At 41.3% G+C, this 72,089-nt stretch overlaps 1 protein-coding gene across 1 annotated transcript; it reads left to right on the forward strand.

Annotated features, from left to right (window-relative positions):
* Positions 1–1,443: 1,443 nt before the first annotated feature.
* On the forward strand, positions 1,444–59,750 carry LOC121865648. The gene is made up of 3 exons (XM_042365175.1): positions 1,444–1,532; positions 15,081–16,147; positions 59,506–59,750. The coding sequence occupies exons 2-3, from the start codon at positions 15,175–15,177 to the stop codon at positions 59,748–59,750; spliced, it is 1,218 nt and encodes a 405-aa protein (XP_042221109.1). The 5' UTR covers positions 1,444–1,532; positions 15,081–15,174.
* Positions 59,751–72,089: the final 12,339 nt, after the last annotated feature.

Below are 72,089 nucleotides of genomic sequence, written 5' to 3' on the forward strand. Positions count from 1 at the left end.
TACAATCAAGGAAAAAATAAAGATAAAATAAATAAAATGGAAACACAATAAATGAATTAATAATGAAACATACAAAGAGGGAGTAACACACAGACACAATCAAGACACAGACGCAAACACAAGCCAAGACACAGATACAATCAACACACAAACACAAGCAAGACACAGACACACGCAACACACAAACACAAGCAACACACAGACGCAAGCAAGACACAGACACAATCAACACACAAACACAAGCCAAGACACAGACACACGCAACACACAAACACAAGCCAAGACACAGACACACGCAACACACAAACACAAGCAAGACACAGACACACGCAACACACAAACACAAGCAACACACAGACACAGACACAAACAACACACAGACACAATCAAGACACAGACACGAGAGGGTGCCATCAGCACGAGTCTTATAAAAAGCCTTCCACTGTATATTAATATTTTATTTAAATGTGAGGAAAATCTGGCTGAGGGCCGCTTCACAATTCTCTTTGATCAGCTCAGTCAGAGTAAAAAAAATTAACATATTTCATTTGAATAATAATTTCCGCCGTGCAAAAAGGAAAAGTTAGTATTTTCAAAGTATTTATTGTATGTAACTTTTTTTTCCGAGAGGCTGACAAGAATGACAGCTAATGGACAGGTAATATTGAACTGTTTGACCTTCACTATTTTCCATCTTGTTTTTATCTTATTTGATTTTTTTATTTATATATTTTATATTTTATTTTATTATTGTTATTTATTAATTTATTGGTCAATTTTGTCTTTGTTGATTAGCAGTGGAAGTTTTTCTTGTTACTTCTAAGAGATGAGGTGATCATTTTAATACCCCCACCCCCCCCCGTAAGTGCAAGTTTTTGTGTATTTATTCCATGACCGTGTATGTGTATGCACTGTGCGTGTACGTATTTCTCTCAATATTTGAAGCTTCCGTGTGTGCTTCCCGGCATAATTTTCCTCCAAGAATCTTTTTGAATTTTCCTTGCCCACATGGGAAAAAAATTATTTTCCCTCCAATACCAGTAAGTTATCTCCCGGCAGACAATATGGAGGACGTTTACGACCCGCCACCGTCGGGGCGAGCGGCCGGTTTGAGACGTTCACCGCGCGACACCCCAACTACACCCCGGCGCCTGCGTCACCCCAGCTGCCTCACGCACGATACACCCTGGAAAAACAGCTACATGAACCCCCATCACCTGAATCAACCGATCGCCATTTATCAGTGAAACATTTGTGATTATAAGTATAAAATTATGGGAGTGGTATTTTGGCTAGCCGATGGATGTATGGGGTTTAAAATATTAAATCAATATGAGAGATTTGATGGGGAAACCGAACAGGTCCCCTCATCGTACGACATGTTTTCCCACCACGTGCTGGCTGAGGGGACTGTGGTCGGACTGGAAGCAGCTGGGCTTCAGTGTGCATATTGACAACACAGTGCGGGGAGGGAGTGTTTGTGGGACCAGTTTGAGCCTCTATAGGCCCATGGGTATTTATCTTAATCGCAAGTGAGTGAAGTTCCGTGTGAAAAGTTCCTATTTTTTTCTCCAGACTACGTCCATGAAGTACTTAGATAACATAGACCCATTTGATAGGCCTGGAGTTAACAACCACTAGTTTTATATTTTAAAAAAGTGTCGTGCTGTGATAGGATGTGTTTAAAAAAAAACCCGCCACCATAGAAAAGGAATATGTTTTTTGTGTTATTTTTTATAGTGAGCAGAAATAAGACTGGCGAGAAGCAACGCCAACACAACACTCCTGACACAACCTTCTGCAGTGTGACTTCAAGACTCATAACTGCCTCTGTCAATGACCGGCGCCCAACACCTCTCGGGAGAGTTGTAAAACAGACATCATCATTTACTTGCACGTGTAAAAAATGATGCGTTTATTGAACATTTGCAGACATTGTTGCCGCCTGTCATTAATAGTTTTTGGAGGGGACAGCTGAGAGATAAATATTGTTTTTTTGATGAGACATTTACATTAATTTACATTTATAGTAAACAAGTGTACGCCACAGCCAGGCCATCAAACAACGCCTTTGTAGTTGGTGGGTACAGTACAAAGTGCCCATTGTACACAACTGTACTACGTGATCACAACACAACACACAAATCACCAGAGGAATATGTTCATTAAACTCAAGGTTATGTCATGTTACCCAAACTTGTTCAGTACTTGTATCACACCTTACAGTTAGATCTTGTCCTAGTCATTACATCAATTACAGAAGTACATACAATATCCTGCCTAAGCTATTATTGTACTAGAACACAACACCCAACTTGTGTTTGTATATGACATCAGGTAAATTACATAACACCAGCAAACACACATTACATGACGTTACACCGACGGCACCACTCAAGTTACCAGATTGTTGGGGTACAGACCAATACTGTACTCACTTATGTAATTTAACCATCAGTTGGGTAAATTAACATCACCATGACTTTATTATACCAGTTGAAAGTAATTAATCAAAATATCATACGGGATTAGATAAATTATCACATACGTGTTTTGTGTTAGACTGATTAGATTATGTAAGTATAGGGATTAATTAATGGCATTATACTGTAGGAGTGTAGTACAGAGCCTGGCGATGACTGAGCGCTTTCTGTAATGGCTTCACCTCCTGTCATTAGTGTTCATCATAAATTAATGTTTAAGTCGTGAATAACTAACTACATACAATGATTAGGAATGACTAGTTCTAACTGCTTAATGAAGAACAATACGTTGCTCAAAACAGTTCAATAGAAGGTAAATTTAGACTTAAAAAGTGTTCAGTATAAAGCAATGAACATGACGCTTTGTGTTCATTGTTCTTCATAGAATTCTTTACGAGATCACGATGCCAACTGAAACAATAGTCAAGGTGTTTTATGTTTTAATTAACTCAATATAGCACCTTTAGATATGCAGGTATACTGTTTAAATCATTACTGACGAGGTTCAGAACCGGTTGAACAAGGCGCTCTGTAATTTATGGATGTTCAAAATCAGTGTGAATAGGATTTAACCATGAAACATTAAGGTGTTTTTGTTCTGCTGAGGTCACTGGCCCCCCCAACACCCTCACAAAGGCTAGTAGGGCTGTAGGCCTCACTACCAAGGGGTGTAGGTCCACGTTCTCAAAAATCCTTTATGTTAATTTTCTTCCTCAAACACATTAAGTTACGGTAGAGTCTCGGTGTATTTTCCGTGTCATTTTGAATGTTATTTTAGTGTTGTAGCTAAATTGGTTTAGATAGACTAGTACATCCTGGTGAAGTATTAGTGTAAGAAGGTGGTATTTTAGACATTCCTTTCGTCTTGTGGGTGAAGGAGAATCAGATGGATGAGTTATACATCCATTAAAGTGGGGGGGAGAGGGGGTGGTGTTAACGTACGAACCTTCGAGAATCCATCTTAGTGTCGTAGCTTAAAGCACAACAACGCATTCCCAGTTCAAGGAAAATTTAACGCGACACCTATGAGATAATCCATCTTTGTATCGTTGGTTAGGTGAGGCAGTTGGATAGGTTGCCATATGACGAATTACTGGGTGAATAAATACGTATGAACTTTTAATAACCCGGTTCTTGAAGCTGCGGGAGGGGGGACACGTCATGTTTAGGTTGCCATCAGGTGAAGCAGGGGGTGTACGTTCTATGAGGTCTCTCTCTCTCTCTCTCTCATTTTGGTACCTTCTCTCGCTGTCACTCGGTAGTTATTCGTGTCGAGACAGTTACTGAGCATAGACACTGCGCATAAGTTACTTCATCGAGCAGGTAGAAGCTCTCCTCATGGAGAGAGAGGTAGTCTCCCTCACATTAATCTCCCCACAGAGTAGCTCACCTCCACAGGTCACATTCACAAGCAGGTAGAGTCCCTCACACCCTCACAGGTAGAGTCTCCCTCACAGGTAGTCTCCCACAGGTAGTACAGGCAGAGCCCCCTCACAGGCAGTCTCCCTCTTAGGTCTCCAGAGTCTCCCACAGGTAGAGTCACTCACAGGTAGAGTATCCCCTCACAGGTAGTCTCTCCCCTCACATTAATCTCCCCCCACAGGTAGAGTCACCCTCACAAATAGAGTCTCCCCTCACAGGTAGAGTCTCCCCCTCACAGGTAGAGTCTCCCCCTCACAGGTAGAGTCTCCCCCTCATAGGTAGAGTGTATAGGAACCACATGATCTCGCCACAGCTGGATGTGTTTGTAAACAAGATACTTATCTGACACGCCTTTTAAAAACGTTCAGTAATGCATGTTTATTTTTTCCTCAAATGTGTTTATACCACCCACACACATACATACATACATACATACATACATACATACATTACCTACCATAAAATAACAACGACCATTAGAGAACACATAAAAAGCTTGTGTCTCCCTCCTAAAGCCGAGTTCCTTACCTCTATATAACGGAGATCCCTGCCCCTATATAACGGAGATCCCTGCCCCTATATAACGGAGATCCCTGCCCCTATATAACGGAGATCCCTGCCCCTATATAACGGAGATCCCTGCCCCGATATAACGGAGATCCCTGCCCCTATATAACGGAGATCCCTGCCCCTATATAACGGAGATCCCTGCCCCTATATAACGGAGATCCCTGCCCCTATATAACGGAGATCCCTGCCCTATATAACGGAGATCCCTGCCCCTATATAACGGAGATCCCTGCCCCTATATAACGGAGATCCTTGCCCCTATATAACGGAAGTCCCTGCCCCTATATAACGGAGATCCCTGCCCCGATATAACGGAGATCCCTGCCCCTATATACCGGCAATGTGAAAACACTGGCCTTAAAAGTTACTCTATGTTTTCCTTCACGCTTCCGGTAGACTTGAGTGAAAGGGAGGATGGGTGAATGGAGAGGGACGGGCGGAGTGGGTGAAGGGAGAGTGAGGTGAGACGGAATGAGTGGAAGAGTGTGTAAAGAGAATGAGTGAGCAGAATGAGAGAAGGGAGAGTGAAATGAGAGAGAGAGGAAAATGAGAGTGATAGGAGTAAGAGTGGCAGGAGGAAAGAGAGAGGGAGGTGGGGGGGAGAGTAAGGTGAGGGGCGGAGAGAAGGGAAGGAAATTTTATAGCTGCCGACGAGAGGGCAGGAGTAATATAGGAATCCATCTCCCTAATGCAGGAGAAGAGAGAGAGAGGGAAATAGAGAGAAATAGAGAGAGAGAGAGAGCGGGAGGGAGGGAGGAAGATAGAGTGAAAGAGAGAGAGATGCTGATTCACTACTCGCGCATTCGTGTGTACATTGCACGAATAAGTACACACGATAAAAGTTCGCGTTCGTGTCCTTACAGTATCTGAAGTGTATGTCTGGGAAGAGTACTTGTTGATGTAAGTATTTATATGTGGAGACAAAATAGACTGTACATAAGTGTTACTTTATTCGTAAAAAAAAAACTAACAAATAATTTTTCTCGTAAGAATATTCTGTGTTTTCGTGTCACTTGGTGTAAAAAGGCAGACATAAATGCTTTTTATGTATGTAAACAAAATAACTGCGAGTACGTGCTCCCATTTGTGTACAAGCAAACAAGTTTATGTGTTTATGTGAACACAAAAACATACTAAAGTAAGTAAACAAACAAACGTGTCCGTGTTAGCTCTGTGTTGAATGATGTGTCATGAGAGAGAGAGAGAGAGAGAGAGAGAGAGAGAGAGAGAGAGAGTCTTCCTTTTAACACATATAAAATATCTGCGTCCCTGGCATAAATACAGTTTATTTTGTGGTTTAATCAATGGGGTTAATAGAAAAATCCCTAATGTCAATAGGAGTGCATGAGTCAGGGTTCATTTTTGTCCAATTCTATGATTTTTATTTTCCCGAAAAACACATTGACATAGAATTCCGATTGACTGTGAAATATAGGGGACACGCTAATGGATTTTTTAAATGAATGCCAAAGCTTCCATATATATATATATATATATATATATATATATATATATATATATATATATATATATATATATATATATATATATATATATATATATATATATATATATATATATATATATATATATATATATATATATATATATATATATATATATATTCGCACACAAACAGACGAGAACCACACACAAACACACACACACACACACGCTACATTATCAAAGTTGATGAAGGTGTGGCAGGGGAATGTATGGCGTCGTAAGTCGTGCTGCCTCGCCTCTCAGCTCCTGAGGGAGGAGGGAGACTGGGGGAAGGTATGTAGGAGGAGGAGACTAAGGGGACATATGTGTGAGGGGAATGAATTAGAGGTAGTATGAGGGGATACATGTATAAAGCGAATGAGGAGAGGCCACTGTCTTGGGAATTAAGGAAGACATTTATGAGGGGAACAAGTTTGAGGAGAGATTAGTAGAAGGAAAAATAAATATCAGGGAAAATAGATATTATAGGATGCAAGTATGAGGGGGTATGAGGTGGGTATATGTACGTGGATGTAAGTATGAGGAGACAAGAGGGGAAAAGTAGAGAGTGAACAGTGAGGGGGAATGGTAAATGACTGGAAATAAACATGTCATAAGAATAATCTCCGAAATTATCTTTTTATTTATATCTCTTAATTTATTTTCCTCCCCACCCCCCCTTTCCTTCATTCTCTTTACTTCTTTATCTTACCCGCCCTTCCTCCCACCCCTTCATCCACCTTTCCACCCTCACCCACACACCCATCACCTCCCCCACTCTCACCCACACACCCATCACTCCCACCCTCACCCACACACCCATCTCACCCACACCCATCACCCCAACCCCATCCATACCCTCCCACTCACCCACACACCCATCACTCCTACCCTCACCCACACACCCACCACTCCCACCCTCACCCACACACCCATCACCCCCCAACCCTCACCCACACACCCATCACCTCCCCATAACTAAAACATCACCCCATTACACGCCTTGAAAATACCTATTAAAATCTTCAGCAGCTTAATACACCATCCCATGCCTTATCCTTTACTATATTAAGACCGCAATAATGTCTCATGCTCGGTATGCCCGCAGCATTTTGCATGTCCAGGAGAGTCTCGCTAATTTCTGGCATGAATTTAGTGGTAGTGGTTTAGTGAGGGGGGGAGGGGGGTAATAGTGATGGTGGTGGTAGTGGGGGCAGGTTATTAGGTAATTCTATGCAAATAGTCATTATGTGAAAATATGCATGGTAATTTTTTTTTTCTACGGGGTGTGTGTGTGTGTGTGTGTGTGTGTGTGTGTGTGTGTGTGTGTGTGTGTGTGTGTGTGTGTGTGTGTGTGTGTGTCCAAAACATTACTTGCGTTACAAAGAGAATACAAAACGACACTCTAGATTTTCACATATGTATTACACAGGAGACCAGACCACAAAATTCTCTCTCTCAACTATTCATTCTAATCTCCCCTTCTCGTTCGTTTTACTGAGAGAGAGAGAGAGAGAGAGAGAGAGAGAGGAGAGAGAGGAGAGAGAGAGAGAGAGAGAGAGAGAGAGAGAGAGAGAGAGAGAGAGAGAGTTCCAAGAATACACCAACCTCAGTGTAACCTGCATTAGTTTTATCATTGTTGCTATTGTTGGTTACACTATCACTGGATCTCCTTGGAAGGCGAATGAGATGTTTGAGTATCATCTACATAAGAGTGACGGTGAGGCTGAAAGATTGTGAAGCAGTGTTGAGAGTGTATGAGTATAAGCACCCATTAAGTGATTGTGTAAGTGTAATATGATCCATTATAAAAGGAACAACACGATGGCATTAAGAAACATACAACTGACTGAGGAGACAGAGAGATTATGAGAAAAGTGACAGAAGAAATGGTTGACGTAAATGAAGATGATTGAACATTTTAGAGAGGTGATAATTAGCGAAAATTTTAGAGAACATATCAAAAGATTCTGATAAAAAGATACAACGAATAAAGAAATAAGGTGTTTTGAGGATTATAACTGTTATATTACTCACTAATGGTAAAATGTTATCGATAAATCATAAAACTCTGACTATTGGCCCATAGGAGGATATGCTATGAGTCTTAATTTATATTTCTCAAGCTGATATTATGCTGAACGTTTGATAGAAAAATCCGAAGCTTCGCGGCTCACGACAAGTTTAAAGCTTGATAATTGTCTACACCAATGGAGACGCGAGGTTCTTTGAAGCTTCGAGGTCTCGTTCTAGGGATTCAAACCCAAGGGTACAGAAGAAAGCCAAAACGACGAGTTAACTGATACAGGCGGTAGTTTACTCAAGATTCGAAGCCTACTCTCAGGGATTCGAAGTCCAAATAATCCAGGAAAGCCGGAACGACCAAATAACTAGTTCAGGAAGTTGGGTCAAACCTTCAGTGGTAGAAACGGAGCTTCGAATTCCTGTCGACCCTTATCAAGTCAATGATGCTGAAGGGAGGGTTTCCAGCCAGGGAGAAAAGTGCTGACAGCTGAGGATATGGTGGCGGAGGGAGGGATGTGGTGGAGAGGAGAGAAGGTATGGTTGACGGAAGAATGGTTAATAGTAGATGAATGGTTGACAGGGAAGATATGGTCGACAGAAGTGATTGGAATAGGAAATGGCTAATGGAGGAGAAATTGTTAATGGAAAAGGAATGATTGGCAGTGAAAGTATGGTGATAGAGGAAAGGGATATGGCAGAGTTTAGGAACTATGGTTGACAAAGGAGATATGGAAAGGAAAAAGGCTGATGGAAATGGAAGAGGAATAGAGAGATAGTAGAGAAAAAATACACATATGGTAGAAAATAAAGTTAATGAATAGTAGGCTTAAGGTAGAATGATAGAAAGTATGGCGACGAGATAAATAATGTGAGGAGAAGAAAAATAATGATCTTAAAGTAAGACGTTACAAAATATTAAAGACGAAATGACAAATACTAGAAAAACGTAAGTAAAATAAAGTCAAGACAAAAAGTAAATAAATAGGGAGAGGAGTTCCAGGAATAAAGTAAGGGGGTCGGAGATCACACAAGAATATTAATGAAAAGAAGAAATTGCAAGGAACAGCAAGAGAATCCTGGGACTAAACTTCCAGAGAACAATATATTTTTAAAGACTGGTAAAAGGAATGGAGATGATGATAGCGTGTTTGAAGGAGAGAAAGAGAAGATAATATTTGATTTTTTTGTAGTTGTGAAATCTAGAATAATTATGGTGCAGCTCTATTATTATTATTATTATCATCATCATTATTATTAAAATGTAAGGACAAAACCCAAAAGGTAGAGTATTAACCAAATATATATATATTCGAAGCTTTAATAAAAAATAATATAATTCTCCTATTTTCCATCCAATATAAAAATACGAAATGGAAGACTAAATTGAACTTTAAAAAAAAAATCCTTCTTTCTTACCAGGTATTAAAAGGAACCTGCCTCCTCCTCTTTACATAGCCCCCCAAGTCTCAGAAACCCCTTTGCTGCCACCAATACTATTAACCTTCTGATGTGCCATTGATCCCCTTAAAAGCAAAAGAGAAGAGAGAGAAAGAGAGAGATTCAAAGAGAAAGATTCAGAGAGGAAGAGAGAGAGAAAGAGTGAGAGATAAAAACTTGGTCGTAACGGGAGTCACTAGATCGTCTGAAGGAGGCTTTTAATGAGTTCAAAGTTAGTCTGAACCCTTTTGCTTGAGGTCTGATCCTCTCTCGAAATTTTAATGATATTCTTGACTCTATCTACGATCGACGTAGGAGGTAGGATTGGAAAGCCCTTCTGGAAAGACCAAGAGTCAGTGTGTGTGTGTGTGAGAGAGAGAGCATATCATCGAAATAAAATAGAGACAGAGGGCGAATCATAATATAACCTATCTAAATGAAAAAAAAATAGAGAGAGAGAGAGAGAAAATAGAGGATAGAAGGGAGAAAAACTACATAACTCATCCAAATAAAAGAGAGTGTGATAGTTTTACGAGCTGAGGGAATTGTCTCACAAAGCACCATAAAAACTGAGGCTAAATCCATCGTGGCCAAATCTGACAGGGAGTCATGTATCTGAAGTCAAATGAGAGTTTTTCGAGAATGAAATGTCGTCAAATGAATGTCCAACACGGTGCAGGGAGCGAGAATGGGGTTTTGGGAATGTCTAATCTCCAAAAGGATTCTATATTCGTAGTAATTAATTGGTTTGATATTGCAACATTCAATTGGTTTAAGATTTGCAATACTGAGCTTGTTTAACATTTGCAGTATCAAACTAGTTTCACAATTTTGACGGGAAATTGGTTTATAATTGGTTTAAGAACTACAATGGTAAAAAAGATTAAGAATTACGGTATAAAATATATTAAAAATTGTGCAGTTAAACTCAATCGACTTTTGGATATTATCAGTGCCTCAATTCCTATATTTTATTAGATTAGTTATATAACACACTAAAATTACTATCTTATATAACATCAAACTGGTTTTACATACAGAAGTTTAATTTGCATTTTACTTATATAATATCAAAATAGTTATACCTTCATAACATCAAACTAGTTTTACGTACACAACATCAAGCTAATTTTACGTACACAACATCAAGCTAGTTTTACGTACACAACATCAAACTAATTTTACGTACACAACATCAAGCTAATTTTACGTACACAACATCAATCTAGTTTTATCTCGCTTTATCCAATTAATATTAAATTCATCATAACTACACAATACCCACGGTAATTCTCCAGAGCAATGCAGTATAGTCAAATGAGAATCTTACGCGTCTTAAATATGGCTTCTGATAGCTTCCTTGATGCATAAGGTCTTTTCAAATGTCCTTACTCAGCAATTTATATTCTAATGGGAGCATTTTTGACGCACGACTCTCGTTAAATAAGATCCTGTTTGCGTGCGACTGACTCCAATAGGGTTTTTTGTCGTAAATATGCAAGGATGAGAGAAATTTTTAACGTATAGCGAAAGTTAACTGAAAGTGAAAGTTAACGAAAAAACTTAGAGAAATTGGTTAAGTTAAATAATATACTAAAGATAATTTAACAGACTTATACGAGAATTTATGTAGTCAAATGAGTAAATTTCAAATGACGTAATCAAAAGAGGTACTTAACCTGTATAGTCATATGAGAGCTTTAAATAATCCGATTGAGTCAAATGAGAAACTTGATATGATTAGATGGGGTCAAATAAGGAATTAAAATGATCGGATACAGTCAAATGAAGAACTTGAAATAGATGTAAAGATAAATTAATGCTAACAATAGTAAAATTAGTCAAAGGAGAGGTTAAACAAAATGGACAACCTATAATCCACCAGTTCGAGTCAAATGAGAATCTGAAAGTTGAAAATAAAACGAAATCAAAATACATATTAATAATGAATAAAGACAGTGACATAGATAGATAGAGAGAGAGAGAGAGAAAGAGAGAGACACTTATTGAGAAGTAGAAGTGTGTAATAGTAATTAAGATACAGGTGAGGGAAGAGGAGATGGTGAGATTGGCAGGTAAAGCCTCTTGAACAAGCAGCAATGCGAATGTAAGATGGAGGGAAGAAATGAGGGGGAGAATAAAGGAAAGATGGAAGAACGAGGGAGAGGAGGGGCCGTGTCAAAGAGGGTAATGGGAGACGAGAGAGTGAGAGAGAGAAAAAGAAAGACAAACAGACACACAGACAGATGAACAGAGAGAGACAAAAAGAGAGAGAGAGAGAGAAAGAGACAGACAGAAAACAGAGACAGACAAAAGGGGAGAGAGAGAGACAGGCAGAGTAAGATAAAACGTCATAAGAGTAATAGGAGACGAAGGGTTGTAAGGAGAGGAGAAGAGAGAGAGAGTGGTGGTTATAATAAAAGTGGGGTTTGAGTGAGAGTGAAGCCCAATGCGAACTAGAGAGTAAGAGTGTGACTAGTGAACGGAGAAAGAGAGAGAGGGATGGGGGGAAAGAGAAGGGCAGGAGAGAGATAGATGGGGAGAGGGGAGGGAACGGGGAAGGATAGATCACCTTGTAAAGAATGGTTGAGAGACGGCCAGGGTTCACGTCAGCACGGGGCCACGAATATAAAGTTCACTGACCATAGCCAGGTGGAGGGGGGGAGGTGGGGGGGGGTTGTGGGTGGGAGGGGGGGGAAGTTGTGGGTGTGTGGGGTTAGGGAGGAGGAGGAGGGGGATACTGGGATGGAAATATGGGACGGTGGATGTGGATAAAATGTTAGAGGAGGAGGATAGTAGATATGGATAGTGGGGATGGGTAGAGGGTCAGAGAGGGGGAAGGATAGTAGGATAGAGTTGGATGGTGATAGAGAAGGATAGTGGTGTGGATTAGTGGGGAATGTACAGGTGGATAATGAACTAGAGAGAGCGGGTAGTAGCAGTCCAAGGTGAAAGAGAAAGGGAAGTAATTAGGATGGTTTAAGGTATAGGAAGAAGGAATAGTGAGGGTGGATAGTTGAGGGGAAGATGGTGGATAGAGAGAGAGAGAGAGAGAGAGAGAGAGAGAGAGATTCGGATAAAAACCGGAAGAGCGAGATTTCAAGAAGAAAACTTACGACTACTGGTGCCGCTCCGTTAAGATTCGGCGACGTTCGTTATAAGAGTATATTTGGTTACGGATTCTGGGGGTGATTCTGACTGGATTTGGTCCGATTCTTCTCCCCGTGTGGTGACTTAAATATAGTATCAACAATTACTGCTAACAATAATACTACCACTACTACTAATAATAATAATAACTCATAAAATAATAATAATAACAACTAATAAACTAATAATAAGGAAATCCACAAACTTGCTTAAAATTAATAGACCCTGAGCTCTATGCAGACAGTGTTAAGCCACTTTGTGTGTACGGCAGAATTAGTTTACAAGTGAAGTGGTTTTAGGAAGTCTGAAGGCTGTGTTTATGTTAATGATGTAGGGGTGTCTGGAGTGGGTTGTGTTAGAGAGAGAGAGAGAGAGAGAGAGAGAGAGAGAGAGAGAGAGAGAGATAAAAAGATGGGTATGCAGATAGAGAGAGTGAGAGAAAGACGGAAAAGAATGGGAGAGAGAGAGAGACATACAGCTAGACAAACAGACAGACATGAAAGAAACAGAGAGGGGAAAAAGAAAGATAAAAAAGAGACAAACAGTACGAAAGACAGACAGAAAGGAAGGGAGAGGAGTAAACAATGGTAAAAAGAGACAGACAGACAGCTAGACAGACAGACATAAAAAGAGAGAGAGAGGGAAAAGAAAGGAAAAGAGAGAAAATAAGAGAGCGGGACAATAAAGCTGGGAGACTTACGGCCAGGGTGTAAGCCCAGGGAGGCACTGAATCCACCTCACGAAGTAGATCTAAACCAACTCACGTAATAAAAATGTGTGAGGTATGAGCAGCGTCTGGTAGCAAGAGCCAGCAGAGAGCAGAGTAACCCAGCAGAGGTCAGCAGCAGAGAGTAAAGGAGCTCAACAGATGCGAGTTGCAGAAAGCAGATGAGCCCAGCAGAGACCAATAGCAGGACAGAAGAGCCCAGCAGAAGCCCAGCAGAATAGACCAAATAATCCAAGCAGAGGCTAATAATAGAAAAGAGGAACCCAGCAGAGGCCAGCAGCAGAGCAGACAATGCAAAGAGCAGAGCAACCCCGCAGCAGAGACCAATAGAGAAAAGATCAGAGAGAATCAATCGAAAAGCAGCAGTGAGCAGAGAGAAGAGTGAATGTGAATTAGCAGAGGGCAGCAGTGGAGAGCATTTGGAAACAACAAAGGAAAACAATATTACCAGTTCCTCGTGTTGCCCAGGTGCTGCTCTGGGCTCCGTGGGTTTATTTCTGACTGGTAAACCTGATTTAAAAACTAAGATGATTTTTTTCTTCTGATTTTGAAGATCCCAACAACTTTATTTCCTATTTTCCCTTAATCTGATAAAATCGGATTCAAATAAACAGGAAAATGTTCAGTAAAGTTTAATATAACCTGTACTGTTCGAATTATGGTTTATAGATATACTGGAAACTTCAAACACCTGGTTCATAAAGAGAAAAAAATAATCTTTAGGTGCAGAAGTCAGTATTTCCCAATTGTGTAACAGGATGATCTGGTAACAATGAATCAGCATCAAGAGGCCTGGTAGTAAAGGACATGCAGTTGACAGTAAACACATTCCCTAGACTAAAACGTGGGACCCAGAACTAAGTAACCCGTAATTGGTAGTAGATGGGTCCCAATGCTAAGAAGCTTCATTATTAAGAAACTTAATCATTAACATTGAGGAATAGTCGTAATGGGTCCTAACCTAACCTAACCATATCATAAGGATTGAATTTAAGACTGATAAACCTCATTCGTATATCAATATTTCAGTGAAAGTGTGACTATTAGGAGTGAAGCTTGACTTATGTAAAACCGTGTAGTCAAGAAGATGGGTTTTCTTTTTGACGCTACCAAACTGCAATGGTGAACTGAGGACACACCATACTCATCTGGGAAATGTTCACTGGTGTGTTTGTATTTACTCCATTACCTGATGGGATGGGATGGGATGGATGTTGGTAATTGAGGACTTCTTGTAAAAACTGTGGCACAGTTCTCGGGTATTTTTACTATTTGTGTTTAAAGAGAGAGAGATTCAGCGTAAAAGAACAAAAGGGAGTGAGAAATATATGCGAGCAGTAAACTGGCATGCAATGTATCATAGTTTATGGATGTACAATCTAAAAGTCGCCTCACTTCCTGCATGCACGAACAGTTTGGTCGCCAGCCAGTATAACACACAGAGCCACCACAACCACAACGTTTCCAAAGTGTTTCGTCTCTTTTGGGTCTACATAATTTGTTCGAATATACATCCCTATACACACACACACACACACACACACACACACACACACACACACACACACACACACACACAATAATAATAATAAAAGCAGAGGGTCTTCACCAACAACATAAGACGCAGAACATATTCCTCAAACACGGTAGAGATACACTAGAACACATTCTCTTTATGAGGTAAACGGTGAACCTTACAGGGTGTACCCAACTGTCTACAGAAAAAAAACAAAAACAATACCGTGCCTGGTGCTTACAGTAAGAACTTTTTAATTCAACAGGTGAACATGTTGTTAAACCTTGGCGTGTCATGAACGAGACAATGAAGGTACAAGCCTTGCAGTGGTGGTGGTAGTGGTGGAGACGGACCTTAGCATGGGTGTCCTCGTGCGCGTCCCAACACAGAAGACTGCCAAATTCAAGAACGCTGTGAGGCTAAAAAACTCAATCTGTATTCGGACTGAGCACACTAAAGGGGTCCTTACCTTTTCCCCGGCGTCGTTCGAACCACTATCCGAGGCTCCGACTCGTGATTCGAATCTTCTACCTCACCGTGCAAATGGTTCTCCAGGCAGAAAAACAATCTGCAGCGTCGAGGTTCCGCCAGTTCAGAAGACAATAATAAAAATCGCCGTCTTGTCTTCGGCCCAGGAGACCTTTTACCTCCAGACCAGAGAAAAAAATAATCCCAAAGTTCTCGGAGACGAAAAAACAAATTCGCCAACACGTTTTTCTCAGCAACCTAAACAGGCCATAAACTCGACAGCCTTTCCCAGGACACAGCTACATACGGTTTCCGGTTCTTCAGGACCTGAAAGACTTTCGAGAGTAAGTCCGGAAATCAATTCATTGGCTCTCCGGACACCTCGTGATAAAGAGGGAACTACTTCTTCAGTTTCTCGAACAACGCGTATTACAAAAAACTGTTCCTCCTCTCATCCACGAACTGCTGATACTGTTGAAATCAATTCTTTACTTCCACCGAGAACATCATCTTATTTTATCAAAAATAACCAAAATTCGGTTTCGCTAAGGACGTCAAATACTGCGAAAATCAATTCTTCAACTCTCCAAAGGATTCCCGATCCTACTGTTGCCAGATCCTCGACACTCCTCCAAAGGACTCCAGCAAGAGATTCTCAGATTCTCCAAGGGATTCCCGATCCTGTTGCTGGCAATACCTCGACTCTCCTCTCAAGGACCCCAGCTCCCCAGGACACTCATGCGGCCTGCCAGGTGATGGGGCCCTCAAGAGCTCGGTGGAGCCCCCAGAAACGTGGCCCCGTCAGGTCTCCCCGGCTGCGTCTGGTGCTGGTGGTCCTCCTCCTCGCCGCCTGCAAAGTGGAAGGTAAGTGGAGCGGAAGATCCCAACCTGCCGAGATGTCTTGTGGGTTTTTCTTTTCTATGTCTATATTTATACAGACATTTTCTTCTCTTTCTTCCCCTCTATCTTTCTCTTACAAACGCATTGGCATTTTACTTCTTCCTACATTGAACAGTTCTCGCTCTCCCTCTCTTTCTCTCCCTTGGGCAAATCTTTTACAAACTTAGTGCGTTTTCTCGCTCTTCTACTCTTTTATTGTTCTTGTCTTTCTCTCCAAATTTTCTAGTTATCTTTCTCTCTCTCTCCCTTCCAAATGTATTTTATAGTTCTCGCTCTCTTTTCTGTTAATTATATATCAGTTGCTTCATTTCTCTCTCTCTTTCTCTATGTTACTTCTCTCTCTCTCTTTCTCTCTCTCCCTCGAGCCATCTCTTTTTTCGAGTGCCCTCACAGCCGGATGTTGTTACAGCAAACACAGCTGGCCAAAAAATCTGGGTTTTTCACATTTTTTCCCCAGCAGGATTTATGCTCAATAGAGATCTATTCTGGATTTATACAACATGACAAAAGCTTCATTTAATGATTTTTATGTTATTTTGGGACAGGAAATTCTGCTCTCTCTTTTTTCATTTATCTGTCGTGTTTTTTTTTATTCTAGTCTTGTGTGTTCATTATTATGTATGGTCTTTTATCCATGAGTTTTGTACAAGAGGAAGGCCATTTCAAGTGATATTATACGATTTCTAGTGGGATACTGATCTATTTTATCTCTCTCTCTCCTTCTTTCTTTCTTTCTCTTTTTTGTTACTTTTATTTGTCCGTTTAAAGATACTCTCTCTCTCTCTCTCTTATTCATTCAACACTGACATACTCTCTCCTTGTTACATTGGTTTTATTTCTCTTTCCTCTCTCTTTCAGTCACTTTTTCCTTTTTCTCCTATACTTCGTCTCTTCCATTTACTTTATTTTTTACTCTCCCATCCCTTCATTGTTGTTTACCCTCTCTCTCCTTTCTTTCCTCCCCCTCTCTTCCCTTCCCCACCTCCACCCTCCACACCCTCACATTCACCCCACTCCCACCCCACCTCCCCCCTCCCACCCTCCCCCCCCTCCCACCCCCTCCACCCCCACTCAAACCCCCTCCACCCCATTCACACACTCCCACATCAAACATGGAATCCTCTCCTTAAAAAATACTGAAAGACGACAGCTGTTGATGGTACGATAGGAACCTTCGTATAGACATAATTTTTACACTACATGTTAATTAAGGTTTAGTAAAGGAAAGAGAGACTGTGTGTGTGTGTGTGTGTGTGTGTGTGTGTGTGTGTGTGTGTGTGTGTGTGTGTGTCGTGTTGTACACTAGATGATGGCGGGAGGCGGCTACCACCACCAAGTCTCGACCCTCTGGTGAATCAATATGTTTTTATCGATCGATGCAATGTGAAGGAGCCGCTGATGAGTGTGTTTGAGGTGTAACTGGGGTGTGTGAGGTGTAGCTGGGGTGTGTGAGGTGTAGCCGGGGTGTGTGAGGTGTTGCTAGGGTGTATGAGGTGTGGTTGGGATGTGACATCATGTTGTTATTATCTGGCTGGCTCAGTCCGGCCAGCACATACCCTTTCTGACTGACTGTTGATGAGTTTTTAATTTGTTAATATGACTCATTACGCGGGGTGGCGGACGTAGGAGCCGCCTCACTGCCACACCTACCATCAAGTACTGCTCACTCTTGTACTTCTTTGTTATGATGAAGTAATGGATTGGTGTTGTGAGGATACGAACTCTGTGTGTGTGTGTGTGTGTGTGTACCCCCGCCATCCTGAGTGTGTTTACAACTTTACGTATTCACAAACACTCGGGCTAGTTTTCTCCTCACTGTTTGTATGCATGAGCGTGTGTACCAGCGCATGAACATAAATTTCCCGTGGTCATACATACACTAGACGCGGTCACAGACACAGACACACACACAAACAGTAGGTGTAAGTGAGTGCCACCTTGCCTCCTGTACCCGAAATTTCCCCCAAATAGTGAGAGGAAGTCAGTCAGATACGGAGTCAGCTAACATATTCAACCAGGCCGGGGACCATGTGGCGATAGGAGCGAGTATTGTGTACGGCTTTACGATATTAAATGCGATAACCTATAGAAGACTATCGCAATGGTTCTTTACCTCTTCATATTTCAATAGATAGATAGCTAAACAAACATAAAAATATATGAATGGATAAGGAGATAAATTAACAGGTAAAGATTATAAATGAATACCTAAAGAGACACATAAGTGGATAGCTATTTAGATAAGTGGATAAATAGAACATTTTAGAACACATCAGATGGGGCAAACTTAGATCCCCCAAAACCAGGTGTAAGGATTCCACCTGCTGTGTACGTTTCGACCCTGTCTCATTACCTGTGATATGTGAGAACGTATCCACTGAGCTAGAGTCTTGGTGTAATAGTGATGCCATTTTGGGAATTATTATAATAATGTACCTTAAGTTAGGCAGTTAGGTGCGTTCTTACGAGGAAATTTTACCGTACGACCTTGAGGGAACACGGGAGGTAGGTTACAATTGATGGAGAATGTTCCTACTACATGGTACACGATGGGAGAGGGAGGGTACAGGGAGAGAGGGAGGGTATAGGGAGAGAGGGAGGGTACAGGGAGAGAGGGAGGGTACAGGGAGAGAGGGAGGGTACAGGGAGAGAGGGAGGGTATAGGGAGAGAGGGAGATAGAAGGAGAGGGGGAGATACAGAGAGAGTCAAAGGGACAAAGGGAAAGGAGGGAGAGAGAGGAAGGCACACGGAGAGAGATACAGAGAGAGAGAGAGAGAGAGGGAGTACAGGGAGAGAGGAAGGCAAAGAGAGAGAGGAAGACTAAAGGAGAGAGGGAGATACGGGGAAGGAGTGAGGCACAGGGGGGAGAGGGGGTGCAGGGGGAGAGGGAGGTATGGGTAGAGAGAAAGACTAAAGGAGAGAGAAAGATACGAGGAGAGGAAGACTAGGGGAGAAAAGGAGACAAAGAGAGAGAGAGTGGAATGGAAAATATGCAACAGAATGAGATAAGAAGACATAAATGTAAAAGGAACTTAAGGGATGAGGATGAAGCTGGGGAATAAAGAGAATGAGAGAGGAAACAGTGATGAGAAAGAAGGAAGAAGATAAGGAACAGAAGGGAAGGGAAATGACGTAGCCGGAATGTAGAAGAAATAAGTAGGTGGTGATGAAGGGAGGGAAGATGGAAGAACGTGGAGTTAGAACATGGTAAGAAAGACGTGGGAGGAGAAAGGGAAAGGGGGAGGGTAAGATTGAGGAAGAGGTTAAGACCAGGGAAGAGGGTAAGATTGGATAAGAGGGTGGGAATGGGGAAGAGGGTGGGAATGGGGAAGAAGATGGGTGTTCGTATGACACCATTAAGCTGAAATGACTGTGTGGGAGAGGGTAAAGAAATAAGGGGAGAGATGAGTGAGAGAAGAAGAGAGGAAAAGGAGGAAGAAGAAGAGGAAGAGGGAGGAAGAGGAAGAGAACGTATACCTTAACGTTCCGGGTAGGTACTGTGAGCTGGCTGGATAAAAAATACACACATACAGGGAAAGGCTGAAGGGATTAAAGCATAGTGCGTGTATTGTATGTGTATGTCCGGGTATGTGTAGGTGAGTGTATAGAAGGGAGTATGTATGTATGTGTGTGTGTGTGTGTGTGTGTGTGTGTGTGCTTCTGAATATGTATACCAAGTCATGCATATGCAGTCTACGTAGTGAGCTATGTGTTCATGCTTATGTATTCTCGTCACACACACACACACACACACACACACACACAGTATATGCCTGTGTGACTGTGTGTATGTGTTTACTATCCATCTCTCCGTGTATGTGTACATTTGCATATTCCCCCAGTGCGTTTATGAGGATGTATGTGTAATTGTGTATTCATTTATGTATGTATTTGTGTTTGTATATCGCTGGCGGTCCACACTATCACCCACTATTCTCCCCGGACCTACACCTTCCCTCATTCCCCTCACGTTCGCATGTTTTCCTACGTAACAGCTGTCATAAACATCACTGGGTACACTGGTGTTCCCCGTGTGTGTGTGTGTGTGTGTGTAACATGCACATCCTAACCCGTTATATACGTCTCCTTGTATGTATATAAACAGAGACCCTGTATGTACCGTATGTATGTCAGGACAACAGTCCCACATACACGGAAACACCCATGTACGTCTTTATATGAACAAAACAGTCACACGCACACGGAACTCGGCACGCTCACACCACCATGGAGTTTTAGTACGTGTTAGCCGGTGTTATGTAATCCTATTTCATCTGCCTCGAGCCCTGAGCCAGAAGCCAGTATCCTTCACCAGTGACCAATGTCTCAACCACTCGTACGGTAATTATTTTCCAGTAAGTGACAGACAGGATAATACATACAGTAAGTGCTTGAGGCTTAATGAACTATCGACGCCATATGTACTTCCATTTTTTTCTTTCAAGTAATAAAAAATACCCGGAGTTACTAGTCTTTGAGAATTCTCTGTTTTACTTCTAGAAATATTTCTTCATGAGTTTCCCTCAAATTCCGCGAAAAGACGATTTTTTTTTCAGGTTAAATTTGGTTAAATTTTCAGTATTTAAGATGTTTACATAATCGACTCAAAGGATATTAATATTTACGTGAATTTTTAACACAGTAATAAATATGAAGCTTAATCGGGCCTTAAAAAAAAAAAAAAAAGATCCACAAACATGAAAGAACTACCAAAACAAAAGTAATGTTTCCTGAAATTTTTAACAAAAAATATTCCTATAAAGAAGATGTTAAGATAAACCTAACCACAATACTACAGACCAACACAGGTAAGAAAAAAAACACGAATTAAAGGTAAATTAACAAACAGCTGGACCAGTAAACATGAACAGGTGAATAAATGACCTTTACCAAAATCTGAAACACAACATTTAAACCAACACACGAGGAGATAAACGCTTTCCATAAATGTGTAACAAATTAAGAGTGTTTTAATTACCCATGAGAAAAACTTAACTACTCTACCGGGACTCAATTAGTGTTGCTATTATGTTAAGTCGCAATGTAGAAAAATTATAATTAGGGCCGAGGGTGTGGCAGCAGTTAAAGGTCATTCTAACGTGTTAATGAGTGATACATCTGCAGTAATTAACACCCGTCGGGGGATATACCTGTGGTGGTGGGGCATTGACTCACATGGGCGGGTATGTAGTGTGTCAGTGTGCATGGTAGTCACACACACACACACACACACACACACACACACACACACAAGATACATTTAATATTTCCCCAAACAAAAAGGCAAAAACCAAACCATCACTAAGATCTTTAACAATATATAGGTCATAACAGTACACCTGCATCACAACCAGAGCCTAATAGAGGAAGGTCATAGCCGGAGCTCACTAACTACTCCTATAACATCTGTGTGTTGGTAAAGAAAACATTTTACAGCGTGATATTGAAGATCATAAACCCTGGACAATACCCCGATACAAAACATTAATATAGATACACCTGGATATAGAAAGTCATAACCTCATGTTACCTGTTTCATATACTTCTTGTTGATGTTATTTTCACTACGGTTTTATAAGATATAAAAACTATACTATATGGGGAGTAGACTATTATAGACTATATAGTATAATGAAAGAAATATAATATATACTCTATGCACCTCTCAATATAGTAGGTCATAACGTCAGGTCACTAATTGCTTCCCATTCCCCTTGTGACGTCACACATAACCTCGACTATAAACAAGGGGTGGCGAGGGGTGCCAGCCAGGGTGCAGGGGTCGTAGTGGCACTGTTTACGACCCGACACGACCTCTAACGACCTCAACTACACTCACACCGACGCTTACACCCGTACAACGATTATCCCAGCCCCTGGTGTTGAGAGAGAGAGAGAGAGAGAGAGATAATCCCTCATAAGCAGTACCGATACAGTAGGTACTTCTGCGAGGATATTGACGTCCATACAGGAACAGGCGAGGACAGACGAGGACAAACGAGAAGAGATAAGGACAGAAAAGGACAAAACGTTGACAGAGGAAGAAATAATACACAGACGACAAGGACAGATACATATAGAGGAAAAAAACGAGAAGAAAGAAAAATGAGGACAGAAGAAGACAGAGGAAGACAGAAGTGGACACAGGAGGACAAACAAGGAGACAGAGAAAGACAAGCAGTGACACTCGAGAATGTATGAGGACAAGACAGACATTACTACACCATCATTACCAGCGTGGGTGTGAGGGTAGGTAGTGTAGGGGGGGGCAGCTGTCATTATGCAGGGAGACAGAGAGAGAGATTACTACTGTTGTTACATTCACTCATATTTTGTCCAGTGCCTTATAGATTACTGTATTATCTCTCTCTCTCTCTCTCTCTCTCTCTCTCTCTCTCTCTCTCTCTCATCGACCCCCTCTCACCATCTCACTCGACCAATTTTCATCATGACCTCAATTTTATCTGCTCAATTAAAACACAAATGGCAGCAATAGTTTCCTACCTGTACTGTTACATTCTCCTCTGTACTCCACTCATCCCTTTCTTTCTCTCTTCTATCTCTTCTCCCTTCCTTTCTTCTCTCCCCTTGTATCTATCCATTCCTCTCTTATCTTCTCTCTTTCTCTATCAATTTTTTATTTGTCTTTTTCTCTTCCTTTCCCTTTCCTCTCTCTCTCTCTTCCTATTCCTATTCATTTCTCCTTCATTCTTCCTTCCTTATAACCTCTCTCTCTCTCTCTCTCTCTCTCTCTCTCTCTCTCTCTCTCTCTCTCTCTTTCTCTCTCTCTCTGTCCCTTGTCTTCCCCCAAACTTCCCTTCTTCAGTCCTCCCCTCTCTCTTTTTATCTCCCTCCACTTTCCTCTTCTCTCTCTCACTGATTCCTTCTCTCCATCTCTGTCTCATCTCTCTACCTTATGCACTTCATCCCTTCCCTCCTTCTCCCTTCTCTCTTTTCTCTCTCCCCTCTTCCTTCTTCCAAATGTCATCTCCCTCTTCCCTTTCTCTCCCCTACCTCCTCTCCCTTCTCCCCTCTCTCCCCTCTTCGCCACTTTCCCTCACAAAGCTATGGTGATGAACCACTTCCCCAACTGGAGTTTAGGGCCATCTGTCCCCCCCTGACTGTGAACCTCCTCGTCTCTCTCTCTCTCTCTCTCTCTCTCTCTCTCTCTCTCTCTCTCTCTCTCTCTCTCTCTCTCTCTCTCTCTTCCCTCAACATCCGCTATACACTGTAATACCAATAAAGTCTCTCGAGGTCTAACATAATCAATATATTTACCACCATGAGATTCTGACGGATAAGCCCTCTTACCCCAATACGGCCAATGACTCATCCAACTGCTGTTGTCGTGAGTCCAAATTCATCAAATCTCTTAGGTGAGATTTCCTATTAAACTAGCCATTAAACACACACACACACACACACACACACACACACACACACACACACACACACACACACACACAGCACCTCACCATGGGGACGCCACCACACCTTTAAACCCACCCCTCCTGCCTTCATTATCCCATCATCAACACCCCATCCTCAGCCATATTCCCATTAGCGACCGCACCGCCCCCTACCACCCATCCCACCCATCCAACCTACTCACTCACTACCTCTTCAAATCCCTACCACCACCACGACACCTCCTCCTCCTCCTCCTCCTCTATCTCCATCTTCATCTCCTCCTCCTCCTCCTCCTTATTCGCCATAGCCACCCTTGTACCTGTCACCTAATCTCCAACCACTCCTTATCAATAACCTCACCACCATCAAGACCATCCCACTCCCTACCACCACTTTCAACCTCCGCTCCCACCATCATCAGCACCCACGCACCTCCACCCACAGCATCACCTTCACACCATCCCACATCTCAACACTTCACCCACCAGACCCAAATCACACAAACACCTCGACCTAGTTCAATTCAAACACTTTTTTTTTAATAGCCTGAGTCCCACCATTCAGAACACCTCCACACGACTGTTCCATTCATTATTTTTTTTACTAAATTCATATTTTTGTCGCATACTTTTCTACATTTAAGAGAAGAATTGAATTAAAAAATATATTTTTGTACGTATTTACCCCCCAAAAAGAAAGATTGTGATTACCTTCGTTTTTGTATTTGTTATTGTAAGTCTGAGCAAATCGAAAATCAGTCAGTTTTCTTGCAACAACAAGGAAAGTACATTTAAAACTCAAAACGTTCTCAGAATCACTCTTCCTGGCAACAATCGCCCCACATCTATTACTCACACACAATATTTCCCTCAAACCATCATTATAGACACAAAAACCTTCCTGGCCACAATTCCAAAAGTGAATAATGTCAAAACTACGATTCCAGATACAGGCATTCCTCTAACCACCACTTGAGGACGAAAGTTTCCGCAAAGTGCCATTCCAGACACCTAAAACTCCGATCACCACCATTTCCGGCCTCGAACACCTCCCTAACCAGTATTCCAGACCAAAACATCCTCATAACTACCAATGCTGCCTTGAACGGCCAATAGCCACCATTCCAGCGGCGGTAACACCTGCACTCCCACTTCCAGCCGATATTGTGGGACGCGAAGCACTAGTGAAGATGGATCGCCCATCGGACTGGAACAGAACGTTTCCAGGAGACCTCACATCTCTCTTGCGCAGTGGTGGGCAAACCCCATCAAGCTGCCGACTCGCGGTATTACGATCTCAATTGTCAGTTTGTTTGAGTTTGGACGAATAAAAATCTAAAACAATTGTCATTGGCCAGACTCAAGGGGCAGTTTATTAAACTTCAGATGGCAAAAAAAAAAAATTAATTACTATTTATTTTACTGTAAAAAAAATATACATTTGAGAGTACGCAATTTGGAAAAGTTCGAACGAATGGTCTAAGGCGACATCAATGGCCACTGTATCTCAAGAGTAAACAAACAATGAAAACAAAATACACTTTCTAGTCACAGTCGTTGGGCCACAAGTTTATACGGACAGTGAAAATAATCCCCTCAGTGCCAATCAACGTCATTGGATGGCATAAAAAATTCACATTTGTCCAAGTTTATCCAAATATGAAATCCCTCCCCTACCCCCCTAGCAACCATTGTGTCGCTCGCCGCTGATGAAATATTGCCGGTTAGGCTGAATAAATAGTGCACTAAATTAATGTGTCTCTCTTCCGTCGGAGGGACAACCGCGGACCATCTACTCCCCCTCTCTCATTTTTCTCCTCTTCCTCTCTCCCTTTTCTTTCTTCTCTTCTAACTATCCCTCCTATTTCAACTTCGTCTTTCCTATTCTCTTCCCTTCCTAAACCTGTTACTACTGCTGCTGCTCCTCCTTCTTCTCCCCCGACATCACCTCCACTTCTCGCCTCCCACTCCTCCAACTCTACCCTCCCCTCCCCCACTCCTTTGCTCAACCCACCACCTCCCATTCCTCTTCAGGCCCCGTGGGAAATACCTCTCCTGCACATGTATATTGCTTCCTAAGGCTGTAAAGTTCCAGTCTATCCGAGATATGCATGCATATTGAAGGACTTTTTTGTCGAGCGTTCCATTGAGACCATTCAGAAGGCCCAAATTTTCTTTCCTGATTTCAATCAAGTTGACTGAAGGACTTTCGGGGCATAATCCCGACTTGTGAGAGGGGGAACCTGTATCGGCTGGGGATAGGATGGTGGGAAGGAGGAAGGACGGGGTGGGGGGGGAGGGATCCTACGCCTGGCTGAGCCTCTAAAGCACATTATTTTATCCCTGTTAATGAGGGAAGTTGACTGGGTCGCCTCGTAGACACATCGGTGAGGCGGTTGCGGGTCCGTCACTTAGTTTTTGCTGATTGGAATTTTAATATTCTCTCTCTCTCTCTCTCTCTCTCTCTCTCTCTCTCTCTCTCTCTCTCTCTCTCTCTCTCTCTCTCTCTATCTCTCTCTCTCTATCTCTCTCTCTCTCTATCTCTCTCTCTCTCTCTCTCTCTCTCTCTCTCTCTCTCTCTCTCAAGGGATTCGTGTCGTGTGGATTTATGGATTCATTAAGTTTTGCAATCTCAAGGGTCGTCTTGTTGATGTAGAGTCTGTCGCGGGGTGAGAGAGCTGTCGTCGTCAAGAGTTTATTAAAAGGGAAGGCGACATATCATTTGGGAAGCAATGAGATATCGGTTTATTGACAACAACAGACCGACGTTCTACTGAAAGTGTATTGGTTCCATCAGTATACAATACATAATACAACAGACATTCACATAGTAGCTTTACCCTCTATGTATTCTGAGTATTACCTTGACCCACTGTTTTGACAACGAATTCATACAGACAACTAAAGCTTTTATTCTCAAACATGACTATTATCTTCCTCTATTTTTTTTTATCTTGAGGTGGATAATGCGTCACCCACTTACGCTCACGAGATAAGTAACAATCACATGCTACTTATACTTATAATAGCTCCTTCATTTACTTAAATACCTTATCCGGCTCAAAGAGAGAAGATGTACGTATATTCGTTCGTTAAGTGAAATGCATAACGTAAGCGATAAGTTCGACGTATAATGAATTATTCAGTTAGGTGAAGTAATATGAGAGTGGACAGTTATATTACCAGCACCTAAACCAACCACATCCCCAGTACCTAAACCAACCACATCCCCAGTACCTAAACCAGCCACATCCCCAGGACTTAAACCAGCCATCATATCCCCTCACAGTACCTCACCCACACAGGCCAATGAATATGTGTACGGCGTAACTCAGGTTGGCCACAGCAGCTGGGGAGGTCAACAAAGGTGGAGAGGCACAATGGGTCTTTCAGGTAATCCCCCAGAGATCCAGCTCCTGCGGCCACAACCCAGACGACTTGTGAAAGGTCCCGGAAGCAATAAATGTAACTCTAACCTTCCACCGAACGTCTCTTTCTCCCTCAGTCCATTTCGAGGATTCGGGAAAAAGTATACTGTAAGCTTCTGGTACGTGATCGATTTTGTCTGACTTGAGATGCACTAGAGAGGAATGACATGTGTGAATGATTATCGAGATAAAAGTGAAATTATTGAGGAATTTGGGACATTAGTGACTCGTACAGAAAGAATGTTTTTGTTTTGTTTTTGATATAGGTTGTCTACGGAGAGTAATGTACAGGGTATGTATGTATGTATGTATGTATGTATGTATGTATGTATGTATGTATGTTGATAACTTTGTTTAGGTAGTATGTCTTACTGTACTCCCCGGCCTACCTATATCACCTGAGTATCAATCAAGGAGACGAATCAATGTTTACACCTGGGACAACGACGAAGCACCGGAGACAAAGTTGATTTCTAAGCTGCAGGTGATTCAACGAGCTAGCATACACCAATAATGACAACATACTCCGTAGCACACACCTGTAACACCTGAAACACACCTATAACACACACACACACACACGCACACGCCCACACACACATACACACCTGTAATAAGAGAGTCTACCTGTGATAGACCGTCCTCAACTAACTGACCAAATGTTGTGCTCCTGCCGAAATTGACACATCTTTGTTCCCAGACGACCTTTACCCAGGAGTTGACGAGGGCGGCGAAGGAGGGAGCCAGGTCGTTGAGGGGATTAAGTACAGGGTGAGATAGTGAGCCACCTGCTGTATCCTGTCTGCCTTTACCCCCCACTAGACTTAGTCTAGGTATCCTGTCTATGTCTCTGTATCCTGTCTATGTCTTACTGTCTATGTCTTCTGTATCCTGTCTATGTCTTCCGTATCCTGTCTATGTCTTCTTTATCCTATCAATGTTTTATTCCTTATTTATCCTATCTATATATATTTTTTAACCTCTCGCAGTCGAAGTCTTTATTATTGTTTACTGTTTACTTTCGTTTCTGTTATCGATACAGGTAATTATATTCCTTATCTCATTGACTTAATTTGTATGAACACCTCTCTCTCTCTCTCTCTCTCTCTCTCTCTCTCTCTCTCTCTCTCTCTCTCTCTCTCTCTCTCTCTCTCTCTCTCTTTCTCTCTCTCTCTCCCATTCACCCACAGGAGATAGATCTTTCAGACAGAGCGATAAAGGCAAGTCTCGACCTCACATACATCGTCCTCTCGACCTTCTGTCCATTGTATCTTTAGAGTGGCTGAATCTTTGAAGTCCTATCCGCTTTCATTGCCTCCACTTTCAGGTCGGAACTCGATATTACGACCAATGGGTTATTTTTGGGGTTAACTGAATGATACTTACAATACTGGTCTTTAGAGTGGCTGAATCTTTGAAGTCCTATCCGCTTTCATTGCCTCCACTTTCAGGTCGGAACTCGATATTACGACCAATGGGTTATTTTTGGGGTTAACTGAATGATACTTACAATACTGGTGGTGGTGGTGGTGGTGCTTGTGACTTGAATTGAATGGCTTAGCACGTGGCCTTCTCTCTCTCTCTTCTTCTTTCTCTCTTCTTTCATTTACCCCCATGATCTTATGCACACACACACACACACACACACACACACACACACACACACACACACACACACACACACACACACACACACACACATATACAGAGTCAAATATAACAAGGTCATTTTTCACGAGGCCATTGTAAACAGTTAATGAACAAAAACGAAAGATAGACACACACACACCAAAAAAAAAATTCGGTTACATATTCTTATGATTAGTGAGGCTTTTAAAATGCATGTACATATTTCACTCTCATTTAAAAAGTAGATCACACAATTCTTCGACATTAAAATAACATGATATTCAAATGGTAAATATTAGTTGCAGTCATTATTGAAATGGGTGAAATACATGACAGAAGGGGTAATGAGATAGACAAACAGACAGACAGACAGACAGACAGGCACACAGAGATAGATAGATAGATAGATGATAGATTTGGGAGAGAGAGAGAGAGAGAGAGAGAGAGAGAGAGAGAGAGAGAGAGAGAGAGAGAGAGAGAGAGAGAGAGAGAGAGAGGTAACTTGAAATTTATCATGTAAGTAAGACAGAATTACAAGTATTTATTCAACAAAGAACAAATATAGGTGTGTGTGTGTGTGTGTGTGTGTGTGTGTGTGTGTGTGTGTGTGTGTGTGTGTGAACTGATTATCATATATTAGTATTACATATAATAATAATAATTTTACTGATGTATTTTTAGTAATTTTTCCTCATTTATTTTTTATTATGTAAAAAAAATTCGCAAATGTGATGGATATATGAATAACTCTTCGTCTTGGGATGGAAAGAAAGGAGGAAGAGGAAGAGTAAGAATGCGTGTCAATGTGGGAAAAGGGAAAAGAAGGGGGTGACGAATAGGAAGAAGAAAGGAAAGGGAAAATTGTGGGAAGGAAAAGCGACGATTAGAGAGAAAGCGACGATTAGAAACAGAGAGAGAGAGAGAGAGAAGGGGGGAATGATTGATGGTATATATAGAGGGAGTGTTGGAGGGGCGTAGGGAGGGAGTGACGGGTTTACAGAGGGAGGGAGGGAGGGAGGGAACGGTTGGAGGGAAGAAGGGAAAGGGGTGAAGAGATGGATGGATTAAGAGAAGGAGGGAGGGGGGGAGTGTAGGAAGAATTTGCGGAGTGTAGTAAGTTGAGGGAAAGTACTGAGGGATTGAAGGTAGTAGGGAGGAGTGGAGGGATATAGGATGGGATGGAGGGTTATAGGGAGGGAGGGATAGAGGATAGAGATGATTGGATGGGTGTAGGGAGCGATACATACATACATACATACATACATACATACATACATACATACATACATACATACACACATACATACATAGAGGCGTGGGTTGATAAAGTGACTGGTCTTAATCTAGTATTTAAAGAGCTCTTATGAAGATGACACTGACTAATTACACGAGCTTGTCTTGGCCTCTATTAGAAGGAACAAGAAGAAGAAGAAGAAGGAAGAAGAAGAAGAAGGAAGAAGATGAAGAAGAAGAAGGAAGAAGATGAAGAAGAAGAAGGAAGAAGGAAGAAGACGAAGAAGAAGCAAAAGAAGAAGAAGAAGAAGAAGAAGAAGAAGAAGAAGAATGATAAACAAACACTGGAAATTGGAGCATTAGAAAACGTGGCAACAGCAGCAGTGAAATCTGGCATTAGTAGTGCGGGAAGTGAGGCATACAGGAGAATAATTGTATGGAGGAAGGGGAGGGACGGGGAGTCAGTGGGGTGGAAGAGGGGGAGAGGGAGAAAGAACGGAAAAAGAGAGAGCGAGAGAGAGAGAGAGAATAGAGGAGAGAAGGTGGGGATAAAAAGAGAGAGAAAAGATAGGATATGAGAGAGAGAGAGAGAGAGAGAGAGAGAGAGAGAGAGAGAGAGAGAAAGAGAGAGAGAGAGAGAGAGAGAGAGAGAGAGAGAGAGAGAGAGAGAGAGAGAGAGAGAGAGAGAGAGAGAGAGAGAGAGAGAGAGAGAGAGAGAGAGAGAGAGAGAGAGAGAGAGAGAGTAGCTACCCAGTCATGTGGAAAGAGAGGGGTTGGGAGAGAGGAGGTTAAGTAGAGAGTGGAATGAAAAAGATTTGGCAGACGGACAGAGGGGGAGGGAAATGGAAGTGACGATGAGTGGAAAGTGAGAATAAAAGTGAACGAATATGGGAGGTGAGTGAATATGAATGGCGGTAATTGAATATTTGTGGAAAAGGAGGGAGAGGGAGGGAGAGTGAGAATGAAAGTGAATAAATGAATAAAGGCAAAAAAGTGAAGGTAGCTGAATATAAACGAACGGATGAATGAAAATGAGTGACTGAGTGGAATAGAGACTAAAGGTGAGTGAATATGAGTGAATATATACAGTAGATATACAGGGGTTTGATTATGAGAGAAAGAGAGAGTGAATGTAAGTGGCCAAGCAAGAGAAGGTAATTGAACATGAGTAAGCAAGGAAGGTGATGTAAATATGAGTGAAAGTAAGTACATATGAGAATTGAAAGAGTGAAAACAGGGGGAATGTAAAGAGAATTAGAGTGAAAATAATATGGAATGAAGAATTAGAGTGTGTTGATAAGTAGGTAGAAGAATAGAGAAGTGAGGAAGAGTTAAAGAGAGAGGAAAAGAATGAAGGAGAAGAGAGGAAATTGAAAGAATGTGAAGAGGAGTAGAAGAGAGTAAACAAGTTAATACTGTAAATAAAAGAAAATCTAGAATAGGAATGTGAGGAAGAAGAAATAAAACAAAAAATAGGAATAAGTAAAATGAAATGTGAATAGAAATTCAAACAACTAATCTCTAATCCGGAAATAGTAGTGACAAAAATAATAATAGGAAGATTGAAAATAAATAGACAATAATAAAGAGAGGAAGAAGCATAATGTGAAATATTATTAACACAAGATAATTTAATGAACCAAATAATGAGCCTGGAAACCTTACGAACCACTTAACGAACCCGGGAACATTACGAATCACATAACGAAACGGGAAAGTAACATTTGAGTGAACCAGCGAACAGCATTACATTGAACCCGAGAAACACATTTCACATTTATGAATAATATTATATACAGAGCCGAGGTCACACACACACACACACACACACACACACACACACACACACACACACACACACACACACACACACCCACACCCACACACTATGACGAGAGTTGCAACTTTTGGTATTTCAGTCAAATTCCGGATCAACTTACGAAAGTATTGAATAGTAAAGCAACAACATACAATAATGAAACAAAGTGAATCATTTTAAATTTAATTATTAGTATGAACCTGACGAAATCAGCTTTTATTGAATACTGAAAAGGAAAAAAAAATATATCTAATTATTTTTATTTCACAGCAGCACAGAAGTGAATACAGTTGGACATAAACTGAATTACTAGAGTTTCATTGTTTCATTGTATCATTCACAACACGGTATATATATTTTTTTTTCACTCATAGAATTAACTGTAACTCGAGTGGTTCATTGTTTCGTGAACAGGAGAGTAGATTTGTTTTATTCATAAGGTAAACTGATTCACAAGTGTTTATTTGCATTAAAAAAAATCATACATCTGCACCTAACAATAATTACATCAACAGGGCCGCAATTTCTTTATTAAAATCATAATTATTTGATTCGTATGAGTTTCAATTTACAAAAGAAGCCGAAAAAATCACTGTTCACTAACAACAAGGCAGTGATCTCAACCTCTTTTTCGTCCACACACTCATTAGCGTCTTCTAAATTTGACTGGCCTTAAGAACTACCACCTTCTTGGATGTAAATTCTAAAATCCTCACTCTTACCCTCGTGAAGTACTGCTCTATCACCCTAGTAACTGCTGCTTCCGCCTTCCACGAGGGACAACACTGACAGACAGACACCAATAAGTGGCATTTAATAGAGTTAAAAACACCCATTTGGTGAAGGGTGTTAAAAGCTAAGAGGATCCAAGGGGAGGAGGGAGGTGCTGAGCTGTTTCCTCTTAACCCACACACACACGCGCACACACACACATACATGCACATACACACACACACACCCTTACTATAAACATACACACACCATCCCACCCCTAACATACACACACACACCCCTAACACACACAGACACACACTTGTTAGCAGGTGGACGTTAATGTCTTTCCCAAAATTGTGAGTTGTGTGTTCATGGGGAGCTGTGTACCTTACTGTTCTCTCTGGACCCGTTATCAGTAACGTTTATACATACACATCCAGGAAACGTTGTCGTGTTTACAATAGATTTATCCAAGAAACATTTTAATTATACGAGTAATGTTACCACGTTAATAAGCATAAAATGTTTACAATCAATTCCATGTTTATAAGATTTTTTTCACTCAATTAATTAATCTTCTTGTAAATATTAGCCAGAAATGTTTTAATGTTTGGTGAGTGTTTTCATGTCGAGGTTTTTGTTGTGGTGGTTCAGATGTTTTTGTTTTGATGTCAGAGTAACACAGTTAATGGGTAAAATATATTTATTATTTTACGTGTGATATATTTTTTTTCCGGATCGTATTCGTTTTTGCTATGAATTCCATTTCATTCCGCTTTCACATCTTTTTACTAATATTAAATTTTTCATTCTCTTATTTAATGTATTTGCTTTCTCTCGGATGTTTTATCAATTTTCAACTTATAAAACTTTTCCTCCCTCTCTCTTTTCCGTTTTATTTGTTTCTTTATCAATATTTTCTATCCTCTTTCATTCCCGCCGTAAGTGTTCATACCTTTTTCTTCCTATTTATGTAATTTTATTAATTTTTTTCCTCTCCCCTTCACTCTCTTCCTTCTCACTTCTCATCATTTTACGTTTTCTCTTTCTTCTTCGTTCTTTTATTTCCATTCGTATTCCCTCTTCTTCTACCCTTTCTTTCCTCACCTCTTCTTCTTCTCTCTCTTTACTTCCTTTGTGTCTCAGTTTCCTCCCTCCTTTCCCCTCCTACCTCACGTCTCTCACCTCTCCCTCTCTCACCTCACCCTATCCCTCCCCCTCACGTCTCTCACCTCCCCTACCCCTCCCTCCCCCTCACGTCTCTCACCCCCCCCTCCCTCCACCCCCTCACTCTCACCTCACCCTACCCTCCCTCACCCCTCACGTCTCTCACCTCACCCCCCCTCCCTCCACCCCTCACGTCTCTCACCTCACCCTACCCTCCCCCTCCTCCCTCTCACCTCACCCTACCCCTCCCCTCCTTCCCCTCACCTCCCCCACGAGCCCCATCAAATACACATGGTGTTTACGCCACTGTTGCATCAAAGACCCGACAGCGGCCACTACTGTAAACATTAGGTCATGGCTCCCGAGGCTTCTGTCCCACCCACACGTACTACATCTGTAAACAAGACGATGACTCACACGTACACCGACATACGTACACTTGTAAACAAATTTATTACTCACATAAACAGACTGAACACACACACACACACACACACAACACCGATAGATATAAGAACAGCACCATCCCATCTATTGTTAAAATAATAAATAACTCCTGATTTATGTACTGTACAGCCCTGTAAATGTATATTCAATGCATATTATATCATTATGTCTAAATCAAATGTAAGTCTGTATATTTCCACCCACCGGCTGCAACTCTATTAACAAACCGTTTATTATTATTATTATTACATACACACACACACACACACACACACACACACACACACACACACACACACACACACACACAGCAGTTATAAAGAAAAAAGTCATTCACTCATACATACAGAAAACTTTTTATGACACATATCAAAGGCGTATCCAGGGAGGGTTCAGGAGGTTACCCCCTTCCTTTCAGAACTCGACCCCCACATTTTTGTAATATCTGGTGTTAATTAATTTACCTAATGGCACAGGTAAGGTAGAGTATATCGGCATATTCTGTACCTCGGTTATATTGTATATTTTAGTCTAAGTGACCTTTATTATGACACCGTTCTTTCTACCTAATATACTATACACGGACCACTGTTCTGAAACTACAAGATCCGCCCCTGTATTTTCAAAGGAACACGAGAACATACACACATACACATATAGATTACACACGGATAGAGACGTAGACCAACACACCACACACACACACACACACACACACACACACACACACACACACACACACACACCTCAGGGTTTGTGTGTGTGGAAGACCAGAGGTAAACAGCAAGTGAGAGAGATCTGACAGGAATCTGGGGTGTCTGCTTTCAATCAATAGACTACCAGATGTGTGGTGGTGGTGGTGGTGGTGGTGGTGGTGGTGGTGGTGGTGGTGGTGGTGGTGGTGGGTGGTGGTGAGTGGTGGTGGTGGTGGTGGTGGTGAGTGGTGATGGTGAGTGGTGATGAGTGATGTGAGTGATGATGGTGGTGGTGATGAGTGGTGGTGGTGGTGGTGGTGGTGGTGAGTGGTGGTGAGTGGTGATGGTGAGTGGTGATGAGTGATGTGAGTGATGATGGTGGTGGTGATGAGTGGTGGTGGTGCCAGATACTGTGTCACCTTCAGGCCACCTTCCATCATAGTGATTTTTTTTGTGAATGTAGATCTTCACCTGCATACACACCTGTAGACCTTTTACACACACACACACACACAGACACACAGACACACACACACACACACACACACACAGTAATAATAATAATAATAATAATAATAATAATAATAATAATAACAATAATAAAAACAATAATAATAACTAAAACAATAACAATAATAACAACAACAACAATAACAACAACAATAACAACAACAATAATAACAACAACAACAATAACAACAATAATAATAACAACAATAATAATAACAATAACAACTATAACAACGACAACAACAACAGCAGCGTGGCAGCCTCAGTGCACACCCCCACCACGTCTCAGCCCCACGTAATCAATAACAGGATATAAACAATAACGCCCCCAGCTGACACGATGGAGTAATAGACAAGGTGGGGGAGGAGGTCGAGGAAGATGATGGAAGAGATGGAGGAAGAGAAACAGAGTGGGAGGAAGAGGATGGAGGAAGAAGATAAAAGTAGGGTTATGGAAATGGTGAGTGGAAGATGAAGGTGATGGGGAAGTAATGATAATAATAATAATAATAATAATAATAATAATAATAATAATAATAATAATAATAATAATAATAATAATAATAATAATAATAATAATAATAATAATAATAATAATATCATAACTGCATCAAGTAAACGAAATATGCTAACAAGTTTTATAGCACATTGTAGTAAAAAAAATATATGAATTATGATAAAATTAAAGTTAACCAGAGATAGTGAAAGCATTGAGAAAGAAGAAAATAACCCATTGTGAACGAAGGAACGTGAGAATGAACGAAAGGTAAGGGTGAGAGAGGGTCATGAAGGGTGGCCACCAACGGCCCTTCAGCTGTGCCTCAAAACCAAGTGCTCATTCTTTTCCCCTCCATCTCCCCCTCGCACAAGCCAGCCCAGCCAGCCAGCCCAGCCAGCCAGCCAGCCTCTCCTCACTGGCTGGCTTTTCAAGTTTCTTAACCCCAGGGAGAAGAATGTGGCCAGCGAGCATCCTAAGGCCACTGGCTGGCTGTCCTGCCCACCCGCTGCCGAGAAATGAAAAAAGGGGGAGTGAAAAAAGAAAAATCGTTGGGAGATGAGAACTGATATTGGACTTTCCATGACACAGTTGGTAAGATCTCCGCTAGATTCTGACAGATTCTTGCTTTAATTATTGTCCTCCTACTTAGGGAAAATAAGACTATTTCCTTATTTTTTTCCCTCAAAAACGGGAAAAGAAAACACATCTGGTTACGGAAATGTTTTATAAGGGATCAGAACCTAAAGTATGTCGGTCCTTCAATGACACTCTACGATTTCCTTTGGAGTCCGGATTCTCAAATAGTTTTTTTAGTTATTTGTCTCTTAAGGTAAATAGGAAGTATCAAGTAGGGGAAATAATTAGGAGATTAAAACACGTGTTGGCTTTATCGTAACATCTTAAGAACTCATACAGTAACATATTTCTTGAGAGTAAACACAAGGGAACACAACTAGGTAATATAGTGTTAAGTTTCTTTCTATGCAATTCCATCGCCATCTTGCCCGCCAATTTTTTTTTGTGTGTTACTTGGGGAGATGGTCTAACAACCCCTTGTGTGTTTGTAGGGGGTTAGGTTAGGTTAGGTGGTTAGGTTAGGGACTCTCAGGGACTCTTGATCGTGGCTGACCAATACACACACTGGAGACCTTTACTCCTAACCATTAAATCTCTTTCATCTATCTAGCAAAAAGATGAAGAGCTTCATTAAGTAAATAATATAAATCATCATTAGTCAGCCAGCTACTCCACAATTTACTTAAAACAGACTTAAAAATTACAGTCAGCGCTGAGATCCTTGTGTTTAGGGACTCAGCCATGTGTATCTATGTCTATGTACAGTAATGTCTGCCACGGTAAGTCTGCGTGTTTTACATCCTTATTTTATAACGCGATGTCGTGGTGAGCGATGAAAACGCCAGGACAGTGTAACCCAATTTTCGCACCCTGACAGCTGACGAGGTGGCTGCCTTATTAACACCCATCCTGGACACTGTTAGCGAGAGCACCACCTTATTTTACACCCGTTCATGACAATTGGCTTCAAACCCATGCACTAACCCATGTCCCCCTGAGCCCGACGAGCACCAGCCAGCTAATAAGATCATCACAAAGCTTCATTTACGCCAGATATCTCCTGCCATCAGCACCATGGAGACACACCACACTCTGGATGTTCTCCTAAAACAGATTCGTGTCTGGCACGCGCAACACATTAAGTGAGATCGCCGCTAGATAGCCAACACTTCACCGCCCCTGCCGCTGCCCCTGAGAATCGGCCGAGTTCAGAGCGGGGTGGGGGAATGACTTGTAAATACGAGCGAAACGAGCGAATTCATTTGCAAAACGACGCCCAGTGGGCTGAATGGGGGGAGCTGAGTCTGCCACTTTCGTCTTGTTGCAATGAAGTTCGTTCGTTGCACCCCGTGGATTGTTGGCAATATCTTGTCTAAGGCGCGTCAAAATAACCAATTCATCAAGATTTATGTCTCCCTACCTGTGAGGGGAGGTGTGTTGTGAGGCCATCTTGCTGTTATATAATATATCACACTACGTTCAGGGACTGTAATACCACTATTAGCTACGGTTCCGTCCTACCTGATTTTTTCCTATATTAACAGCGTCATTCATTGGCCTCTAACACGGCTCTATAGGCCTACCTGGGTCATTAAGAAGAAGGATGCTGATTGGTCACGAGCGGACTATGGGTTTGTAATTACCAAGCGTCTTCCTTATGAGTGGTGGTCCGGGGGGGGTGAGGTGAGGGGAATAGTGGGTGAGGGGTAGATGATGATGATGAGGAGAGAGAGAGAGAGAATTAATCATAACCCTACTGTCCTTTTTCACCTTTCTACTCACCTTTCTCTGTCTCTCCTTTCTTCCTCCCTCCCTCTGTGCAATATCCTTTCTTCCCTTTTCCATCTCCTCTCTATTATCCCTCCCTTTCTTCCATCCTCCCACACTTCCTTCCTTCGTTCCTCAATCTCTCTATCTGCCTCAGTTCCTTCCCCCATCTCCCTCCTTCTCTCTTCCCTATCCCTCAAATATTTATCCCCCCTCTCTACTTACTCCCTTCCACAGATCAACATAAATACACTGGGGACGTAAATAATTAGGTGATAAAGGGAGTAGATAAATAAACATATAATTCCTCCCTATTCCTCTTTATTCTCCCTTGCCTGTTATTTCACTTTTCTCTCTCCCCCTCTTCTCCTCCTCTTCCTCCCCCCCTTCATACCCTCCATTAACCCTCTTCATATCCTTCTTAGTTCTTCCTGTTCTTCGAATTTTATCACTTACCCTTTCGTCCTTTCTTCCTCATTCCTTGTTTGTGTTTGACCCTCTTTTATTTTCTTCATTTTTGGCCTCTTCTTTAACTCCCTTTTCTCTTTCTATCTACTACCTTGTCCCCTCTCTTCTTCTCCGCCCCCTCTCCTATCCTCTTTTCCTCCGGCTCTCTCTTCTTTTCGACTCCCCTTCTACCCAACCTCTCCCTCTCTTTACCCACTACTCTCTCTCTCTCTCTCTTCCATCTCCACCACCTCCTCTTTCTCTTTTCCCCACTACTCTCCCCGCATCCCTCCCCCTCCCCCCCTTCCTCTCCCATATTCACTCTCCCTCCCCTCATCACCACCCGTTGTCTCTCATTTCCTACACCATCACACAGTGTAATGAGAACAATAAGGAAATGAGAAACACATAAGCTTCCTACCTGCAAAATTGCTGCCACAGATAAAGGGTTTGAGGGCCTGAGAGTGTTTCTGTCTGTCTCTTTCTGTCTGTCTGTCTGTCTGTGTCTGTCTGTCTGTCTGTCTGTCTGTCTATTACTGTAAGTTATAGGGATTCGTGTATCTTATTGTGTGTCTCTTCACCTGATGGTATGCTTGTCTTTTGATGTGAATTATACGATGTGTGTGTGTGTGTGTGTGTGTGTGTGTGTGTGTGTGTGTGTGTGTGTGTGTGTGTGTGTACAGGTACAGTTCTGGTGCAAAAGAGGCACAGGTAAAATTACAGGTATCACACACAAATACATTGACAGATACAGTACAGGTAGAGAGATACAGGTGCTCGGTTTACCCTGCTGAATATTTGTATGTTAATAGTTACATATCCAGACATAATTAAGACTTACCTGTGTGTGCTCACCTGTATCATAAAGCAGCTTTATATTTCGAACCATTATATTTAACTAGTAATGCAGTAATGATCTAACAAGTAAGTACCTCATTATCTCGATAAAAAAATACTTGGGCTAAAATATATATAAACAGGGCTTTAATTACGAGAAAAAGAACAGAAAATCGGCCAAATTTCCAGTTTGAAACATGAACTCTATAACAGGTAGACATAATGGCTAAATGGTTGGATTTGCCCCGATGTGGGATTAGGTCTCTTTTACCCCAAAATGTTATAGTGTATTATATCTGAGAATCACGGTTCATTAACTCTCATTATAACACATATAAGAGTAACAGATGGGGGCTTTTGTTTTGCTTTTGAATCTTATGTATAAATTGTCAGGATGTTTGAGTAGGAAATGAGTGATGATGATAGGAAAGAGAGAGAGAGAGAGAACACACACACACACACACACACACACACACACACACACACACACACACACACACACACACACACACACACACACACACACACACACATACACACCTTCCGCTAATCAGTCCCTAAGTTATTCCTACCGAAATGACCCAGATAATTACCCAACACCATTTGATCACTTTGCCGTAACTTTAATGAGGGAATAATTGGCTTAACATGATCATATAGCACTGTTTATGATGTAATTAATCAACAGGTAATCTGAAGCTGTTGGTTGACTAATGTTCAAGGTCGTTTCAGGTTAATGGGCTACAAGGAAAGATTATCATAGGTATAATCGCATACTTTCCATTTCCTACCCCCCCTCCCCCCCCCCCTCCCCTCCTCTCGAGATCTATATCCCCCTCACCCCCCTCTCGTGACCCCCCCCCCTTATGAATGGATAGTGGATAGAGGTGGATAAGTGTAAAACTTTATATGTGATTGGGTAGCGATGGACTAGATATATAAATGATTAGTATGGTTGAATAGGGAATGGGTGATGATGGAAGGGAAGAGAGAGGGAACACACACACACACACACACACACACACACACACACACACACACACACACACACACACACACACACACACACCATAAAAAAACGATGACTTAATATAGATAAGAGAGATATAAATAAACCTGTATATAAGATAAGATAAGCAGGTCACTTTAAAACACTTGTAAAACACTAGCGACGTGGCTGAACAAGGTCTGCGCCGGTGTGTTTAGGTCTCTGGTAAATATTAGTGTCAGAGGACCAGACCGTGTATATCACCCGTTGTTGGTCTGTTTACAAGTCTCCCCCATCTATGTACACGTCTTCCACCAACTATGTACACATCTCCACCAACTGTGTACACAACTTCACCAACTGTGTACATAAATCCGCCAACTGTGTACACCTAACTGTTAAGTGCGTACATATCCAAGTGAAAAATGTACAACTTTTCGTTAAATGTGTGTATTTCTCTGCTGTGCACATATATGCGTTAAAGGTGTACATATCTACGTCAACTATGTACAGTACATCAAAACTCACCGGTAAATGTGTGCAAAGTTCAGTCAGCTGTGTACAGATGGATGTATGTATGTATGTATGTATGTATGTGTACAAAAATAAGTACACTTCTGTAATTCTTGTAGACGCACATCTGTCAACTCGGTACGTATCATTTCCAAACAAGAATACGTGAACTGTGGTGGATGGGAGGCAGAAAACACAAGCATCTCTGTACAGCTGTGTGAGATGAGAGGCCCAGAGGAACACATCTCGGGTAACTGAGCCAGATGGTGATGGTGTATGTATGTATGTATGTATGTATGTATGTATGTATGTATGTGTGTATGTATGTATGTATGTGTGTGTGTATGTGTGTGTGCATGTATGTATGTATGTATGTATGTATGTATGTATTAAGTGACTGCGTCTTATAATGCTATATTTAGGCCGATAGCGGACACAGACACAGATGAGGACATAGAGAAACAGCAGACAGCACGAGCGAGCAGTAACAGAAGTAGAGAGAGAGAGAGAGAGAGAGAAAGAGAGAGAATCAGGGTGTTAACAGGCAGGTCGAGCTGTTACACAACATGGGGCTCCTCGTTCTCTCACTTGAGGCAGATATTGTGGGAAATTTTGAGTGTTGGCGAAAACATAACCTGGTCTTATTTCCCTCACGTGGCCGAGGTGGTGGTGGCTATTATTGTGTTGTGGCGTCTCTCTCTCAAAACCAGACTAAGCCTCACTACAATGTGGATAACAGGTTTACTTCCTTACTTATCTCCAACTCTTTACTACACACTCCTTCCCACATTTTTTCTCTTTCTTTTCCCTTTCCACCTTTCCCCCCACCCTACTGCTTCCCTCTTTCCCTTCCTTCCTTCTCCTTATAGCTTTCCTTATCTCTCAATCTTCTTCCTTCCTCCTCTTCCTTTAGCTCCCCCCAAAGGTAGATTCCCCTCCCCAACCCCCTTTCCACAATTCTCCCCCTCGTCTCTTCCCCTCACCCCCCCTTATATCTGACTCCTCTTCCATCCTCTCCTCCTTCCCTTTACACCCTTCCCCCTCTCGCCGCGGGGATCAGCCGAGACTGTAACCTCAGCCCATCATGCTATATTCACTAGCAAAATAAGGAATGAAAACTCTCTCTCTCTCTCCCTCTCTCCTTTTCCTCTTCTCTCATTTATCCTCCCACCTCCTTTCTATTTTTTCCTCCTCTCTATTTCCCCACTCTCTCTGCCTCCCTTCCCCCTCTCAATTCTCTCTCCCTCCTCCCTCTTCTTCTCCCTTTCCCTCACCTCCCACGCCTCCCCCCTCTCTTCTCCCGACCCTCTCCTTCTTCTCCCCTTCCTTCCTCCCCTCCCTACCCTCCACGCCGCTCCCTCTCCTCTTCCCCCCGACCCTCTCCCCTTCACCTCCCCTTCCTTCCTTCCCTCCCTCCCCTCCCATCGCCTCTCCCCTCTCTCTTCTCCCCGACCCCTCTCCTTCTTCTACCCTTCATTCCTCCCCTCCACGCCTCCTTCTCTCCTCTTCTCCCCTTCCTCCCCTCTCCCCTTCCTCCCTCCCTACCCTCTCCCCTTCCTCTCATCCCCATTTTTCGAGGTACCAGCGCCTGAAGGGACGTGATTCCGCCCATACCTTGATGAAATTTTAATTGGTCCCTTCTACTGTTAAATAGCTTTCATCATTGTAGTGGGAGGGAGAGTGAGGGAGAATGAGGGAAGAGGGAAGGTGTGAGGGAAGAGTGAGGGAGAGTGAGTGAGATTGAGGAAGAATGAGGGAGAGTGAGGGAGAATGAGGGAAGAGGGAAGGTGTGAGAGAAGAGTGAGGGAGAGTGAGGAAGAATGAGGGAGAGTGAGGAAGAATGAGGGAGAATGAGGGAAGAGGGAAGGTGTGAGGGAGAGTGAGGAAGAATGAGGGAGTGAGGGAGAGTGAGGGAGAGCGAGGGAGAGTGAGGGAGAATGTGGAAGGGTGAGGGAAGAGGGAAGAGTGAGGGAGAGTGATTGTGTAAAAGTGACAGAGTAAGAGTGACTGAGGGAGAGTATAAGTAAGAGTGCGAAGGAAGAGTGAGAGGGAGAGAGAATGAGTGAGAGTGTAGGAATGAGAGTGAAGGAGAGAATGAGAGGACTGTGATGTGGCGAGTGAAGATGAGTGAGTGAGTGAGTGAGTGAAGGTGATGTACGAAGGAAGGAGAGAGAGAGAGAGAGAGAGAGAGAGAGAGAGAGAGAGAGAGAGAGAGAGAGAGAGAGAGAGAGAGAGAGAGAGAGAGAGAGAGAGAGAGAGAGAGAGAGCAAATGTAACCCAGAAACAACTCGCCATATCAACCTATAAAAACAAGTATATTCCTTCAGCCGCAGCTTAGCCATTCTACTCCTCGTTAAACTCGTTAAGTGACGCTAATGGCGGGTATAGCGCCTTAAACCGGGCTAAATATTCCCGTTTATTCTCGTTAAACTTTAGTAATGAAACGAGTGTTTGTGTGCCGCTATAGCCGAGCCTGGGGGTAAAACCTAGTTACATGTATGCCAGTAAGGATAACCTAACCTAACCTAGACTAACCTAACCTAACCTGTCCTAGATTAACCTAACCTATCTCATCGTACCCTATCCTAACCTGTTCTATCCGAGACTAATCAAACCTAACCTACCTTAACCTACCATAACCTGACCTAATCCATCCTAAATTAATCTAACCTAAATTAATCTACCTAACTTAACCTAACCTCTATATCCACTCCTAACTTAACCATTCCACATTCTGACCAAACTTAACCCATGCTATCTTAACGTAACCTAACTTAACCTCTCTCTAACCCACCCTAAAGTAACCTAAGTTAACCTAAATTAACTTAATCTGACCTAACCTAACTATCCTAATCTAACCTAATCTAAATCACTCTTCCTTACTATAATATCGAATTTAACAAGTATCAGAACTCAAAAGAAATGCTAATTGTTAGAAATATGTCCATTTTGTCCGGAGGTATGGGTTCTGTCCAGTTTTGGCCATAAGCAATCGAGCCACAGTTGCCAGAGAAAGAACAAAAAAAAAAATCCGAAAATGTTTGCGAACCAGCCGACATGTGTTCGAAGCTCCGGTCATATATTTTCGTAAAACGGTCGCATATTTTCGTGATACGGTTCGTATATATTCGCGTGATTGTTGTACGTAATTCGCGAGTCTGGTGTGTGTGTGTGTGTTTGCTGTTTTAACACATACGTCCAGTGTGTGTGTGGCAATCGTGTTTTTAATGGCATGGGTGCCAGATAAAGATGGACACATACAGAACGTGAGAATACTTACACACACACACACACACACACACACACACACACACACACACACACACACACACACACACACACACACTCCCCACATAAAATATAAACTAATGCTCGGAATTATAATTATTTAAACCTAAGTATTTATTCCTTGTTGACTTAAAAAAAATCACTTAACTCATCAATAGTGTTAAGGAAATGATTAAAATGAACAACTATGAACAAAAAAATTTACCATTTCAAATAAAAATTGTATTATTTCAAAAATTGTATGGATATATATCCTAATCTAAATTTTTATGAGTGAATGAACTAATTTTATTCCCCTAGGGCTTAAAGTAAATGGCGATGGGGAATTATGTTAAAAAAAATCTACCATGTTAATCCCAGTCTTTAAAATGGCGTTTATATGTATGGGTATTGAGCCGCTTTTTTTTCTCCAGGTTATAAATTCATTCAATTAATTCGTTGGTTAAAGATGGGTCTTTAAATTTTAGGGAGTGGGTCTTTAAATTTTATGAGATGGTTCTTTAAAATTTAGGGGTGGGTCTTTAAATTTTAAGGGTGGGTCTTTAAATTTTATGGGATGGTTCTTTAAAATTTTAAGGGTGGGTCTTTAAATTTTAGGGATGGGTCTTTAAATTTTAGGAAGTGACTTTAAATTTAAGGAACAGGTCTTTAATTTTAGGATAAACCAAAGTGGAACAAAAAACACAAATATAATGAATAAATAAAACTAAACCACGATACACAAATAAATATGTCATTAAAAACAAATCAAGATAAACCATAGAAGAATAAACAAAAAAACAATGAAAATTTTAAATAAATTCACTATAAACCAAAACAACAACAGTGAAATAAACCTCACAAAATACATTCAACTATAAATATTCCATTACGAATAAATTTAGCTACATCCCTTTACTTGAAATTCTGATTATGACAAAGATATTTTTTCTTCCATATAAACTAAATTCAGAACAAACAAGAGAGTGAGAAATAAACCAATATGTTATAGAATAAACTCAGAATAAACCAAGAAGTTCTACGTGAATTTTTTTTGGAGGGATAGTGTGTTAAAACATAGAATTAAACCAGATGAGGAGCTGAAAACAATAAAGAAAACATACACACACACACACACACACACACACACACACACACACACACACACACACACACACACACACACACACACACACACACACTAATAATAAAATAAAAATACAAAAAACCCAATTTGGTACGCGACTTACCTCTAATCCCACGAGTATGAAACAAAATTCAAATGTCAGGTCGGCATAATCGCGTTAAATTCCATGACATTAGATACATTTTAGGGTGAAATATTTATTCGTTTTGCGCACCGCTCACGTCCCGGGAGGTAATTGATGTTAGCGCACTGTGTATCTCGTTACAAAATCATGACGACTTTCATTTCAGTCCCGTTTCCAGGAGGTAAGTTTGTATGGTCATGTTTTTTTTTTTTTGTTTTTTTTTTTAGGCAATACCATTTTTTTTAAGTTTATTGAGAGAAGAAAAATCAAAGGGTAGGAGTTTGACTTTTCTCTACATTCGGGAGGGTTTTAATTTTCCTTCTTCTTGGCGTGAAATTCTAAAAGTTCTTAAGATTAATGAAAGATGAACGGCCATGTAAGGTTTTATTTTTGTTTTCTACTTTCAGACAGTAGTAATGATAGTTTGAGTATGGTACTGTGAGCCGAACAGCGATAAAAGAAGTGTATTACTGCATTTAAGGGCATTTTGGAGTCGTGACAATTTACATTTTTAGAGAAGTTTGTGTTGTTTGTACAGTTTTTGTGTCTCAACTTGCTAATACTACCAGGAGAGGTTTGGTGGGTTACTGCAGTCTGATTTTTAATGAATATTCAACTAATATGTACTTAACAACAACCATCTAAACACACAAATACAAACTAAGGAACTATTTTTTGTTTACATATTCAAGTAGTATAGGTTCTTTACTGAAAACCGAATAACAAAAAAAAATTAATAGTCTCATTTTTCTCGACTCACAGATAGTATTGTGATAGTTTTGACTCGTAGTGAAGATCAAACCCCGAACACGAGTCATTTAACACGTGGTGATTTTCATTTCGTGTTTATTTCTAGGTTGTTTTGCACGACTATTTTTTTTGTAGGTATAGATAGAATTTTAAAAGTAATGAGGATTGCTGGAAGCTAGACACACAAAAAAATCGTATTGATATCATAAACGGGTTCTAGTTTCAAAATCAATTAAGAGACACGGAATTAAGAGTGAAATTCCAACCTGACAACTTCCCATGATACATTTTCTCGTTACACAATTTACGAATAATTTCTCATCCGGCAAAATTTCTCTGGTACAGTATATTTTATTTATAAGTGCTAGTAAGGTTAGGTTAGGTTAGGTTAGGTTAGGGTGAGTGAAGTGAAAGAAATAAACCAAATAGATTTCTGGGGTTTTTGTGTTGGAAGGGGGATCTCACAACAAGAGACAACCCAGTGAGATTGAATAGATGACACACACACACACACACACACACACACACACCCTCAACCCCACACACTCCGCCCCACACACACACTCCTCAACCCCCGCCACACACACCTCCAACACACACACACACACACACACACTATCCAGAATATCATAAATTAATAACAACTCCATAATGTCAACACCAAGATAGCAAACACGTACAGTATATGATGAACTGGGAGTAAATTCATCACTCACGCGGTTGAACATTAATTCCCCAGGAGCATATGTGTAATTTTCGAGAGTAGAGGGACCTGGCAATTATGTTCTGACATCTGGTGTTGATGTACCAGATAACAACACGCCAGAAATTATGCTGGAGAAATACCTATTAAAGCACCTACCTGCCACCTACCTGGCTGTTGGACCCAATTGTATGAATGTTGCAGGTTAAGAGAGGTAAACAAAGGGAGACTAAGGTTTTGGGGTCTGAGAAACGACCACACACACACACACACACCCAACAGCTCCCCCGTGTGTGAAAGAGCGGTAGAGGAAAATCACTTTCAATGCATCCAATCAATCAGGTATAAGCGTTCAGGGCTAGCTGAACATAGTCCCTACACCCCCCTCCACCTTCAAATAAAAAAAATATAGAGTATAAAACAAAAGTAGATAAGACGTCATTCTAACAAGGTAAATGATAAATGGAAATAAAGAGAGTGATGCAACTTATGAGAAAAAAACAATAACAACAAACTTTTAAGCTAGTGTAAACATAGGCTGTAACCTGACGAACGGTGTGAGAGTTTTGAAAGAAATTGTGCTGTATTTCAATCCAGTTTTAAAGAAAAAAAAATTGTGGGATTTTACACCCTTTTTAAAACAAACTGTAATGTATTTCACTCTAGTTTTGAAAGTAATCGTCTCAAAGTTTACACCGGCTTTGAAAGAAATTGTAATTTTCTTCACTGCAGCTCTGAATGATTATTGTGCAACAGTTTATTCTGGGCAGAAAATAAGCTTCGAGGAAACCCGTGAGTGTGTACATATACTGAGGTGCGCTAATTAAAAGTAAAGAATGAATTAAGACCCGAGCTGAATAAGACTTAAAGACGAGGAAATTAGCGTAATTAGAACCTAGTTAAACGGGAAAGGCTTTAAAACACTGACTGACTTGAGAAGTAATGAGATACTTTAAAGAGACGACTGATTATATCTTTAAAAAAGTGAAGTCTTACAGAAAGATTTATTAATTCAAAAAGAACATTATTTAGGCAAGACTTAAGGGATTTTACCTGAACGAAAGAACAACCTTAAAGACTACCCTAAAAAGACTTGTTCCCAAAAAACTGAAAGACTTTACCTTAATAACGAACACTGTGACTTAAAGACTGTGTGAATTAAGGAATATCTGAAAGTGTGGGCAACATAAAGACTTAACAGAAAAAAAAGTAGTGAAAATGACTCACACTTTTTTAAGAGATAAACTTTTAAAGACTGATGAATTTCCCTTCAAAAGAACACAGAAACATAAAGACTTAGAAAGACTATAGCGACTTAAGGTTACTAATGACTATAAAGACTGAAGCACTAAGATACTAAGACCCAAACTAACAGAAAAAAAAGACTTAAGGACTGACAAATAGTCGTCTTAAATTAGCTTGATAAGTAATTAGTTCCAGAAGATAAGACTTAAAAGGGACAGATAAAGAGACAGATGAACATATATTTTGTGAATGGATAGATTTCTCTCTCTCTCTCTCTCTCTCTCTCTCTCTCTCTCTCTCTCTCTCTCTCTCTCTCTTCCCTAACAGTAAGTGAAAGTTCGAATGGTACTAAGAATATTATAATGGCAGGTGTGGAAGATCTAACTCGGATGTGGTCGCAGGTATGAGAGAGAGAGAGAGAGAGAGAGAGAGAGATTACCTTGAGCTGCCTCGGGGCTCGGGGAAAAGTAATTATGGAGGACTGCCGACGGTCGACTATTTTTTTTCCTATGTTAAGACGGAATTACTTTTATGCTATTGGTGGTCGGCTAATACTGACTGGTTCACCTGAATGGCTCACCTGAATAGTTCACCTTATTTAGCTTATCAGGTTTGCTTATTGGACTCCTTTACCTGATTGGCTCACGTCACTCGTTCACCTGATTGACATATGTGATATTTATTTACCTGTCTGGTTCACCTACCTTTATCACCTGACTAGTTCACCTGACTGGCTCACCTGACTACCTCGAGGATTATGACTTGGCTCGAGGTTGATATAATGTGACTTCACTTGCCTGTAGTAGTAGCAGCAGCAGTAGTGAGTTTAATGGCTTTAATGCAAATGGAAGAAGCTTTAATGGAATGTCTACACATCCCTAATAGAATAATCTATCTATAATCTAACTATAATCCAAGGCTTGAGAAAGGCCTTTACTGGTGCATAAAATATCAGGTATATAATTTAGATATCCTGAATGTAACCAGAAAGGCTTCTCTATGTATTCCTATGCATTTATTTTTACCTAAACTCCTAAAGCTGTTAATCCATAGTTAATACCTACCTTTATTTAACTCCTAAAATCATACGTGTTCGTTTCATGCGTTTCGTGAAGTTATCTCCTAAAATTTCACTCACCAACCTGCTCAGATCCCAATCCTTTACGTGTTTAAAAGTCATACAAAACTCTTTAATGACCCAAAACGCAATCTAAATGACTGTCTTAGATAACGCAGACAGACGCAGACCAACGTAAACAGACGCAGACAAACGTAAACAGACGCAGACCAACGTAAACAGACGCAGACCAACGTAAACAGACGCAGACCAACCAACGTAAACGGAAATAATTATGTTTGACAGATGTGCCCTTAAAGACATGACCCTCCATTAAGCCATAAGACAGTGATGAACACCTTTTAGCTTAACGATGAGGGGTGTATGTGATGTGTTAAAAGCGGTATCTTAAAATAGTGTGAGTGTAGTCATGCAGGGGTGAGCGATCGTTCGTCCGCCTGGCGTTAAAACTTTCTTTAAGTGTGTCATTACCAAGTGTTCCAGGCGTTGATTTTCGCTCGTGCTGCTGATAAAAATAAAAAATAAAATAAAAAAACAATGTAAGAAAGCAGAAGTAAAAGAAACGGAAATAACAATATAAAGGTTAAGAAAAAAGTAAAAGAGTAAAGTTAGAAGAGGAAAAAACTGAGGAAAGAACTTAAATAAAAATAAAAATTAAACACAAATAAAACAAAGAACAAATTGAGCTATGAACATGACCATTCCGTCCTTAATAATGACTAAACAGCCATCATTCATGAGTGTAAACATTTGTAAACAACTGTAAACAGCCTCATCGCCCAATAACCTCTACGTGTCAATAATTTACAACTTCAATCCTCAGTATTTTCAACACGTAAACTGGAGCTATTTTTGAGGGAAATGAAACTTTGAGGGAAATTCACACCTCGTTGTCAACACCGAGTTACCTTAAATAGCTCACGTGATGAGTAACCACCCCAGTTTATTTTACAGCAATATTAACCTAACCTAACACCACCCCATATAGCGTTCGGGTGTTTAATCAACATGTGAAATAAACTAGAGTGCCTGACCTTCACACCCACAGCCAAAAGAGTATGCCATTTATATACACACATTTTCATAAACCACGACTCCCGCCGTAATTCACAAACTCTCACATTCAACTACGTAAACATGCGTAAATATTTCATAAAGTCATATAAAACCACTCTCAAAAGCGTAAACATGCGTAAAGGTCATAAAGTTTCAATGCGTATTAACTTCAGATCACATACGTTCATATTTAAAAGCAAATAAGTCATAATATCCAACACACACACACACACACACACGTTCTTCACCACTATGGCAAGCTACTGAGCCACACTGCTATTTGTCACGCTCTTGAATATGAGTTTAATGTGAGTAAGTAATATAACATCCTATTTAGCAATTACAAGCTTACGCATACACGGTGACATCCATATGCAAGTCATTCATCAGGCAAATATGCCCTAGATCACCGGCGTAAATGTGCGTAACCATGATGATAACAATTTACGCATTTATTGAGTTGCGAATAGTGACTATGTACTTGGTATCCCCTCTCCCCATTTAATCGCTCGCCCCCCCCCCTTATTCCCATCCATCCATACCCCCTCCCCCACACACACGTTCATGCTGCCCTTATCCACTAACTGATGTAAATCCCCCACCGCCCTCTACCAGAATACACACCTGCACGTAGCTCCCCTACCTTAATTTTAAAACACCCCATCAACGTTACCAACTTTGGGTCAATAGCTCAGCCATCGTTGCCATAAGACACACACACACACACACACACACACACACACACACACACACACACACACACACACACACACACACACACACACACACACACACACACACACACACACACACACACACACACACACACACATGAACGTAAGTCTTCCGTTCACCTTCTTCACCATTTAACCTCCCCGAACGACGGTGCCATCCCCCCCTTTCCTAAATCTGAGCCATCGTTGTTGAAAAACACACACACACACAAGCCCTAATCTGCTAACTAATTACCATAGTAATTAAAGTTTGTAAGGGAGGAACCAGTCAGGAAAGACACCATGCATATGCAATTATAGTTGACAAGAAAAGAACACAAGTAATTAGATATGAAACACGAAAAGAAGGTTTGGCCTCACAAGACGCTTCCCTCCCTTCTTACTTTTTTAATCTTTTTATTCTCTATCGTTTTATTGACCGTTTTCCTCTGTTCTCCGGGTGGTGTGTGTGTGTCTGTCCGCTTATATGAGAGTTGGGTTGTTTGTATTGGTATGAGAGGGGTTGGGTTGGGGTTGGGTTGGGTTGGGTGGAGTTATGAATGTGAGGGGGGTTATGAATCGTGTGGAGAGGTGTGTTTGTGTTCATGTGAGGTGGTTGTTTACATCCGATGTGCGTGTAGAGTAATGGATTTTTTTTTATGGTGGATGTTGTTTGTCCGTACGTGTGTAAAATATGTATGTGTTTATATTTGTATCCATCTTTCTCTAATTCCCTTTATTCATTCGTTCTTTCTATTTATTATGCTCTCTCTCTCTCCTCTCTCTCTCTCTCTCTCTCTCTCTCTCTCTCTCTCTCTCTCTCTCTCTCTCTCTCTCTCAGTGATAATGACAGCAGTAAAAAAAAGGCTTACATAAGGAGAGGGAGACCATGGAATTCTCCTACGTAATACTTCTACTGTAATTACCTCAACAAAAATTACAAATCACGCCAAATTACACTTAATGGTGACAGTAGAGAGAGGCTGTGGATTAAGAGGGTGGAAGAGGAGGAGGAAGGTGGAGAGAGGAAGAGGAAAGAGGAAGAGGAGGATGAGGAAGAGAGGAAGGTGGAGATGGTGGGAGAGGAGAGCGAGAGAAAGAGGAGAAAGGGGGATGGGAGGAGGAGACAGGGTGAGAGAGGAGAATGGGATGATGATAAGGAAGGAGAGGGGGGACGAGGAGGATGAATAAATGGAAGATGTGAGAGAGAAGGGAAGAAGAAGGTGAGTAAGAGGAAAAACAAGATTAAAGAATAGGAGAAAAAGGAAAGGAAGAGGGAGGGCGTAGGGAATGCGAGAAAGAGAGAGAGAGAGAGAAGCAAAAGATAAGGAAAGAACAGGGATGTAATACGAAGATAAGAAAGAGGAAGAAAAACAAGATGAAGAATGAAGACAAGAAGCGGAAGACGTGAGAAATGTGGGAGGAAGAGCAATGAGAAATATAGGGAGGAAACAGGAACTCATAAAAGATGGGGAAAGTGAGAGAGATGGGTTATGGAAGGTGAAGGGGGTATGGGAGGAGGGAGGGAGGGAGAGAGAAAAACAATATGTAAATGAGGATAGTCTCGCTTCTCAAAAACATCCTTAAGCATTCCTTCAGTACCTTTTAACTCCTTCATACATCCTCTACACCCTCCTTACAATTTACTTTTACATCAGGTCCTTAAATACACAATAAAACTTTTTTCCCTCAACCTTCTCCTGAATTTGCCGGATGATGTAGATAGCCCTCTATTGTTCCCATCCCAGCCATGAACGTATTCCCATCCCAGCCATGAACGTATTCCCATCAGCCATGAACGTATTTCCATCCCACATGAATATTCCCATCAGCCATGAACGTATTTCCATCCCAGCCATGAACGTATTTCCCATCCCAGCCACGAACGTGTTCCCATCCCAGCCATGAACGTATTCCCCATCCCAGCCATGAACGTATTCCCATCCCAGCCATGAACGTATTCCCATCCCAGCCATGAACGTATTCCCATCCCAGCCATGAACGTATACAGCGTGTCATCGACGTTCACTATCTCCCTCAACCTATGCTCCAGTGCCGCCGTCATAACATGCTCCATAACCTTAGCTACTTCCCTGTAGTTTCCATAGTCCATGATGGCACCCTTCCTCTTATATAATGGCACTATGGCACTTAACCTAACCTAACCCAGAGCTGCCATCACGTAGGCCTGGAATAACACACCACACACAAGTTAAGGTAACATAGATATATATATCCTCCTATGGTCTGGGTATGTGTGTGCCAGGCGGATATTTTCAACAAGATGCTGATGAGATGGTTTATGATATTGGTACTGAGTCATAACGGATATCTATCACATATTGGTTCTTAAATACAACTAAAGTTACTATCATTGGCTGGGAGTAATGTACTTGTGAACAATCATGAAGGATGTATACCGCTCCCAGCCAATGATTGTGTGTTTTTTCTAAGTCATTCAGGGATATGAGGCGGGGCTTAAATACCAGTGTCTTATCTGGCAGGACAATAACTCTGGGTGATTTGATAGAATTTAGGGAAATAAAGTACCAGTCCTATTTCCAATTTCAAGAAGCTTTAAATGGATTTAACTGGTATTGACAATTTTTCAAAAGGTTTTATTGATTTTCAGAGAATGTAACAGATTTCCACCTGGGGTTTATATTAGATTTACCTTGTATTAATTACATTTAAAAGTATTTAAAGAGGGTTTAGCTAGTTTTCACAAGTTATTACAGGTTTAAGTAAGGTTATAGGGGGGTTTTAACTGCTTTTAAATGGTTTAAAGAGGAGTTAACTTGTTTTAACAAGTAGAAAGAAGAATTAACTGGTTTTAACAAATATAAAGAAGATTTACCTGGTTTTAATAAGAATGTGTATATAGATGATTTAACTGGTTTTAACAAGTAGACAAAAAAAGAACTAACTGGTTTTAACAAGTAGAAAAAAAGAACTAACTGGTTTTAACACGTTCTAGGAGGATTAAACAGTCCTAAAAACATCGGCAAAGGTTTTCAACACATCTTAACGAGCTCTTAACATGTTCTTTAAGACACGATGTTTAGACTTAACACTATAAAGACAACGCTGTGAATTAGACAAAACACCACCCGCCAACATTTTCCTCTCTTCCCCTTCAGGATGTAAAGTGCCTCGTAAGTTGTTGCAGCTTTAACAAACGTTTTATGAATAGTTTATGCAGGCGAATGTGGTGCCATAAATGTTGCCGGGGAGAGGAAGTAAACGCGCGGGGAATGTGTGTCTGGAGTGCCTGTGACCGACCATTATTTTCTTGGCCCCCTACCAGCTGTTAAGCCCACCTCACTGTCACAAGGCGCCCAGCCCAGCCCAGCCCAGCCCAACCTCGTTTTATTCTTTAGTGTTAAGATTTCACCTGATTTAGTGGTCTTATTGGTGGTATATTGTGATGAAAGAAGTCTGTCTGTCTGTCTGTCTGTCTGTCTGTCAATTCATCCTTTAAACCTACCATCAAAATCTTCAAAACAAAAATATTAATCTCCAGCTTTCGTATTTTGCAACCTTGAATAATTACTTCCGTTCCTAAGTCAAGAAACACACGTATTCAAAGCTTAAATCAAAGCTGTAATATATGTACAGTATACGCGCCATCCTGCCTCACTTTGGAAGCTTTTCAATCAGTGACGTGAGAGTTGTATGGAAGTTGTATGGGTATATTGAGTGCATGGCAGTTTAGAGAGAGAGAGAGAGAGAGATAAGCAGGGTAAACACACAGAAGAAAGGATATTCGTCCATAGATAAGCATTTGTATAAACCTTCATCGTATAAGCGGTTACCACTCCCCCTCTTCCCGCTACTCCTGCTCTTCCTACTGCTCCTTCTACTCCACTTACTCCTCCTCCCACTGCTCCTTCTACTCCACTTACTCCTCCTCCTACTGCTCCTTCTCCACCTCCCTCCTCCTCTTACTACTCCCTCCTCAGTATTAAACGGTACACGAATCTCCCATGTTATACCTCACATATTAGCATACTCCCATGACATGAACAAGATAGCACACACACACACACACACACACACACACACACACACACACACACACACACACACACACACACACACACAATCACTTATATAACAACCCCCTCTATCTCCCCCACCCAGTATTAAATGGTACACATCCCCTAGCATATACACGGACATACTCGCATATCAGGGATGGCCCAATCAGAGAGACATAGCGGCTCACGGTTTTATGGCGACGTAAAATGGGGGACTTTATCCGGTAGTGCCATTAAGACAGGCGGTTAGGGGCGTAGGTAGATGAGGAAGATAGGTAATGAGAGACAGGTAGAGAGAGATGAGGAAGATAGGTAGATGAGGAAGATAGGTAGATGAGGAAGATAGGTAGATGAGGAAGATAGGAAGATGAGGAAGATAGGTAGATGAGGAAGATAGGTAGATGAGGAAGATAGGTAGATGAGGAAGATAGGTAGATGAGGAAGATAGGTAGATGAGGAAGATAGGTAGATGAGGAAGATAGGTAGATGAGGAAGATAGGTAGATGAGGAAGATAGGAAGATGAGGAAGATAGGTAGATGAGGAAGATGAGTAGATGGGGAAGATAGGTAGATGAGGAAGATAGGTAGATGAGGAAGATAGGTAGATGGGGAAGATGGGAAGATGAGGAAGATGGGTAGATGAGGAAGATAGGTAGATGAGGAAGAACGGTAGATGAGGAAGATAGGTAGATGAGGAAGATAGGTAGATGAGGAAGATAGGAAGATGAGGGAAGATAGGCAGATGAGGAAGATGGGAAGATGGGAAGATAGGTAGATGAGGAAGATGGGTAGATGAGGAAGATGAGAGATGAGGAAGATAGGTAGATGAGGAAGGTAGGTAAGATGAGGAAGATAGGTAGATGAGGAAGATAGGTAGATGGGGAAGATGGGTAGATGAGGAAGATAGGGAAGATGGGAAGATAGGTAGATGAGGAAGATAGGTAGATGAGGAGAGATGGGAAGATGAGGAAGATGGGTAGATGGGGAAAGATGGGTAGATGAGGAAGATGGGTAGATGAGGAAGATGGGTAGATGGGGAAGATAGGTAGATGAGGAAGATGGGTAGATGAGAGATAGAGTAGATGAGGAAGATGGGTAGATGAGGAAGATGGGTAGATGAGGAAGACAGGTAGATGAGGAGATAGGTAGATGGGAAGATGGAAGATGAGGAAGATAAGAAGATGGGAAGATAAAGATAGGAGAGTAGATGGGAAGACAGGTAGATGGGGAAGATGGAGTAGATGAGGAAGATAGGTAGATGGGGAAGATAGGTAGATGGGGAAGATGGTAGATGGGAAGATGGGTAGATGAGGAAGATGGGTAGATGAGGAAAGATGGGTAGATGAGGAAGATGGGTAGATGAGGAAGATAGGTAGATGGGAAGACGTAGATGAGGAAGAAGAGAGGAGGGTAGATGAGAAGATAGGTAGATGAGGAAGATAGGTAGATGAGGAAGATGGAGATGAGGAAGATAGGTAGATGAGGAAGACAGGTAGATGAGAAGATAGGGTAGATGAGGAAGAGGAAGGAGAGGAAGATAGGAAGATGAGGAAGATAGGTAGATAAACAGGTAGATGAGGAAGATAGAAGGAAGGTAGATGAGGAAGATTGGTAGATGAGGAAGACAGATAGATGAGGAAGACAGGTAGATGAGGAAGACAGGTAGATGAGGAAGACAGATAGATGAGGAAGACAGGTAGATGAGGAAGACAGGTAGATGAGGAAGACAGATAGATGAGGAAGATAGGTAGATGAGGAAGATAGGTAGATGAGGAAGATAAGTAGACGAGGAAGGTAGGTAGATGAGAAAGCCAGGTAGATGAGGAAGACAGGTAGATGCGGAAGACAGATAAATGAGGAAGACAGGTAGATGAGGAAGACAGATAGATGAGGAAGACAGGTAGATGAGGAAGACAGATAGATGAGGAAGACAGGTAGATGAGGAAGATAAGTTGATGAGGAAGATAGGTAGATGAGGAAGATAGGTAAATGAGGAAGGTCAGTAGAAGAGGAAGATTGGTAGATGAGGAAGATAGGTAGATGAAGAAACCTAATAGGTGAGGAGGTTTGGTAGATGAGAGGAGCTGGTACATTAGGAAGACAGCGAGAGAAAGTAGGGATCCAGGTAGATTAGAGAGTCAACTAGATAAGACGTTTGGCCAGGTAGATGAGGAATCCAGGTAGAATAACACCGAGAGAGAGAGAGAGAGAGAGAGAGTCATTAGGTGGTGACTGATAGCATTATTAACATAGTTTGGAGAAGCCGCTGGTAATTTACGCCCTCATTACTACCAAGTCACCACAATCACCATCTACCACCATCTCTGACTACCAGCCACAGTGGTGGTTGTAGTTACTGTTGTAGTGGTAGTGATAGTGATGATAGTTGTAGTTGTGGTAATAGTGGTAGTGATGGTAGTTGTTATGGTGTTGTGGTAGAATGATAGTGGTGGTAGTTGTAGTTGTGGTAGTAGTGATATTTATAATAGTTGTTGTGGTGGTAGAAGTGGTAATTATCACGGTCCAAGAGAAACATCTATAGTAAACAAACAAACAACCCACCCCCCCCCCCTCAGAACGACTAACAAACAGACAACGTTGAAATGATCTACTATATGCAGATGATGTGGGGGGTAATAAATCAACTATTGTTATTGATTATTCCTCTCTTTTCTATCTCATATATTTATCTTTCCTTTACAACTTTATCATCTATTTTTTTCCCTTCATCTTTAATTCATTTTATAAACAAGAATAAATTTTAAGGAAGAAAATATCCCATTCTCTCTCTTGTCTTTCCTTGATAATAGGATTTTCTTTTTTTTACTTTCCTTTGAATTATTAAAGACAAAAGCCTCCCTCTCCTTCAATACCTTGGGTCTGATTGCCTCCCCCTCACCCCCCTTAAACCCCCTCCCCCCTCTCTCAGAACACTACCTTTCATGAGGAAATTGAGCCATACATCCGGGTTGTAATTCCCCCCCAGCGGTAGACACATATGATGTTTACGTTGGCCATACAATAGTGCTTCAGGTTTAGTCCCAATAAATCCGGCTTATGCAAACTAGGAGCCATGGAACTCCCAGAGACTGGTATTAGCGTCAGCCGAGCTAGACGTTAAGTGAATTTATTGATTGTTAGCAACTAAACCAACACCAGAATTCCAGGTTGTGTTTGGCCTAGGGAGAACAGCGCTAAGGATTGTTGTGTTTGTGTTATGCTTTTTTTTGTGTTTTATTTTTCCCAATTTTCCTCTAGCCCTTTGGTCTGTTGGTAAAGATTCCGCTTCGTTAGTCAGATTCATGTCGCAATTTATCACATTTTATTTAAACTTCTTTTAACAGTTGTATTTTTATGTGTTGGTAATATTTTGCTCTTATAATATTTCGGCTACGTTACCTGATTCTCCTCATCTAACTTCACCTACTCCTCTCTGATTACCTGAGTGACGTCATATCTACACCCCCTCCCCTTTGATTACCTGAGTGACGTCATATCTTCACCCCGCCCCCTTTGATTACCTGAGTGACGTTATATCTTCACCCCCTCCCCTTTGATTACCTGAGTGACGTCATATCTTCACCCTCCCTTTGATTATCTGAGTGACGTCATGTCTTCACCCCCTCCCTTTTAATTATCTAAGTGACGTCACACAGCCACTGACACTCCTCGGTCACTCATATTTACTGCTGTATGGGACTCGTCACTCGTGTAGGCAGTGAGTGGCAGGTGAGTCACATAGTCTCTACGGTAACAAGTACTCGACGGCAGGTAGACGTTGGCCCGGAGACGTCAATACGGTGTTCCTTAATAACCACGAGAACCACTGAGAGAGAGAGAGAGAGAGAGAGAGAGAGAGAGATTTATCTTCTTCACCAATAAGAGACAATCCTCAGATATTACGTCCCTCTCATCACCACACTATAGTATCATCTCTCTCTCTCTCTCTCTCTCTCTCTCTCTCTCTCTCACCTCCCACCCACGCCCTCTCCAATCACTGTCGAGACCAATCTCCAATCACCTCATCGTCTCCCCATCTCCAGCGCACAATAACAAGCTAACTCATCTCATCAGTAGCCTATTACTAAAGCTGCTTTCCCTATAGTCTTTACTGAGATTCAATCGTAGGTATCGTAGCAACCGAGTCACTGGCGCGAGGTGTGTGTCTGTGTGATGCTATTAAGTTCTTAAGATGACGAAACGTATTCATCATTTCATCATCATCATCATCATCAATAGTATTAGGAGTTTATGTTATCCATTTTACCGAAATATTAAATAAAATGAAAATCAGGTATTCTTCATTTGCATACACATTATATATTTTTTCCGTCTTTGTGAAGCTGGTTCAGTGATTCAGAGTTGCATTTAACACACACACACACACACACACACACACACACACACACACACACACACACACACACACACTTCACTACAATAACATCCTCCTGAAAGAGATACTTTTACTACAGAGCCACTGTTAATTATTGGCACTCACAATGGCACTCATACCACAGAGCCATTGACACCACAGAATAAAGCCATTCTTTATCTCTGTTTCACTCGCACCAGTCATGAGGCACTGTTACCAATGGTACCATACTACAGAACCCATGGTGCCACTATACAGGGCCACCGGAGCCGCACTACAGAACCCTTGGTGCCACTATACAGGGCCACCGGAGCCGCACTACAGAACCCTTGGTGCCACACTACAGAGCCACTGGCACTGGGGATGATTGCCAACACACCCAAGCAGTAGTGGGCAATTATGTATCGTGTGCAGTCAAAGGCAGTATGGTGGAGGACACTGCCGGTAGTCCTGATGATCACTACTGAGGGAGGAGGGGCAGACAGTAAGGAGGGAGGGAAGAGGAGGGATGAAAACTGAGGGAGGGAAAATGAAAGGAGGGATAGGAAGTGAGGGAGGGACGGAGGGAAGGACGGAGGGAGTTGAGATGAGTAGCGAGAGGGAAATGGGAACGGTGGGTAGGCAATGAAGGAAAAGGAAGGATGTAAATAAAGATGGGTATGGAGGAAGGGAGGGAAAATGGAAGGAGGGGTGGGAGAGAGAAAGTAAGAAAATATGGAAGAGAGGAATAGAAGGTCGGTGTGACGGGACGGGAATGGCAGACGGAAGCACTCATCATCACTATTACAAACATGAGCTTAACTCACCAACATCACCACGACAATCACCATTATGACCTCACAATAACCATTACTTCCACAATCATCATCATCACCACCATCACCACCACCACTAATAATCCGACGACCCTTCTAATCATAAATCACTTACCATCACTGCTATTATTACTGTCATGACGAATACTTATTAGATTACTTGTCCTACCATCGTACTTCCATTCCAATCACCATTCACCATCATTTTCATCCCCATTAACCCTCCTCCTACGACTACCATTTATTATTAACACCAGCACGACCCCCCTAACACCATCACCACCCCTTAACACCACGATCATAATCTCTCTTGTTCTTCCTGTCATCACCATTACCGCACCTTTCCTCCCTCTTCCGCATACTACACCACCATCACCACCACTACTACTAACACACCTCCCTCTCTTACCATCACCATCAATCCTATCTTCCCTCCTACACGAACCACCACCCCTTCCCTTCCCTTTCCCCCTCCTCTACTTACCCCTCCTTCAGTCACCATAACCTTAGACCTCTCCGTATTTTAATAGTTCCTGAACAGGGCTCGAGTGTGCTGGCCATTAAAACTTGGCTGGATGACCGTGGTTTATTCAGCATTCGCTCTCAGCTGCTGGCCAGTGAACAAGCAAAACCCCTGAAATATTCATCAGCCTCCACCACTAACATGGCTGTCTTTATGGTGTTTACAATCTACTGTGAGAAATGGGAGACTTGAAAGGGGAGATAATGTAATTTTTTCGGCTTAAGAAAACTGTTAACTGTATTGAGTTGAGTAAAATATATTCTAGATGAGGAATAAGTCTAACTCAATAAGGAAACTGTCCCTATTGGAAAGAAAATGTCCCCTTGGATGAGGTTAATGTTCTTTTCAATACTCCTTTGAAGAAAGACCCAGGAAAGTTTTTGTTGACAGAGGGAAGTAGTTCCTAGTGTTTAGATTAATGTCAATGGGAAATTTGGCCCTTTTGATATAGTTAAGATCAAGTTGGCCGACATGTACTGTATGTAAATAATTTTCTGGAGTTTGGGATTGAGAGGAAAGTTACCTCTTGTGTCTAGACAAAAGTTACCTGAATAATTCTTACCTTTTGGTATATTAAAACTGAAACGATATGTATTAGGTCTGTTTATATCACCTTCTTTACTTACACGGGAAAAGTGATTCATCTGGGAAAGAATTATTATATATTTAGGTGATAAAGTTGATTGACTTTGACGGGTTAAGGAACGGAAAATTCTTTCGGTTTGGGCTCTGGGGAAATCACTTTATTCAATGCTGGACATGAATATTTACTTCTGATGTTGAGACTGTTGAAAAACTATTGAATCTGTCAAAGGCTTTAAAGGGATTTGGGTTTTTTCATGTTCGCTACAGAGAAATCTCTTTTTTTTTTCGAATAGGTAAGTTTAGTTCTATACTTTTTTTTTATTTCTGAACTTGAAACTACAGAAAACTAAAGAAGATCGGTTGAGGGCTTTACAGGGCTTAGTGATTTTTTTCGTGTGCACACTACAGAGAAATATCTACTTTATTAAGGCTTACGTAAAAGTTGTGCTTCAGTCAGAGGCTGAGAGTGATAGATTTGATCTAAGTTGACCTTACGAAAGAAAAATCTTATTTACTTGGGGAGTTTATTTATGAGATCAAAATTGATATAAGTTTTTACATAACTGTACACGAGGTAAAATTTCCCCCATGTTTGAGTCTGGTAATTTTATACGAGTTATCTACAAGTTAAGAGGGGGTGGGGAAATCTCCACGTCTTTCCTCTTGTGTACATATATTAGTTCTCTTGGTTTCTCAGAGCGCATATATATTTATCCCTTTTTTCAATTGCAGAGAGAGAGAGAGAGAGAGAGAGAGAGAGAGAGAGAGAGAGAGAGAGAGAGAGAGAGAGAGAGAGAGAGAGAGAGAGAGAGAGAGAGAGAGAGAGAGAGACGATACACGAGAAACCTTTCAATTCCATGTCATTAAACAACAACAGACGTCCCCATAACGAGTGCAGACGACACCTGATCATCGCCCACACTGACTCTAATAATAATTCGCTGACTCATCCCTTCTATACATCCCCCAGGCGAGCTGCTCCTCTCACAATGATACAAATCTATACGCATAAACTTTCCATAGTACAGTAAGATGTTCCTTCCCTGGGGACGTCTGAGTGGATACAATTCCCCTTTTCTACACTTTATCTGAAGAACACACCACTCACACTCTCCTCCTCCCCGTCCTATTCCTCTCTTCCTCTTTGCTGATTACACCGTCCTCTTTCCTTCCCTCCCTCCCTCTCTCCCCTCCCTTAATCCACTTCCTTATCCAATCTTCTCCCCCGTTTTCCTCTCACCTTTCACAAGGTTCTCCATTTTTACAGCCTCTATTTCTCCCCCTGTTTACTATTTCTTTACTCGCCAATCACCGCTTTCTCCCTTCCCCATCACCTTTCTCTCTTCCCTCTTCATCACCCATCTCTACCCGCTCCCTCCTTTCGCCTCCTCATTTACCATCTCCTCCCCCCACCTCTCTCTCTCTTCCTCACCCCCCTCCTCATCAATCCTCGGACCTGTTCCTTCATTCCACCCCCTCCTGCCCCCTCACCTATCTCCCTCACCCTATGCTTCTCTCCCCTCCTTCACTACCTCACCCTCCCATCATTCCTCTCTACCTGCTCTTTCTTCCCCATTACCTCCTCTCTTCCTCCCCCTAACCTCCTTCCTCATCTCTTCTTCCGTAACCTACTTCATCACCCCTCCTTACCTGCTCCCTCCTTCACCCCACCTCCTCCTCCCTCCATCCACCTCTCTTCCTCTCTTCCACCCTCCCTCCCTCCCTCACCTTCCTCCCCATCACCTCTCCTTCTCAACAAGTCCCTCATCCAATTAATGAAGGGCGACAATAATAGTGACCAGCCATTAAAAGACAAGAACGAAAACTTATGAAAAACCTTCGTCGGAAATCATTCACGCCTGAAATAGATGTCGTCTGAGCTGGTCGGGGATGGATGGATGGATGGATGGATGGATGGATGGATACTTGAAGAAGAGTCGGCCTTAAGAGGATTCAGAGGATTGGACGGGGTATGATTAGTGACGAGGGATTGGAGGTGATTGGAGATAAGGAAGCGAAAAAGGTGTCAATTTCATGATGATTTGGAGGATTGTGGGGATGATAATCACTGGCTGGAAAAGAGAGGAGGGAGAGGGAGCGATGAGAGGAATATTAGGAACAAGTGATTCTGATTGTCGATTCCGTGATGTTGTGATGGGAACTCAGGATAACAAGACGGAAAAAATAAAAATCGAGAATGAGAAAATATCTGACTTTTGTTATGAATAAATTTCGGTTGGGTTGGGTTGGGTTGGGTTGGGTTGGGTTGGGTTAGGAAGCATAAATGTAAATTAATAAATAATTAATCATTGATGAAAAGTTTTGAGTAGAATTAAATAAAAACATAGACGATTAATTAATGAAGTTTAAATAATCATCAACTCGTATCTGAGACTAGAGAGAAACACTATACAGTAAAGTTAATATTATCAGTAATAAGAGTCTGGGATTTGAGTTAATAAGATTAATTGATAAACAAGGAAACTATTTTAATGGTTGAAACAGAATCTCTCTCTCTCTCTCTCTCTCTCTCTCTCTTCTCAATGTATCTTCAAGGATCTCTGTCAAGCTATATATCAAGGGGCATTAGATCCTACAGTCCTATAGCAAGGATACTCGAGTCCTATCGTCTGAAGCGGCCACCCGAGGATCCACTACTACGTAACCGAGTAATTAGATTTACCTGAGTGTGTCGGATCAGGTAAACAGGAGCTAGATAAGGGAATAAATTCAATAATCTATGACCGTGTTTTGCTCTGGAGAATGGGAGGCTAGGTAATCAAACTCCTTGTCAAGAGAGAGGGAGAGAGAGAGAGAGAGAGAGAGAGAGAGAGAGAGAGAGAGAGAGAGAGAGAGAGAGAGAGAGAGAGAGAGAGAGAGAGAGAGAGAGAGAGACACAGACAAACAGCCAAGCACAGACAAATAGAGAGACAGGAAGGATTGATGGAAAGAGGGGAGAGGAACGGAGCTAATTAAATACCAGGTAGGGTAAAATAAGGAGGGATGTGTAGTGAATGGGAAGAAGGGAGTAAGAGAAACACATAAAATGAATAAATGAAAGTAAAAAGTGGGAGGAAGAAAGAGAGAGATAGATGCAAATTAAGACAGACAGACAGACAGATAGACAGAGTATATAACCATACAAAAAGAAAAGCAAAAACTGAATAGCACACACACACACACACATACATACACACACACACACACACACACACACACACACACACACACACACACACACACGTATAGATATACATATTATAGGAAGTAATTAAACTGGTTACCAGAAGCCACGCAAAGCTTAACTGGAGGACTGACACAAACAACTGTGGCTGAACTACGGTAGTGCTTCACCAACAAGCCTTCAACACCAACACCTGCCGGCCCTCAACACACACACACACACACACACACACACACACACACACACACACACACACACACTGAAATGAGGTTTTATGAAGCCAATATAGACGACCAGAAAAACTGAATGGATACTAAGAACCTGATCCCGTTAATGATGAAGTGAAGAGCAACTTGAGAGGGGAAGCGATAATGAGAGTGGTGGAGAAGATAAAAAAAATGGTCCTGTTTATCTACTTATCATCCGTCACGACAACCTAGAATTATCGATTTTTCTCCGTCAGTGAGTGAGTGAGTTTGTGACGTAATATGGAATGTGGAATAGTTGATAGTGATGAAAATGAATATGTTTGTGTGTGTGTGTGTGTGTGTGAAAGAGATAGAGAATAACAGACAAAGAAAGGTGAGGACAAAGACAAAGACGGAAGTAAAGCACAGGAAGAGAGAGAAAACACACCCATAATCAAACAGTCGGTCTCACTAACACCATAATGGAATAAAAACAAAATAATTACTAAATTAATGACAGGATGACGGGGTGGGGTCGGGTGGGGTGGGGTGGGGTGGGGTGGGGTGGGGTGGAGGGGGCAGACTCAGGGTTGATCCCACGTAGTTAAAGACAAAACAATTAAAGGTAAATTAGGTAGGGAGTTCATTACCGACAGAGAGTGAGAGAAAGAGTGAGGGGGGTGAGGAACTGTCACCCTAGAGTAATTACCTTAATTAGTGATAAAAATATACAGGTGTTGGATTCTGTGTTTATGTTAATCTAATATTTCTTTTTTATATAATTTATCTATCGAATTATCTAGTTATCTATCTGTTACCTTATTTCTCTATCTATCCAAATATCCATCAACTCTTTGTCTCTTTATATAGTAAATAATCCTATACATTAACTTATCCCTTTCTCTCTAAGTCTATCCACGTACTTAACTATACTTCTATATATCTATGTCTTTCTATACATCTATGCTATACCCATAATATATTTTCTATCACTATATCTGTTATTTTATATATTTATACACCAACTTATCCAACTCTCTACCTATATACACTTTATCCAATGTGTATATATTTATCCTTACATATCCCTTTATTTATCCATCTATCTTCTCTCTCTCTCTCTGTTTCAATTTCTTTCTCTTTCATTCTTTATCCATCTAAACAAACTGATACAGAGAGAGAGAGAGAGAGAGAGAGAGAGAGAGAGAGAGAGGAAATGTCTCACACAAGGGGAGATAATAGGAGTCAAATAGGAGACAGTCAGAGAGTTAATTAATCAGAGGCGCGGGGAGACAGGATCAGTAGTAGGTGATTTGAGACCTCCAGGAAGGGCCCCGCCAGCCACATTGATTTTCTTCTGTTTTGGATATTGGATAGACACAAGGCTCTATTCTTCCCTCTATTTGGATATTGGATAGACACAAGATTATTACGTCCTCTATTTTTGGATACTGGATACTGGATAGGATAGACACAAGGCTCTATTCTTCCGTCTATTTTTGGATACTGGATAGACACAAGACTATCCCCCTCCGGCTAGTATAACAGGTATACATACTAGTCTTCTCTAACCACCTTAAGTTATTTTCGTCTCCGTATTTATATTTCATTATTTCAACAGCTATAATATCTCTATAAGCTGTTAGTAATTAAAGGTATTCTATATAAAAAAAAACACTGAAATTCGACATAACAATATTTCAGACATCATAGAAATTGATTTCGCCAAGAGTTTAACCCATCGTCCTTAGTCTTGGGCCAGGCGAGAGTTACGGAGTATCTGTTTCTATAAGTAGTGAGGATAATGTAGCCTTAATTGACAACATGGTGGAGTATTGCTGACATAGATAGTCTCTCTCTCTGCACACACACACACACACACACAACTATGTGTGTGTGTGTGTGTGTGTGTGTGTGTGTGTGTGTGTGTGTGTGTGTGTGTGTGTGTGTGTGTGTGCAATAAAAGCAGTTTATACAGCAGGGGCAATATGGCGACTAAGAATATAACACACAAGGTAGCAGAAAGCAAAAGGAGGAGATATTTCTGACGCTCGGATATTTACCATCAAACGTCCAATAACCTCAAATCCATATTCTCAAGACTCCGTAAGTCCAATTTCTCCCTCGTGCCTGAGCTGAGGTTAAGAGAGCGAATCAAGGTTACCGTACATGTCTCAGTGCAAAACTTAGAAGTTATTACACCTTGATGTAAGACTGCTGTAAGTTACAAGTCTGTTCTCATATCTCTTATCTTAACTTAAGAGAGAAGTAAGGCATAAGAGGCCTCAAGATTTCTGGTTCCTGTGAGGTAGGATGGAGTAGACCCCTCGGGACGCCCAAGGCTACTCAATATTCCGACTCAAGGACCACACACTCCCGGATATCAGACAGAAAACTCCCACCTATAGGACAGCTAATCTTACCCCCTTCATGGGTTGGTCGGGGACTCAAGGAGGAAGGATGAGAGGGACGGAGAAAGTGGGAAGGAAGAAGAGGGAGGAATTGATGGGTAAGAGAAGAGAAGAGAACACACGCAACACCCAGAAACAGAAATAAGAACACGTAGAAAAAAAAATTCCCGGACGTAAAAAAAAAAAAAAAAAGATATATTTTCCTTCCATCACCAGAAACAATTACCGGACGAAGACGCATTTATTTATTTTTTCTTCTTCTTCTTCTCAAACCTTTCGTAAAACATTCCAAGACGATATGAGACATTCTGGACGACACTTGCCAAGACCAACAATATCGTCCACCACGTCGCAAAAAAATATATGTCGTTCTGCTTTCAATATCACGAATACATTTCTTCAACACCGGTAAGAATTCGGACTGAGGGAAAATCTTATCTAACCAAACGAATTTTATGTGTTTGTTTAAGAGAAATATTTTGTTTATATAAAGTTCTAGATTAAATATAGATGGATTTTCTTTTAATATATTTCGAAACTTTAATGGTAAGCTTTCTATTGTATCTCGTATATATATTTAAGGAATTGTCTGTATAAATCATTTGTTTAATATTATGAAAGAGAGATGAAATAGCGATATAATCTTACGACTTTCATAACTCTTAAACTTTTACTTCTCTCTACCACTGAACTACCCCGTGAATAAATGCAATAGAATGTTATATAATCTTTTTTTTAATATAACCAAAAGGTAAAATATTTAAGATGGAATTATGATATGATCGTACGACTTTCATGGCCACGAGCTTAAGACTTGCTATCACAGAAAGTATTTTCCGATTAACCCAATGTGGACCAGGTAGAATTTTCCCCCCAACTTTTCCTATCCTGGCCAACTCGTGTCTAACTTTGGCCATCGTGTAGGAGTCTTGGCCAGGTAATGCTGCCTCCTGCTAAATCAGATTTTGATGAAGCTTATCTCTCCCGATAACTCCAATTACAATGAAGCTTTTTAAAGATAACTCAGATTTAATGAAGCTTATCTCTCCCGATAACTCCAATTACAATGAGGCTTTTTAAAGATAACTCAGATTTAATGAAGCTTATCTCTCCCGATAACTGCAATTACAATGAAGCTTTTTAAAGATAACTCAGATTTTGATGAAGCTTATCTCTCCCGATGTCATGAGATATTTTGATGAGGCCTTCCGCGATATCGGGAATTTATTTTCATGACACTGCTCTCCCGATAACTCGAATCAGTTTAGTGAAGTTTATTCCCGATAACTTAGATTTAAATGAAATCTTCCCCGATATATTCTCAAGCTTTATTTACCAAAGTATTTCAATTATTTCCTCTTATATCAACTCAGTGATTTCTTTGTCTATTCCCACTGAAGATAAAGTTGATTTTATTTTGACTGATCCAGTTATGTATTTGTGATTATCTAATTATACTCATTCAATGATTTATCTGTATGTCCTTCCTTCCTAATTCACTAATACACTTTATCTTTGTCTTTTCCTACATATTTTCTCATTTTCATGTATTTTATTTCCTTATTGTCTGACTTATTTCCGTATTTATATCTTTTCGTCCTTATTTAATGATTTAGTTTATATAGCTACACATATATTTATTATTTATTTATTTACAAACTAAATACGACAAAAAAAAATAGGAAAAAGAAACAAGAATGACGTCCCAGTATTTCGAAATTCTAGACCCGACAATTGTTCCTCGCTGCCCACTATTGAGTTTGGCGAGTTTTTACCCCAGTACCATATGCAGGCCTGTGTAGCGCCGTAGAATTTAGAATTTCAACAGTGACAGAATTCTCGGGTTGTCAGCTATGGAATTTGAGATTTTCACCGGAACAATATTCTCAGTTTGTGTCCGTCACAGAATGTAGTAGAAAATTTTGAAGGGAGATTTTCTGTCACATTTCGAAACATTTGGCTCAAGGGAAACAACTTTGCCACATCACTAGGAATAATTTGGTCAACGAAGAGAGAGGGTGTGGGGAGTGGGATGCTTCGTCTGTCAAGAGATGTGAAATTTTACTCTACTTATATAAAATGAATATATTATTTAGGATCCGCTGCAAAAATATTAATTAAACAAAAAACATATAATATATATTCCGTCAATCCGTCTAAAATTCTCTCTCTCTCTCTCTCTCTCTCTCTCTCTCTCTCTCTCTCTCTCTCTCTCCTTCGTATCTGTCTAAATCCACCACCAGATCCTCTGTCAGGGTGTGGGTCGTAATGGCAGCACCAACACAGACGGGAGGGAGAAGCCACAAGGTGCACACAATATGATTACAGTAGTGGGTCAGAGTCCGCCAGCGAGGCTCTACAGTATGTCATCACAAGAGACCAATATATTGACCTTGTGTGTTATTATATTGTCCCCTTTGTGGTATTGTTTATATGTTACTGATGTTACAGTTATTTTGGGTGTGTTGTTGCCTCTCTCTCTCTCTCTCTCTCTCTCTCTCTCTCTCTCTCTCCCTCTCTCTCTCTCTCTCTCTCTCTCTCTATAGCTTTCTAAATCGTTCCGAGCTCAATAAAACTTTTACTTTCCATATATGTTACAACTTTTTCCTCTCTCTCTCTCTCTCTCTCTCTCTCTCTCTCTCTCTCTCTCTCTCTCTCTCTCTCTCTCTCTCTCTCTCTCTCTCTCTTATAATATATGAAAATCGCTTCCTGGGTCTAGTTATAAATAGGCTATAACTTTTTCCGCTCAGGAGGAAGTGGGAAGAGGGAGGTGAGAGAAGAAAGAAAGGAGAGGAAGGGGAGTAAGGCGAGATGGAGGAAGGAAAGGAAAGAGAAGGGATGGGATGGGTGGGGTTGGGAGGTAAGATTTATATACAAAATTCCCTTGAAGAAGCTATATACAAACTTCGTCCCCTGAATAACATTCATTTTTCTAACATCAAAACCACACTGAGGGAAAACGGCGGCTTTTTCCCCTTCATTGCCGGACGCTTTCTTTTCCCAATTTCAATCAGGAGAAAGGAACCGGAAGAGGCAGGAAGGAGCAAAAAGTGATGATGGAGGAGGAAGGGTTAAGGGGGTGGGGGAGAGGTGGTGTGGAAGGGAAGGAGGGAGAGTTGGGAGAGATAGGGAGGGGGAGATTGAGGATAGGAGGAGGAGGAGGAGCAGGAGGAAGAAGCAGCAAATTAAAAAGAAAATGGAAAAGAATTCACAAAAGGAAGAAGGGAAGAGGAGGAGAAAAATTAAAGGCAAACAATAAATAAAATAGTAGTAAAATATAGACATTACCAATAACAGAGACATATGAGACAGACAGACAGACGCAAACTAATGTATGCGTCACCAGCCTGGTCGTCTTCTCTCAACTCCACCCAACAACGTCGGCTAGAGAAGGTACAGAAAACGGCCTGCAGAATCATGCTCGGCGCAGAATACTCCGGCTACATTAACGCTCTCTCCAACCAGGAAATGCCATCCCTCAGTGACCTCCACCACCAAGCACTGGAAAGGTTTGGCAGCCAATTAATGCACCAACCTCGTCATCGCCACCTCCTGCCACCGGCAGCCCACCACCCACCTCGTGCAGTCCGCCACTACAACAAAATTCAGCCTATAAGAGCCCGCACCGATAGATATAAGAATAGCACCATCCCATCTATTGTTAAAATAATAAACAAACTCCTGATTTATGTACTGTACAGCCCTGTAAATGTATTCAATGCATATTATATCATTATGTCTAAATCAAATGTAAGTCTGTATATTTTCAGCCACCGGCTGCAACTCTATTAATAAACCGTTTATTATTATTATTATTATTATTATTATTATTATTATTATTATTACAGACAGACAGAGAGACAGACAGACTGACAGAGAGATAATGAAGAAGTGGACCAAAATACACTAACACATACAGGTGTACATATCCCTCCCCCTTACACATATAATCAACCGCATCCACACAAATATACGTACCAATGTCCACATACTGTATGCATATAAACAAACACAGAAACATCCCAAAACACACAGGTCAGTCACACATTAAAATACATACATACATACATACATACATACATACATACATACACTCCCTATAATAAATCATAGTCCACCCTCCTACACCCACACCATCCTCACCATCCCTACTCTCTCAGCGCCTACACCTACTCCTCCTACCTCCAACCCTCTCTCTCTCCAGCCACACACACACACACACACACACACACACACACACACACATACACATACACACACACACACACACACACACACACACACACACACACACACACACACACACACACACTGATCACTAAGGCGACACTTGGAAGTGTGAAGAAAAAAACAACAACATTTTTCTACCAGCCTGAAAACCTTGGAGGGAGGGAGGAGGAGGGAGGAGGAGGAGGAGGAGAAAGAACCTAGAGAGAAACAAATGAGGTGAGATTGAGAGGAAGATGGAAAGGTCAAAGAGAGGGAGAAGAGAAGAAAAAGAACAACAACAACAACTATATTTCTACTACTACTACAAGAAGGAAGAAGGAGGAAGAAGAAGGAAAGAAGGAAAGAAGAAGGAAAGAAGAAGTTCTAATAGGTACCAAGATAAGATGTGGAAAAGACAGAGTAGCGAGTGTGGGGAGGAAAGAGAGAGTGTGGGGTGTGTAGATGAGGAGTTAGGGGAGGATAACTGCTCCCCGAGGCGTCCTGAAGGTTGAGGGGAGGTGTCAGGGGAGCTACCGTTCTTGGGGCGTGTGGGCGGGGTGAGGGGAGATGAGGGAGGGTTCATAAGAGGGTGAGAGGGGGGGAGTTTGGTTGAGGAGAGGAAGGGGGGTGAGAAGAGAGAATGGAACAGAGGGGAAAGGATGATAAAAGACTGGATGGGAGAGATTAGAGGATAGGATGGTAAGAAAGAGGAAGGGGAAGAGGAAATAAGAAGGGAAGAAAGATGAGAGGAAAGAAAGGGAAGGGATAGGAAGAAGGGGGGGGAGAGCAAGGAAAGGATGGGGAAAAGAAGGGA

This window comes from Homarus americanus, unplaced genomic scaffold (assembly GCF_018991925.1).
Source record: "Homarus americanus isolate GMGI-L3 unplaced genomic scaffold, GMGI_Hamer_2.0 scaffold23458, whole genome shotgun sequence".
Taxonomy (NCBI): domain Eukaryota; kingdom Metazoa; phylum Arthropoda; class Malacostraca; order Decapoda; family Nephropidae; genus Homarus; species Homarus americanus.

What these genes read in the sequence shown, in the direction of transcription:
- LOC121865648 (XM_042365175.1), top strand. Translation starts at nt 15,175, where the DNA reads ATGGGTGTCCTCGTGCGCGTCCCAACACAGAAGACTGCCAAATTCAAG. An exon ending in CGCCGCCTGCAAAGTGGAAG is followed by an intron (nt 16,148 to 59,505) that starts GTAAGTGGAGCG and finishes CTCATACCACAG; the next exon opens with AGCCATTGACACCACAGAAT.